Source organism: Euleptes europaea, chromosome 19 (genome assembly GCF_029931775.1).
Source record: "Euleptes europaea isolate rEulEur1 chromosome 19, rEulEur1.hap1, whole genome shotgun sequence".
Taxonomy (NCBI): domain Eukaryota; kingdom Metazoa; phylum Chordata; class Lepidosauria; order Squamata; family Sphaerodactylidae; genus Euleptes; species Euleptes europaea.
Genome location: NC_079330.1, coordinates 38,791,392 through 38,863,480, shown reverse-complemented (window position 1 = coordinate 38,863,480; position 72,089 = coordinate 38,791,392).

Below are 72,089 nucleotides of genomic sequence, written 5' to 3'. Positions count from 1 at the left end.
TGGATAAAGCAGTAAATAAGTTATAAATTTGGGTAGACTAAACAATTGACTTTTAGATGGACGTGACAAATACCAATTAGACTCTGTGACATTTGAGGGAAAGGGAGCACTAAAACCCTCCCCTCCCTTGATCACAATACCTTTCCGGGTTAGGAAGATCAGCCTGCCACGCACTCAAAATTGAAATGCCCGTTGACTCTGCAGAAGGGAAGTAGAGAACTACGCATGACCAGAAACTCCCCCGGTGCATCCAATAAAAGGCTTATATTAAAACTACGATAAAGGGGAAGACGGAAGGTCTGTAGCTGCATCATATCTGGCTGACTTCCTGTTTACAGTCATTGTGCTTGATAAAAGTTATTAGTCTACCCATACCCTGGAGAAAATGGAAAAAATCCAAGATCTGTTTGCCCAGCAGTATGAGGCCTCTGCCAGATGGTATGAACAAATGTTAAAAAAACAGGAGCAGCTGGCAAAGCAGATAGAATGGATGGCTGTTACAATGAATGTTGATTTCCAGTCACCTACCCAAAAAATAAGTGAGGAAGACCTTAACGGTTCTATAGAATTGCCACTTGATGACAAGAAAGAAGAAATACAGAGGAAACACTCAGATGAAATGGGAAATTTCAATAAGCAAAGTGTGATAATCCTGCTACCAACAATGGATTTGACAGTAAAGGATTTGGATTTGTGTCTCTATAACCTGCCTGAGGAAATATTTAATATATGCTTGGAGTACCTAATGAGCAAGACAATTGGAACTGACAAGACTCTTTTATTTGAATGTGGGATGGAACAGACTACAACCTGGATTTACTATGAAGACCATCAATATGCAGAAGAGACTTCAATAATGACCTCCAAGGATGATTCTCGATGCCTATTGCTATTGGAGGCAAGAAGGAAATGCTGGAAATTCCGAGAGAAGAGACTAATATAAAAGACATGGTGACATGATTAAAGGGAATGAGTTAAAGGGACTGGTTTAAATGGAAAAAGAATCATAATTGATATTGATTTATTAGAATATTAATGCTTAAAATAAAGAATGGGCGAATCTTGTTAATCTATAATTTTTGGGGGGTAATGAGGCATGGAGAACTTATTGTGAAAATTACTTTCTGATGGATCAACTTAAAGAATAAATTTTGATTTAATCCCTGTGAGGGTCTCTGTTTATATGTCTCTGCTTCCCATCACCTGCTATCAGTGAACTCGTAAAAGCAGTTCACACCTTCTGGTCTCAGGCGCCAGGCCTGATTGCCCCAAGTATCTTCCCCCCCGCTGTTCTTCCTGTCAGTACTCCCTCAGGCCGATGCGGCCTTGGAAGTGTGATAGCTTCACCAGACTTCCTGGGACTCGTCTGATGTTTTGTATTATGCCAAGCTTGTAACTTCCCATAACAATAAGTGTGAACCCCAGTGCCCCAGTGCCCTGGAGTCAATATATTCTGTAAACCCTATTAGCCCCTCACTTGCAACTTGCTACCTGTGCCTGTCTCATCTCCTGATGTCTTCAATAAATCCTTTGTTTCTTTATCAACGTCTGAACATTTGATTTGGAGAAGTTAACTCAGAGAGAGGGGATCTCTCACATTAAGTTGCAAGTCATTGCCTCTCGAACTGCTGCTGTACCTTTTGGGACAGAATGTCAGGCGACGAGGAAAACACCCCTACTACCCCTGACGCACCGGACGGACCGGTGGTACCGGAGAAACCGGACCCCAAGGAGGAGGGTGCCAAGCCAAAGAAGCCTAGGGATCCCATCCCCGACCAAGGCCGGGACGGGCGGCCCCGAGGACTTTTTAACAATTGGCTGGACTCCCCCAAGGGTTGGTCTCTCTCCCGAACCGCGGCGAAGGATCGCCGTTTGGCCTTCCCCAGCACGGGACTTGAAGGGGACCCGGCGCGCAAGGAGGTCCTGATGGAAGAGGAACGCAGGCAGTGGCTGGAGGATCGCCAAGCCATGCAGGAGCAGATGGAGTCCATGCGACTTGTGATGGGTGAGATGGCAGCGGCCCTGGACGCGCTGAAAGTGCAACCGCCGGCCGGCAACCCCCCGGACGGAACACCGGCAGCCCCTCCCGCGCCTCCTAGCCTCCCATCCCGTCGGGACCTGAAAGTCACGTATGACGGTTCAGGGGACCAGTTGACCTTCTTCATGGTCCAAGTGGACATTTTTATGCGAGAACAAGGACGAACCTTCACCTCCGAGGAGTCCCGGGTGCAGTACGTGGCGTCCTTACTGCAAGGGGAGGTGGCCGCCTGGATGGTGTTGCAGTATGAACTCCGCTCACCGGTACTGCGAACCCTGGACGAGTTTATGGTGGCACTCCGAAACCGCTTTGAGGACCCGACTCTGGGTGAGCGGGCTAAAGCCTCCCTGATGCAACTGCGCCAAGGGACCAAGTCGGTGGCGCAGTATGCAAGTGAGTTCCAGTCACTGGCCAGCCGAATCCTGGACTGGAGTGAGGCCACTTTGGTACAGTGTTTCAGGGAGGGCCTCAACCCGGACCTCCAACATTGGGCTTTTATGCAAGGGAACCCCCCGGATGTGGAAGGTTGGGTTCGCCATGCTGCCGACATCGAGAATCGCAGACAACTCCTGACCCTGTCCAAACAACGCGTTGGCCGAGACCCGAGACCCCGGAGTGACCGGGGCCGAGACTTCCGACCGGGAGGGAGCGGGGGTCCCTCGGCCGCTGAACGCCGCAAGCGTTTTGAGACCGGTGTCTGCCTGACCTGCGGGGGAAAGGGTCACTTTGCGTCGCAATGCCCCTCTCGTTCCGGTCGTCCCAACCTCCCTCGCCAAGCCCCGACCGAACAGCAGAAGGCGACCGCGGAGGACCAGCCCCGTCGCAGGAGCGGACCATCGGGCCGGCGTTCCGGCGCACCCTCCGCTCTCCAGGCGCGCCCCCAGGATGTGATCTCCACCTCTACAGGCCCAACGGGGTCCCGGATTACAAGTACTACTTTTGATTCGGACGGATCCCCGAACGCCACCACTCCGTCCCCCTCTTCCAGCGAGGAGGAAGAGTGGGAACAGCCGGCAAAAAACGCCGTCGGTCTGCTGTAGAGGGGGCTCCGCAGCAGACCGCCCCTGTCGTTGTGCAAGGAGCTCCACCGATGGTAAGCGCTCAAGAGGACAATGTGTATGTGCGTGTTCACCTATCCCTACCCAAAGGGGGCCCCAGTTTAGAATTCCCCGCCTTGGTTGACTCGGGGTGTGCCCGCACCATGATTAGTGAGGAAGCCGCCAAGAAACTGGGAGTCCGGCGCAAGCGGCTTCCGGGACCCCTCCGCTTTTCCCAGATGGACGGGAGCGATTTTAAACGGGGCCCAGTGACCCACCAAACTGCAGCTGTGATTATGTCGGTGGGAGAACATTGGGAACGCTTGTATTTTACCATCGCCCCTATTGTAACCCCAGTGGTGCTAGGGATGAACTGGCTACGGGGACACAACCCCTCCATCGACTGGGTCAAACGGGTGCTCTCGTTTCCCGAAAGCCCCTGTGGGTTGCATGACAAGGAACGGGTACTCAGGGCTCCGGCCGCCGCATTGGTAGGGTCCCCCACCCCAACCTCCGTTCCTCATCAACTGCCCACTGAATACTCGCAGTTTGCGGATGTCTTTGATGTTAGAGAGTGTGACGAACTACCTCCCCACAGAGAGACGGACTGTGCCATCGAAATTGTGGGGGAAGGCAAACTGTCTAAAGGGAAGGTCTATCCCATGAGCCCTAGTGAGAAGGCGGTGTTACGGGACTATCTGGATGCCAACTTGGCGAGGGGTTTCATACGCCCTTCCAAAGCTCCTTATTCGGCCCCAGCCTTCTTTGTGAAGAAAAAGACGGGAGATCTAAGACTGTGCATTGACTTTCGTAGGCTAAACGCGGTCACCCAGTCTAACGCTTACCCTCTTCCTCTTATTCCCGACCTTCTAGCACAATTGAAGGAGGGCCGAATCTTCACCAAACTGGACTTGGTGGAAGCATACCACCGCATTCGCATTAAAGAAGGAGACGAACCCAAAACGGCCTTTTCCAGCTGTTTTGGAATGTTTGAATACCTAGTCATGCCGTTCGGACTTTCGGGGGCTCCCAGTGTGTTTATGCAATTGATTAATGAAGTTTTACATGATTTGCTGTTTCGGGGGGTGGTGGTATTTCTCGATGACATACTTATTTACTCTGAAACCATGGAAGAACATGTGCGCCTAGTGCGAGAGGTGCTCCTGCGGCTGCGGGAGCACAAACTGTATGCTAAGGTATCCAAATGTGAGTTCCACCAACCTTCCATTACATTTCTAGGGTACGTGATTTCCCACCAAGGGTTAGAAATGGACCCCGCAAAGGTCCAGGCGGTGCGAGATTGGGAACCCCCCACTACCCGCCGCCAGCTTCAGCAGTTTTTGGGATTTGCTAACTTTTACCGAAACTTCATTCCCAATTTTGCCCAAGTTGCGCTTCCCCTCACTGCCCTGTTGCGTACCAAGGACAAGGGGGCTAGCGCCGCGCTTCCCTCAGCCCGTTTGCAATGGTCCCCCCAGTGCCAGCAGGCTTTTGAACGTTTAAAGCTACTTTTTTCATCCGAACCCGTTTTGGCTCACCCGGATTGCACCAAGCCTTTTGTGGTGCAGGTGGATGCCTCGGATGTGGCCATGGGCGGGGCCCTATTGCAGAGGGATGAAGGGGGGCGGTTGAAGCCATGCGCCTACTTCTCCAAAAAGTTTTCCCAGTCCGAAATCAACTGGGCTATTTGGGAGAAGGAGGCGGCGGCGGTCAAACATGCCCTCACCATATGGAGACACTTCTTAGAAGGTGCCGAACTGCCGTTTGAAGTGTGTACCGATCACAAGAATCTCGAGGCTCTCAAGGGAGCTAGAAAGCTCAACGCCAAACAAATTCGGTGGGCCCAATTTTTCGCCAAATTCCGGTTCACTCTCAAACATGTCCCGGGCAAGGAAAATACTCTAGCCGACGCTTTGTCACGACTCCCCCAGTATCGCAACGATTTCGATCGCCCTGTCGACTCCCTGTTCACTCCTGAGCAGCGTGGGGAGGTCCCCAGCCTAGCCGTCACCACCCGGTCCCAAGCCCATCGACCAGAAACCCCCCCTATGCTCAAAGGTGTCCCGGAAGCCTTCCAACAGCGGCTCCGGGACGCTTCCTTACAGGAGGAGGAGCACCATCTCCTCCCTACTGGCTTGGAACGGACCAACACTTGGTGGATGCAAGGGGGAAAACTGTATGTCCCATCCTCCCTTCGCAGAGAGGTACTGGGACTTGTACATGGTGCCAGATTGGCAGGTCATTTTGGTTTCATAAAAACACTTCACCTGGTACGGAGGCAATTCTGGTGGCCTGGTATGAGAGCCGATGTGGAACTGTATGTGCGCAGCTGCCCCACCTGCGCCACAGCTAAGAAACGGATGGGAAAACCCCCTGGGCTTCTCAAACCGCTGGAGAACCCCTCCCGCCCCTGGGAAGTCATAGCCATGGATTTTATCACCGACCTACCTCCTAGTCGGGGAAAAACGGTTCTCTGGGTTATCACGGACCTTTTTTCCAAACAGGTCCATTTTGTTCCATGTGCAGGTCTTCCTTCAGCCCAGGGTTTGGCTAAACTGTTTGTTACACATGTCCTCAGGCTACATTCGGTCCCGAGGAAGGTCCTCTCCGACCGGGGGGTCCAGTTTGTTGCCAAATTCTGGCGAGCCTTCCTAAAGCTCATGGGGGTGGAAGAACAGGGTTTGTCTTCCGCCTATCACCCCCAGACGGATGGTCAAACGGAACGAGTAAACGCGGTGGTAGAATGTTATTTGCGTTGCTATGTAAATTTCCACCAGGATGACTGGGTCGACCTGTTGCCATTCGCCGAATATGCATACAACAATGCGCCTCATTCCTCTACCGGCTTTAGTCCCTTCCAAGTAATATACGGGACGGAATTCGGTCCTTTCGGTTCCGCCCCCGTCACGCCGGAGCTCCAAACCACCCCTGATCTTCAGGAGTGGGTTCAGGCAGTTAAATCTACCTGGCCATGGCTGCTCAAAAATCTTGAGAAGGCAAAAAGCAAGTACAAGGAACAGGCAGACAAACACCGGTCTCCGGGATGGGAGCTAAAGGTGGGGGAGCAAGTTTATCTGTCCACAAAAAACCTCCGGTCTCTTCGTCCCTGCAAAAAACTGAGCGACCATTATGTGGGACCTTTCCCCATTACCAGAGTAATCAATGAGGTCACTGTGGAATTGAAACTCCCAAAGACCCTCAAAGGAGTCCATCCCGTATTTCATATTAGTCTCCTCAAACCTTATGTGGCAGCTCCCCAGTTCCACCCCCCTCCCGACCGTGAGATTCCTACTGTGGTAGGAGGGGATACCCATCTGGAAATATCCAAGGTCTTAGATTCCAAATGGAAGAAGGGGAAACTGTTTTACTTTGTTCGTTGGAAAAACCTTGGGTCCGCTCACGACGAGTGGGTGGCCGCACCCCACATGGCGGCCCCTCGCTTGGTCCGAGAATTCCACCTCGCTTATCCCGATAAGCCTCGCCCTCTCGAGGACCCCGGAGGGGGGCCTTAAGGGGGGCAGAATGTGAGGGTCTCTGTTTATATGTCTCTGCTTCCCATCACCTGCTATCAGTGAACTCGTAAAAGCAGTTCACACCTTCTGGTCTCAGGCGCCAGGCCTGATTGCCCCAAGTATCTTCCCCCCCGCTGTTCTTCCTGTCAGTACTCCCTCAGGCCGATGCGGCCTTGGAAGTGTGATAGCTTCACCAGACTTCCTGGGACTCGTCTGATGTTTTGTATTATGCCAAGCTTGTAACTTCCCATAACAATAAGTGTGAACCCCAGTGCCCCAGTGCCCTGGAGTCAATATATTATGTAAACCCGATTAGCCCCTCACTTGCAACTTGCTACCTGTGCCTGTCTCATCTCCTGATGTCTTCAATAAATCCTTTGTTTCTTTATCAACGTCTGAACATTTGATTTGGAGAAGTTAACTCAGAGAGAGGGGATCTCTCACATTCCCATGTATGTATTTTGTATAATCGTTAACTAGGATACCATAAGATTTGTATTAGATAAAACAGGAAAAGGATAAATTTCTTATATAGATGGGGATTACTTACAATTTATTTTCAGACGGAAGAAAGTGAAGGGGGAGTCATTTTTATTTGGCATTCTATTAGACTTTACATTTACTATTTTTTTAATACTCAGTAGTGATGTATGTATGAGGTATTAAATGAGAAAATAATAATAAATTTTTTTAAAAAAAAGCCTCCTCCCTATTGCCAGGACAACCCTGCTTCCATCAGCAGGTGAAGACTTTTGATTTTTTTAACTGAGTGTTCCCTTAACCAACTCCTCTTCCTGCCTGTGTTTTAATTACTGGGTCTGTGTTTTTATATTTGCCTTTTACTCTTGGTTTTATTATTGTTTTATAATGTTCTTCTTTTAATTGTTAGCTGTCTTGGTGGACCTGATTGGGCAGAAAAGTGGACTATAAAGCCTATAAAGCAAACAAATATTTGGCAAGCTTGAAAAAAAGAGAACAAACCTTGGGCTTGTTCGGAGGTTCTAGCAGGGAAGTGCAGCTATCGTGCACTCTTGACCAAAGAACAGTACACTCCTTCCATCTGGGATGGTCGTCCTCTTCCACTGCATACACAGCATTGAGAGGGACACAAGGGAAGCGGTGAGGGCGGGGACACCCACCTCACCAGCCAGATCAGCCGAATCAACCCCCATCCAAAGTCACAAAGGGGTTTAAAGATAAGCACCAATACTGAGGAGTGTGCCTCGATTTCTCTATTGATCCAATTTTTATTCAGTTTTTGCAAGAGACCTCTTTCCAAGTTGTCCATGTTCTTGTGTGGTCTTTGATTCATGTTGGTCTAGAAACTGAGGGCAAGTAGCTGAGGAAAAACACGAGGAAACTCAAGCCTACTAAAACAGAGGTGATGCTGGCTGGAAAGGCTGAGATTCTGGAAGGAGTTAACGTTGCCCGCAGATGGTGTGGCTTTCCTCATTTTACATCTGAGGTATATATGCAAAACTAATCAATTATGAGATTGTTTTATAATTCAGGAGGGCAATCTATTCCATTCACTCTGGAAGTCTATAAGGCAAAAATTAGATCTTTTCTGCTTTACGGAACCTGGATTTGGTTCCCTATACTTTCCTCTAAAATTGTAACTTTGCAATCAAAAAATTTATGTGCCATCTTTCAAGTGCCTAATTTTATCTCAAACTCTAACTTATATTTAAAGGCTGGCCTTGGCTCCATCTTCCTGTTAGCATGGAAAGCTGTGGTGAAATTCAGATTTTTTTCCTATTAGATCAGGATTTTCTTCCTGATCTTTTAAAATGGACTGAGCTTGACCCTTTTGTATCTTCTTGGACAAAGGCAATAGATGAAAGACTTTCAAGCTTACAGATTCCCTAACCAAGTTTTCCCTCAGACCTCCCTTTAGTAATGAATAAGATAGTCACAGATTTAGAACGAAGGGATCATCTTGAATTATGTCAAAAGGAAATGTGCACCTTTCTTCTGGTGACTGAGCAATCCATCTTTTCTAGTGTTCCCAGATTATTTTGAATTCTTAACTATTCCAACTTGTGTTCTTGGCCAGGCATAATGCCTTACCCCTCAATGAATTATCTGGCAGATTCTTAAATACCCCAATTGAACAGAGAGCCTGCCCATTTGGAAAGGCAAAGACATTTACCCATTTTTTATTCAGTTGTGATTTATATTCTTCTATAAGATCTTTTATTATTCCATTGATTTCACAATTTCCTATATCTTCTCATGGCTGCCACTTAATCTATCTGGTATCTGGTAAAGATAAGGCTGTTACTCTATCCATAGTTGATTATTTAATGGCCGCTTTGAAGAAATGTCAAAAGTTACAATCAAGTTGTGTCTAAATGTTCATTTGCATACAGGCACTCTTTTTGCACTGGAACAAAACTCATCATCAAATACAAGATTAGAGCAAGGTTCAGCAACCTTTCATAATTACAGAGCCAAACTACATCCAAACTGAGAGCAAGAGATGAACAAAAAGACAAAGCAAGAAAGCCTATTTGTATGACTGAAAATATACGTAACTGATAATAGACATGTGGATTCATGATTTCTGCAGCCTGCAGCTGGTTGTTGCAGTCCTGTTTATCAGGATGTGGAATGTACGAACTCACAAGAAGTTACAAATATACTTGGCAGCACCCTATACAACAGTTTTCATGCAGTGGCACAAATTTGCACATGGTTTTCACTTCAAATGACTGGCAACTGCTCCCCTCTATCATTTCCCTTCGGTGAAGCCTTTTAGTCCCATACAGATCTTATCCTATTCTTCACATCCAGGTTATGCTAGCATCCCATCTTCCCCTCCAATAGGGCTGTCAATTCGGTTCGGTCCGAACTGAAAATCAACCGAATTTCCCCTGATTCGGTGCTTTTCTGTTCGGACGGACGGAGCCGAACTCAAAACTGGCAGGCAACCGGGGGGCCCGAATTCAGCGAGTTCGGGAGTTCGCGAAATAAATTCGGCAAATTCGGGGCCATCAGTAAGCAGCATAACCGTCAGTAAGCAGCATTCTACTCCCCCGGCCAATCGGTGGGCAAGCTGGGTCTTCTTCTGGCCAATCAGTCAGGATTAAGTACTGGAGGAATCAGCTGATGTGCGGCCCGGCCAGGGAGAGAGAGAGAGAGAGAGCGAAATCCTCGTGTGTGTGTGTGGGGTGCTTGTGCACATTCGCTCCTTTCTGTGGCTGCAGGGGGCGCATTTTTTGGGGTGCACACACAAAACTTTCACTGGAACTTCAGATGAAGCTTCTTAAGGTACCCCCCAAGTTTTGTAAACATTGGGTCAGGGGGTCTCGAGATATGGGCTCTCCCCCTTTTCCCTCCCCCCCTTTTCCATTTATGTGGCTGCAGGGGGCGCTTTTTTGGGGATATAGCCCCCAAACTTTTAGCATAGCTTCAGTGAATTATTCTTAAGATACTACCCAAGTTTTGTAAAGATGGGTTCAGTGGGGGCAAAAATATCGCCTCCCCCCTTTTCTCTTTCCATGGCTGCAGGGGGTGCATTTTTGGGGGTGCAGACACAAAACTTTCACTGGAACTTTAGATTAAGCTTCTTAAGGAACCCCCCAAGTTTTGTGAACATTGGGTCAGGGGGTCCCGAGATATGGGCTTTCCCCTTTCCCCTTTTCCCTTTTGGGATGAATGGATCAGCGAGCCGATCCTGTGTGCATCTTCTCCAGAGCAAAATGTTCCGTGCCTAATTGGAATCATCTTGGATTACTTTACAAGTCCTCTTCAGTCCCTCTTGATGGAACAGAAGACAGCCACAGTAAGACCCCTTTGGGGGCTTTAATCTATAACCTTTCTCCTGTGTATGTGTGTGTGTGTGTGTGTGGGGAAAAGCAGAGTCTGTGTGTGTGTGGGGAGGGAGCAGTTTCTGTGGGTGGGGGGGAAGCCAAAGGGGGCTGTCGTCGGTTCTGCCTGGGGTGTGTGTTCCTCGCCTTCCTGGGAGTCCCGGAAAGACAGGCGAGGGGTCTTTAAACCCCTCTGCTTTGCCTGTCCAGGCAGAGCAGAGGAGCTTGCCAACCCCCCGCTCGCCTTCCTGGGAGTCCCGGGAAGACAGGCGAGGGATCTGCAGTGGATCGCCTGCCCTTCCCCCCCTCCAATCCCCCCTCCAATCTCCCGAGCGATCCTGCCGCCTGCGGGGGCCACAGAAGCCACGGCCCTCTGTTTGCAAGATCTGAGCAGGGCTGTCAAAGATGGGACATTTTGGAGGACTTTCATTCATGGAAGGTTTTGCATCAGAGTTGCCACTCTTTAGATGCACTTTTCCCCCCATCCATATTCTCCAAACTCAACAATAAGCCGCCGTGCAGAGTTTTGAGAATTCAGATGGGGAAAATGTGCATCTAGAGAGTGACAACTCCAATGCAAACCTTTCCATGAATAAATGGCCATAGGGTCGCCATGAGTCAACTTGACGGCACTTAACACACACATGCAAACAATGAGCAGGCGAGTGCGGTGGGGTGGGAATTTCTCCTTTTGCATCAGGACAGTGAATAGTCATTTTAAAGGTGTTTGGTTTGTTGCTCTGTGTGTGCGGGCTGTGATTTCTGGCCTGTGCTACTGTTCCCAAGTTTGGCTTTCTAATTCCTGCTGTGGCCTGGAGTTGGCATAGGCTTTTACTGACTGAGTCTCTGTTAAGCTTGGCCTGGTTTGGGGCTCTTTATGTTAAATTTGATGTTTGGGTTGTTGCTCTGTGTGTACGCTGTGATTTCTGGTTGGGGGGGATTACCTGTTCTGGTTGGGGTGGGCTTGCCTTTGTGGGAGTGTTATTCCTGCTGTTTTTTGTGGTTGCCAACTTTGGCTGGAGTTAAGTGGGTCAGTGTGAGTCTCTGCCCGTGGGGGGGGGGGATCCAGTGTACTTTGGTTGAAGTTAGCTTGGGTTCCTAGAGTGTTGCGCCGCCTCACCTGTGTGATTCCTGCTTGCAGGGGAGATCCATCTGCTTCAAGGTAGCTGCCTTGTTTGTGAATTGTGATGTTGGTGGTTAACTTTGCTTAAGGGTGCACTAGTTATTAGGTAGGGTAGCACCCAGGCTTGGGTGAGGGAGGTAAACCTCTTGGTCATTTAAGCAGGGGAGGTTTTGCCTTGGATTTGCCACTCTCCAGATGCACATTTTCCCAGCCAGATTCTCCAAACTCTGCATGGGGGCTTATTGTTGAGTTTTGAGAATTTGGCTGGGGGGAATGTGCATCTAGAGAGTGGCAAATCCAAGGCAAAACCTCTCTGACCCTGGAGATTATAGATATGCATCATGACTAGTATTCACTTTGACTAGTAGCCATGGATAGCCCTAAGCCCTAAGCCAAAAGTTTTGCATTGGTTTTTATGGAGAAGGGGGCAAGCCCCCTTCCAGCCCCCCCAACCCAATCCTCACCAAACACAGGGGTTCTTGCAAGGAGTGTCCCACCAAGCTAACCTAAAAGTTTGGGACCCCCACCTCAAAAAATGCCCCCCCCGAGCCGTGGGAAAAACCTCCCTATGCCTGCCTATGCTGGGAGATTTCTCATTAACCTACTTCCCATGAGGGGTTAACACTTTGGGCGTCTGTGGTTAACCGCAGAGGAAACAAGCCCCCCCCCCAGAGCCGCGGAAAGGCGCGATTGTGTTTTTAATAGCTTTATTCGGCCGAATTTTTTCCCGAACTTTGAATTCCCGCCGAATTGAACGGATCCGAAGTGGGGGAGTTCGGACTTCGGCACGTACTGAACCCACAAGGGCCAAATTCGGCCGAATCCGAACTGTACCGAATTTTTTTTTTTTGACAGCCCTACCCTCCAATACACCCTAACTTAAAAGTTTTCCTTTTTTTTTTTTTTTTAATGAGCCATATTTGGTTCTGTGGAGGGAATGTGTCAGAAATCAAAAAGAAAAAAAGATGCAAGGTGACTGATGACAGCTTTATTGTTGTGTACAGCCCCTACGCTTCATCACGCAGTTCAGAATTCTTTTGGCTGAACCTTTCCACTGTGGCTCAGTAAAACAGCATCTGCTTGGGATGCAGGATGTTCCCGGTTCAATCCCCGGCATCTCTAGTTGAAAAGGACAGGCAGGAGGCGATGTGAATAGACCTCTGCCTGAGACCCTGGAGAGCTGCTGCCAGTCTGAGTCCGCAACACTGACTTACATGAACCACTGGTCTGATTCTGTATAAGGCAGCTTTATGTTTCTATGTGTTTATCTGGCATCTATGAAAGCAATGTGAATATTTTGACTTCTGGTTTGGGTGGACTTAGCAGAACCATACATATCAGCCCAAAGTGAAATCTGGCATCAAACCAACACTTTTCTGTTGCTGGCCTCATAAATCCATGGCCATGGGGTAGGGGCTCAGCTGAGCTTTCAATACCGGATTGCCGGCTATATGTGGTAGGCCATTAATTTGATTCCCTTCCAGGCTGACCCGTTGCCATTCCCTTCTCATTTAAAACTGCATTGCTGAAATAATACTTGTTGTTCTGCACGGATAAAAGCTCAGATGTTTTGACAGCCTTCTCAGTATTTTGTACATTGACCTACTTGTGTGAATCTGGCAGCTACAGAGCATTTCAAATCAGGTCAAATGATTTATTAAGAAAGAAATCCCAAAAAGGCATTCCGTTCTGAAATGTAGGATGTTTCTACACTAAGCCCTGCTTCAGCTGGATCAAATTTAAATCAATAGGAACAGATGATCTGTATTAATAGTTCTCAGCATGGCTAGAGAAAAGATAATGCTGTTCTTTGGCAGGCTTGGATTCTTTGCCTCCTCTTTGATTACATGCCGTGTCTGGTGGGAGAAGGGAATGGCAGGAGAGTGTATTTCCAGCACCATCGCTACAGCCATGCGAAATTCACGGGAGCAAAAGACATGAACACAATCCACGTAACCAGTCCATTCACAAGCCCTGTTCTCAAGGAATGGTGAATGCACGCACAATCGGTGTACACTTGATTTTTCTTTATAATTCTCATTTTATGTTCAATGCATGTACAACTGAACGTGGGATGTTAACCTGACATTTACCCAGGTGCTGGTCCCCAGTTTCATTTGTGAAGTGCAAACAGATGTCCAAATGCACCTGCATGAGGCACTAGCTTCTCTGGGAACATGAGAACAGAGCTAATATCTTGTATTAGGAGCAACTAAAATGACAAAAAAACACTGTGCAAACTTTCCAAAATAATTTTTGAAAAGGGTATGGGGAAGTAGACATCTCAGGGCCCAGGCCTCAAGACCTGCTCAAGTGAGCATTCTGTGCTCAGTGCACAGCAGGCTTGGCCATCAGAAAGGGTGCTGGTGGTATGGTACATCCCGGCTGGCTGGCAGCCAGAAGTAGCAGATGGGTTCTCCCCACAGAAAAAAACAAAGGCCAGCCGTATGCCCTGTCTCTCTCTAATACCAGGAGAGATTCACAAAAGGCTGAAAGCAAATAATTCAGTGTTTGTTTTACATCACTCAGAAGTGGCTTTCTGCAGGTCTGATCTATCTATTACATGCTTATGCCTTTGGACAGTTTCTGTGGTTTTCCTCTCCTCATTTTATCTCCAAAACAACCTTGTGAGGTAGGTTAGGGGAGAGAGAGTGGATTCATCCTAGGTCAACCAGTGAGCTCCATGGCTGAACAAAGATTTGGTAGGGGGAAAGTTGTAAATAGCCATATTGACCCCACAACATCCAGAACATCCATGTAATATCTTTTATTGGGGGCAACCAAAAAGACACCAAAGATAAGCTTTTGAGCTCCTCAGAACTCCTCATCTGTAATATCTAGCCTGATGAAAGTTCTGGTGAGCTAGAAAGCTTGCATGTTCAATATCATTTTGGTTGGCTTCAATGACAGGTATTATATGGGTTGTTTTTGGTTTGGTTTTGCAAGGACCTGATGGCCAGTCTCCCATATATTAGCTGGACTCTCTCATTTCCTGAATCCATCCAAGGATTATTTCACCAGCAAGCAATTTTCCAAGTTTGTTTCTACACACAGATTGAATGCAACATGACAACTGCCAACAAATGTGCTGAGACACAAATACTGGCAGGATGCTTTTTGCAGGAAGATACTCCCTGGTGTGGATCCTGGGAATATAAAGAACACATTGCATCCCTGGTTGCACATTGCAGGATTTGAAAAGGAGGAGGAATGAAAAAGGCTTGGGCTCGCCCAAATTCTCCAGGGTCCCCAAAGATACATCTGTCAATGTTTAACGTAAGGGGATCAGGCAGGAATTTTAAAAGGGGCGATACAGGACTGCGCAATGGTTTGTGATCATAATTCATGTATGTAACGCATATCACTGCAGCACACTGATGTTTGTGCTAGGGCTGTGCATTCAGTAAAACCCGAACTGGATAAAAGCCGAATAAATGCCAATACGGCTTTTCCAGGTTCGGTTTTTACCAGAGAGGAAAAAAAGGCAGGAAAAAGCCAAGCCGAATTTGGGCAATTCTCTGATAATGTCAGGCCTAGCCTGGGCAGTATACAGAGAATGCCAGGCATGATCTAACAGAGGATGTTGTGCTATCTCCAGGCGCTGGCCAAGGTTGGCTCTACTGCCAACTATTTGTTTTGTCTCAATACTCTGTGGGAATCTTACCTCAATGGGAGGGGGGTTGCCATGGCGTCCTGAATAGTTCTATGCTCTCTGATATAGGTCCTGCATCATGCTTTTAGTTTCCATTAGTGCCATCTTGATTCTTAGCTGCTGTTAACCTGTAGATCTTCAAATAAATCAACTCTCTTTTGGACTACTCGTCTGTGGATATTTGTTTATGGGATTATCACGGGACAAGTGCTCACATTATGGCACTAATCCTCCTTACCTCTTTAACTGATTTTTAATCCCTGGCTAGAGCCCTGGAGGGATCGCCGGGATCTCAGGTTGGAGCAGAGGACGTGCTCCCTGAGTGAATTGTTCCTGGCTGGAACCCTGGAGGGTTCGCCTGGATCTCGGGTTTGAGCATAGGACATGCTCCCCGAGTTGACTGCCTCTGGCTGGAGCCCTGGAGGGTTCGCCTGGACGCTCGTTTTCTTCGTTGGGAACACCGGACGAGTTCCCCGATGACCCTGACCTGTTGCAGGATGTTTTGGAAGAGACGCTGCGGATGGACGTGGAGGCCACCCGCCTAATCGGACTTGTGGGTGATCACCTGGCTGCAACGGCCCCCTGGCAGACTCCAGACACTGATTATTGTGCCCAAGACAACCTCCGGTAACTGGACGTTCTGCTGGAAGAGGTCCGGCTGGCGCAAGAGGACTTGGAGGCACTGACTCGTTTGTTGGCGGGACTTATGCTCCACGAGACGCAGCAGGTGTCAGCGGTCCCGATCCAGGGACCTGACGAGTATTTGCCCATGGCAGGAGCTCTGGGGGGAGAGGTCCGCAAACCATTTAGAATCCCGCCTTGTGTCAACGGGAGGCACGGAACGTGGCAGCCCGGATGGTCATGGTTCTTCTGGACTTGCCACCGGCTACAACGACAGCGGTCGACATCAAGAAACTGCTGACCCCTGAGTTCGGCTTGGCCTCGGCGGATCTGGCTCCCCGGGTCCAACCGCTCTTGGGCCAACCTAAAGAAATTGAACTGCTCTTGCAGCAAGAGGCCTTACCGATCATGACGGCGGCTGCCGCCGTCCAACTAGAAAAGAATCGGGCTCTTGCCGACCAGAAGCAAGCGGAGGAGCAACTGTTGGCCGATGCGGCTGCTGCTCGGGCGCGGGCAATGGCATAAGCTGATGTGCGACCGAAGGTGGTCGGGGGACTGGGACAGTCTTTCCCCTCGTTTTCCCCGGATGGTGGCCTGCCTCGAGATGTGGCACGCAGACGATGACTCGCTTCCGCTTCCGACGTGCTGGAGTACTCGGATGACGAGGACTTATATACAGGGGAGGAATGGAATACCCATTTCCGAGTTAGCCAACCCCGACGTACTGGAGGATCTGAGGAGGAGATCCATGTCCTACGGTTTCAAAACCGGGACTTAACGGATCGTATGGCTCATATGCAGGACCTATATCAGAGAGCATAGAACTATTCAGGACTCCATGGCAACCCTCCTCCCACTGTTGTAAGACCACGTCCACATATACAGTCTCTCCTGCTCCCCGCCCGGAGGGGACGCCTCGCAGAAGAGGAGGCACTCGAGGAGAAGCTCCGAGATGGATTGCAGTGCCGCACCAGGACGGAAAGCATCCCCAGCCCTCCACGTCGAGTAGCCGACACACGAGCCTTCGCCAGCGGACCCGTCGGGGTCCCGGATTACAATTGCCCCAATAGGGGATGGTTCCGCCTTGTTGGATGAGGACTGCCACTGGGATGCAGCCTTAAACCTAGAGTCTCACCTGGATCTGTCAAAAAATGGACTGGGTCTACGGTGAGTGGAGCGGCCCCGCAGACCCCTGCAGATGTTTCTGCCAAACCCAAAGCTCCTGTAATGGTGATTGAAGTGGGAGAGACTGTATATGTGGACGTGGTCTTACAACATTATAGAAAGGGACCCCAGTTACAAGTTAAAGCCCTCATAGACTCGGGATGTGCCCGCTCTTTGATCAATGAAGCCACTTCCAAGGCACTCAAGGTAAAATCAGTACCTTTACCGACCCCTGTTCAATTCGCCCAGATGGATGGCAGTGACTTTAAAGGTGGGCCCATTGACCGTGGTACCTAACCAGCCGGCTCCCTCGCAAGCCCCCTTTGCGCCGTCTGTACCTGGTGCCCCGCAGCAACCAATTCCCCCCCCTCAATCGCCACCAGCTCCTGGTCCACCCTCTTCTGCGGGAGGAGGGGGAGTGACCCTCTCCAACTCCTTCCTGGACTCCCTTCGTGCTCAGTGCTTAGCCGAACGCACTGCCCAGACCCTACCCCAAGGTTTACTTGAGCAAGGTGGCTGTTGGTACAAAGACTCGAAATTATACGTGCCTAAGATACTTCAAAGAGAAGTCCTGCAATTGGCCCATGGAGTTAAAACTGCGGGGCACTTTGGTTCCTGAAAACCCTTCACTTGTTGTGCAGACAGTTTTGGTGGGGGGGAATGCCTTCTGATGTGGACTCCTTCATTCGCAGCTGCCCTATTTGTGCCACGGTCAAACGGTCTCAAGGCAAGCCCCCGGGACTGCTGCAACCACTGGAAATTCCCAGCAAGCCCTGGGAGGTGATTGCCATGGATTTCATGACGGATCTCCCACTTAGTGGGGACAAAACTGTACTGTGGGTTATTACTGACTTATTTTCCAAACAGGTACATTTGGTTCCCTGTGCGGGTATTCCCTCCGCCCCCAAGTTGGCCCGCCTCTTTGTGTCACATGTTTTCCGTCTACATTCCTTCCCGCGCAAGATAATCTGCGACCGCGGAAGTAGTTTCGTGGCTAAATTTTGGAAAGCTTTTCTCAAGTTGGTGGGGGTGGAGCAAGGTCTATCTAGTGCTTATCATCCCCAGACGGATGGGCAAACTGAACGTGTCAATGCTGTACTGGAATGTTATTTACGTTGTTATGTCAATTACCACCAGGATGATTGGGTGGAACTGTTACCTTTTGCAGAATATGCTTACAATAATGCTGTACATCAATCTACAGGATTCAGCCCTTTCTATGCTGTGTATGGTCAGGACTTCGGTCCTATTGCCCCTGTAGAGGTAACCGAGGGGGAGGGGGATTCTGATGTGGCCTCTTGGGCACATGCTCTCCGCACCACATGGCCCTGGCTGGTGGGCAACCTAGACAAAGCCAAGCGCAAGTATAAGGCACAAGCAGATAAGCATCGCTCTCCCAGCAAAGACTTTCAAGTTGGTGAATTGGTGTATCTTTCCACCAAAAACCTGCGATCCACTCCCCTTGCCACAAACTCAGTGCCAAGTACATAGGGCCATATCCCATAGCCCAGATCATTAACCCTGTCACTGTGGAACTGACTCTCCCTAAAACCTTGAGACGTATCCACCCAGTCTTCCATGTCAGCCTCCTTAAGCCTCATGTCGCCTCCTCGGAATGGCACCCGGAACCACCTCCCGAGCAACCCGTGATGGTGGGAGGGGAGGAACATTTTGAAGTGTCAAAGATCCTGGATTCACGTATACGGCATGGATCCCTGCAATACCTAATTCGCTGGAAGCACTTCCCCCCTGCCTATGATGAGTGGGTGCATGCACAGGATGTCTCCGCCCCACACTTAGTGAACGCCTTTCACACCGCCTACCCGGACAAGCCGTCCCCCTTGCAAGATGGGAGGGGGCCTTAAGGGGGGCAGAATGTCAGGCCTGTGTCTCAATTGGTTCAAAGAGAGTTTAATACGGTCCAAGACCAGGATAAAAACATATCAGATATACAAACATAACATAACACATATAAAAGTGCATCAAGTGTGAGCCCCTATAACATCTTACAATCTCTCACTCATAAAAGCCGTTAAGCGCTTAATTAAAAATATTGGTTTTGTTTTCCCACAGATCAGACTCAAGGACTGTTATGCATACCTAAACCTTTCTGAAGTTGTGGGAACCACAGCGCTGTTTGTGTTTTGTAATCTCTTGCTTTTTTCTATACTTTTATATTACCAAGTGCAAGCCAGCAAGCTCCATTGCTGTCACCTTTTCTTTATGCTCTGTTAACCTATTTGACCAGTAAAAACCAGCTTCTTTGGACCTGACTGTCTCTGATGTGGTCTTTGGTTCAGATTGGGCCAAGGGCTTACATTTGGGTAGTCACAGACCTGTTCTCAAAACAGGTGCATCTTGTGCCTTGCGCAGGTATCTGTCAGGCTGTTATCTCGGTTCAGATGTTTCCTTTCGTTTCTCTGCTGAACCGTCCAGACTTCAAGGACGGCTTCACATACCAAAGCCTGGGAACGCCACTCCTGGGAAATAATGCTCTGTTTATGCTTTGTAATCTCCCGCCGTTTCTCTGCCTTATATTTCCAACTAACGGGCAAGACAACTCATAGCTGTCATCTTATCCTCAATGCACTGTATTGCCTATTTGACCTGTAAAGCCATCTGCTTGGAATCTGATTGTCTCTGTGGTGATTTCTGGTTCGATGGGTCAAGAGCTTACATTATGACAGCTATCACTACTCTTCTTCATCGATTCTCTAGTCAGGCTGGAGCCCCGGAGGGTTCGCCTGCCACTCGGATGGGAGCTAGGAGGGCGCTCTCCGAGTGAACCGTGACTACTGCTTCTTGGAACCCTGGAGTCCTCATCTGAGGATCCTACCCTTCTACAGGACATAGTAGCTGAACTCTTTAGGACTAATTCAGAGGTTTGCCGCTTGAGTGGACTGGTCCAGACACAGTGGCAATCTCTGGTGAGGGTTCTCTGGATGTTAACGTCGGAGGATACTAATGCTCGTTTAGACCTCCAGGATTTTGATCAGTTGCTGGATGATGCCCGGCTGGCAACTGAGGACTTACAAATACTAACCGATTTATTGGATAAGCTTATTGCCCATGAGACTCTCTCATCCACGGCTCTAACGCGTCCTGTCGCCTTGGGGAAAGGTACCATGGCGGGAGCCGCACCGGCAGGTTTTTCTTTGGTACCCGATGCAGCTAGCTGTCAAGCTGAAGCCAAGAGGGTCGCTATCCAGACGGCCCTCCTCTTTGCGGATTGTACAAAGGATACCACGATAGCCACCTTGGCTCAACGTTTGGCCTCGACGTTTGGGGGCCGATGCACCCGTGATTGCGGTCCGAGTGCAACCATTGCTAGGTGGGGAACCCGACCCCCTACTCACACTCCTGGAAACGGAACTTTTACCACACATTACCGCAGCTGCAGCTCTGAGACTTGAAAGCGCAAAAGTTCTCGCGGATAAGGAAGCTGCTGAAGCGGCTAAGGCGGAAGCCGAGGCTCAAGCCGCAAGGGATAAAGAACTGCAGTTGGCTGCGGATCTATGCTCTCTGATATAGGTCCTGCACCATGATTTAGTTTCCATTAGTGTCATCTTGATTCTTAGCTACTGTTAACCTGTAGATCTTCAAATAAATCAACTCTCTTTTGGACTACTCGTCTGTGGATGTTTGTTTATGGGATTATCACGGGACAAGTGCTCACAGATAAGCCGAAAAAATTAACACATTCATCTCAGCTATTTTTTGCTGTTCCTCATAACTGCTTTAATTCACTGTTTGCAAGAGGTTAAGTTTGGTTGCTACTGAAGTGTTGCCTTGCCTTCCCTGTTGGCTTTCTGCCCTGTGTGGGGGGGAACCAGTTCACCTGCCTCCTGGTGGTGATTTGCTGGTGTGAATATCAGTCTACTGAATTTGGGGGCTTCTCCTGTAGTTGGCTGGCTCCAAGCAAGGGAGACTGAATTAAGATCACAAACTCACAACTGGTTTGATTTACTGTTTACTTTGCAAGTGGTTAACTTTGGTTCCTATTGAAGTGTTGCCTTGCCTTCCCTGTTGGGTTTCTGCCTGTATGTGTGTGTGGGGGGAGGGTAGCCAGTTCACTGTTCCATGTGGTTTGTCATGCTGCTAGGTTGTTGTGCTTCTAGGTAGCTAGGTTATGATGATAGGTTGTCTGGTGGTTGTGTAGGGCTTGCATTAGTTGTTGGGAAGAAGAAAATGGGCTGGGAAAATTTAATACAAAGGGTTTTTTGTGAAGCTCCTGGAGGGGCATTTTTGCGGGTAGAGGTCCCAAATTTTCAGGGTCGCTTGAAGGGACTCTCCTTGCAAGAACCCCCAGGTTTTGTAAAGATTGTGTGAGGGGTTCCGATTTTGTGGGGTCTGGAAGGGATCGCCTCCTTCCTCCATAGAAAACCAATGCAAAGTGTTTGCATTGCTTTTCAATAGAGGAAGGGGGCGACCTCTTCCAGACCCCACAACTTTGGAATCCCTCACCCAATCTTTACCAAACCTGGGGGTTCCTGCAAGGAGAGTCCCTTCAAGCAACCCTGAAAATTTGGAACCTCTACCTGCAAAAATGCCCCCAAGCTGCAAAAAGCTGAGAAAATGCCCCATAGGGTTTAAATAGCCGGATTTTTTGGGAAACCCAAAAATAAAGCTGAATTTCTATATTTACTGGTATAGAAAATTCGGCTTTTTGGGTCCCCCCCCCCAAAAAAAAAAAGTTCAATAAACCCAAACTCAAATTTTACCAATTTTTTTTTTTTTGCTCAGCCCTAGCTTGTAGCAGGCACATGAGTTGTTTCTTAGCATCACCTTTTCTGACATTTAGAATTCTACACAGGGTGGGAGAAAGTCCTCAGAACAGGACATTTGACAGCATGTACACAGAAGATGCATTTTTGAACTATACAAATATTCCTTTGGACCTGCACATTTTGCATTTGGAAGCACATGGTGGGGGAAGCACTGAAATAGGGATGCTCATATGTACCAATGGCACTCTTACAGTGCAATCCTGGGCAGATCTACAGCCTTCTAAGTCCATCAGAATTGATGTCATCATGTTAGGAGATGCTCCATCATGTTAGGAGATGCTCCAGCACACAACTCCACATTTAAACTATAGAGTTTGGGTTGAGTGCTAGAGCATTTGCCCCTGCACAATGACAACTGGTGCAATCTGAAAGTGCCATCATTATGTTGCTGATGAAATCACAACATTGCCCGCAATGCTCCCACTGGTTGCCAGCCTCAGGTTTGGTAAGAGTTTGTTCATCTGACTACTATCCAGGGTCCATTCCTAGAATGGGTCCTAAGCAGGAGGATCTCAGAACCACTTAAAGTGAAGACTGTGGGGCTCAGGATGTCCCTAATGCTGGCAGAGGACCCTGACCCTTAGCCTGTAGATCCAGAGGCCTTAGCAGAGAAACCCAACAGGAGACACCATCAATATTCTGGCTCCAGGGCTGGCTGCTCCTCAACCTTGTTCAGCCAGCCCTCAAAAAAGCAACTGCTTCCCCACAATCTCCTCCAACCTGACACGATAGTCGCTGATAGCAGGCCCATGAGTAGTTGCCAGTTCAGGATTGGGAAATACCTGGAAATTTTAAGGGTGGAGTCTGAGGAGGGCGGAGTTTGGAGAGGGGAGTGACTTCATGCCATAGAGTCCAATTGCCAAAGTGTCCATTTTCTCCAGGGAAAATGATTTCTATTGCCTGGGGATCAGTTGTAATAGCAGGATATCTCCAGCCACCACCTTGTCAGGTCCATGCTACCTACTGGAATACAGGCTCAAGACACATGCAGGCCAGGGGCTGGCTTCCATTCAAGGCCAGAGCCGGGCTGCTTCTCAAGGCCTGATTCTCATGCTGTCAGATAGGGTTTCTGACAGCATGGGCCAAACAAGATGGTTCCTCTGTAAACAATATGGATCCTTCCGTGCACTCCCCCCTCCCCTCCAGTTTTGCACACAAGCCACAAGCTCCGGTCAGAGATCTACAATTGTATGGAGACCCGCCCGTGTAAATCTTTCATCTGATACCGGGCCTCGCTCACAATGCCAGAAACTCCACCAGCCCCTTCTCTGATTGCCCTTAAGTATCCAGTACTTGGTTTGCTGTTCGACGCATAAAATAGGAACATGGAATGTGAGAAGCATGAATCAGGGTAAGCTTGAAATTGTTAAACAAGAAATGGAACGTATGGACATTTCAGTCCTGGGAATAAGTGAATTAAAGTGGACTGGATTAGGGCATTTTCAATCAGAAAATTACAAAGTGTTTTATTCAGGGAATGACAAAAAGAGAAGAAACGGAGTTGCTTTAATAGTGAGGCAAGATGTAGCAAAGGCAGTCAGGAGCTATAATGCAAAGTCTGACCGAATAATATCAATCAGACTTCAGGGAAAGCCTATCAACATAAGCATCCTTCAAGTTTATGCCCCAACTACAGATGCTGATGAGGAAGAAATTGAAAGTTTTTATGCCAGTGTTCAGGAAGAAATTGATCACACACCTAAACAAGAAATGCTGATAATCATAGGTGATTGGAACGCAAAAGTAGGAAACAAAGCAGAATCAAATGTTGTTGGCAGATTTGGGCTAGGAGCACGGAATGAAGCAGGAGAACGCCTCGTAGAATTCTGTGAAGACAACTATCTGTTCATTGCAAACACATGTTTCAGGCAACCAAATAGACGATTGTATACATGGACATCACCAGACGGCCAGTACAGAAATCAAATAGATTATATAATTGGAAGCGGAAGATGGAGAAGCTCTATTCTCTCGGCCAAAACAAGACCAGGGGCCGACTGCGGTACAGATCATGATAAAGCTTAAGAAAAACACCAAAACATTCATAGCACCAAAATACAATCTAAGCAATATTCCGGAAGAGTTTAAAGACCATGTAAGGAACAGATTTGCATTACTAAGTTCAAGTGAATGTAAACCTGAAGAACTATGGGTGGAAACTAGAGATATTATCAAGGAAGAATGTGCAAAGACTATTCCTGTAGCCAAAAGAAAAGAAGAACCTCGATGGATGTCTGAGGAAACTCTTAAAATTGCCAGAGATAGATGAGAAGCAAAAGTAGAAGGTGACAGAAATAGAATCAAAAGTCTAAGTGCAACGTTCCAGCGACTAGCACGTAGAGACAAAGAGACCTATTATAATAACCAGTGTAAAGAAATAGAAGAGAACAACAAAAAAAGGAAGAACAAGAGATCTATTCCACAAGATCCAAGAAATCAAAGGGAAATTTAAAGCACGGTTAGGCATGCTGAAAGATCAGCATGGAAATACATTAACTGGACAAAATAAAGAAAAGGTGGGAACAATACACTGAAGAACTATACAGAAGAGGTGAAAGGATAAAAGATTCTTTCCAAGAAGAATCTTTTGAAGAAAAACCTACAGTTTTAGAAAGTGAAGTGAAAGCTACATTGAGAGCAATCGGGAGAAACAAATCACCAGAAGCAGATGGGATATCAATAGAGCTATTCCAAGCCACAGAAACGGAGTCCATCAAAATCTTGACAAGAATATGCCAACAGATATGGAAAACAAAACAATGGCCCACAGACTGGAAACAATCCATTTACATTCCAATTCCCAAGAAAGGAGACATCAAAGATTGCAACAACTATCGGACCATTGCATTAATTTCTCATGCAAGTAAAGTGATGCTCAAAATCTTACAGCAAAGGCTGTTACCATATATGGAACGAGAAATGCCTGATGTTCAAGCTGGTTTCAGAAAAGGAAGAGGCACTAGAGATCATATTGCAAATATACGCTGGTTACTGGAGCGTACGAGAGAATTTCAGAAGAAAATCAGCTTGTGTTTCATAGATTACAGCAAAGCTTTTGACTGTGTGGATCATGAAAAGCTATGGCTGGTTTTAAAGGAAATGGGTGTGCCACTACATCTGATCGTTTTGATGCGCAACCTGTACTCTGGACAAGAGGCCTCAGTTAGAACAGAATATGGAGAAACGGAATGGTTTCCAATTGGCAAAGGTGTCAGACAAGGATGTATTTTATCTCCCTATCTCTTCAATCTATATGCAGAACATATAATTAGGAAAGCTGGATTAGATTTAGATGAAGGTGGAGTGAAAATTGGAGGGAGGAACATTAATAATTTGAAATATGCTGATGACACTACATTATTGGCAGAAAATAGTGAAGATTTGAAACAACTATTGCTGAAAGTTAAAAGAGAAAGTGCCAAAGCAGGACTACAGCTGAACATCAAGAAAACAAAAGTAATGACTACAGGAGAATTACACAATTTTAAGGTTGACAATGAGGAAATTGAAATTGTTCAAGACTTTCTATTCCTTGGCTCCACCATTAACCAAAAGGGAGACTGCAGCCAAGAAATTAGAAGGAGATTGAGACTGGGAAGGACAGCCATGAAGGAGCTAGAAAAGATTTTGAAGTGTAAGGATGTGACTCTGGTCACCAAGACTAGTTTAATTCATGCCATCATATTCCCTATTACTATGTATGGGTGTGAAAGCTGGACAGTGAAGAAAGCTGATAGGAAGAAAATAGATTCCTTTGAAATGTGGTGTTGGAGGAGAGTGTTATGGATTCCGTGGACTGCCAAAAAAACAAATCAGTGGGTTATAGATCAAATCAAGCCTGAACTGACCCTAGAAGCTAAAATGACTAAACTGAGGCTGTCGTATTTTGGTCACGTCATGAGACGGCAAGAGTCACTGGAAAAGACCGTCATGATAGGAAAAGTTGAGGGCAGCAGGAAAAGAGGAAGACCCAACAAGAGATGGATTGACTCAATAAAGGAAGCCACAGCCTTCAATTTGCAAGATCTGAGCAAGGCTGTCAAAGATAGGACATTTTGGAGGACTTTCATTCATAGGGTCGCCATGAGTCGGAAGCGACTTGACGGCACTTAACACACACACACTTGGTTTGCTGAAGTCGTTACCGGGAGAAAGAAATCTCATTGTTTCCTTTGTATTGCTGTAACTCAATCTCATCCATTGTATCCATTCTATAAATATACCAATGTCCCAATGCTCTGTATTCTAACCTTCTCCGTCTTGCTGAAACTACTACCTCATGAATAAACTTTCTGAATCACTGCTCCATCTGGATTTGAGTTCTATTGCCTGAGACGCCATAAGTTTGCTGAAACCTGACACATGCTCATAAATCCTGTGTACAGTTTCGGTTCCTCTGATTATCTCAGACTTTTGATGTTATGGCTTCTCTCCCTGGGAATCGCTATCTCTCTTTCTTTTTAATAATAATTTTTATTTTCTCAATTTGACACGTTAACATATAAAACAATTTCCAATGCTAATAATACTAAAAAAAGCACTTAACATTTCTAAATTAACCATAAATTGACTTCCCCCTCTCCCTCTTCCATCCAAAAATAAATTGTATAAACTTTTGCTAACAGGGCTAATCCCTTTACTATTTTAATTGACATACTCTTATCCTATGTAACATCTTTAAATCAATGCTTAACCTAAATTTAATAAAAGGTGTAAGTAAGGGATTTCAAAAACCATTCTCAAAAAGGTCCTATTGATAACAATTAAAGTATTCAAGCTAAGAACAAATAGGAACCAATAAAAAGTATTTATATATTGTCAAGAAAAAACTAAAGAAAGTATTAACTTCCCCTACACCTCCCTCCTTATCAAAAAATTAATTGCTTTGTAAAAATTAGGGAATCTCTATCTCGAAGTAACTTCACTGTTATGCTTTCCCTGCCTAGAATGCTTTTAACCTGTACCTCACATACCGAAAGTCATTAGCAGCCTCACCTGCATGTGAGGCAGTCAGCTTCTTCTAATCTGTCTTTTTGCTCCTAATAAAGTAGCATTGCTTAGGATCACCTGCCTGGGTGTGGGCTTTTGGGATGCTAGGGACAGATACCCAAGTCTGACATTAGAGAACCTGTACACAGGATTTATGAGCATGAGAATCAGGCCTTGAGAAGCAGCCCGGCTCTGGCCTTGAACGGAAGCCAGTCCCTGGCCTGTATGTGTCTATTCCAGTAGGTAGCACGGACCTGACACACCAGGAGGTTGGAAACCCTACCCATGAGAAAATGGACCTGTGTAGGTAGAAATGCCAGTAGGTCAGGAGAAAAATTGTTCTATCTCTGTAATAGAAGTTTAATGTGGGGAAATGGGCAACTGAAGCTCTCCATGGTGTGGAGATAAACAACATCACTTGGCTAAAGGGTAGGGTTGCCAACTTCCAGGTGGCACCTGCAGATCTCCCACTATTAAAGCTGATCTCCAGGTGATCAGGATCAGTTCCTGTGAGCTCCAAGCCTGGGAGCGCAGCTGCCCTCCAAAGTTGTTATGACTGCTTGCTCTCCGTTAGTGTGATAAATGTAATCTGTCATGGGAACCAGGCTTGGCTTGGTATCCAACTGTGCCTTTGGTTTTCTGTATATGTTCCATCCTGCTCATTCCCCCCCCATTAGAGTCCTCGTACCTTTCCCTGTAAGTTCCTGCTACTTACTTTATGCTTCCCAAATAAACCAGCTTCTTAGAATACCCTGTCTGGACGTTTGGTGATTGGGATTCAACAGGTGAACTCATTAATTAAAATGCTGGCACGCACAGAGTCAGCTAAGGCTTTAACAGTTATTTGGGGGGGCCCTTGTGATGCTGCAAAATGACGTCCAGATACATCATGTCCTCCACATCTCTTACCATTAATGGAGGTTTTGTTTGTATGGGCACAAGGGTCTGCGGTGGTCATTCAGTTGACTGGTTGCCCGTTGGGACCAGGTTCAGGGCTGAGACCTCTTGGGTTTCCTCTTTGTCCGAGGAATCCTTGTCTGGGACGGCAGCATTTATAATCTGAGACCCGGAGGGGTCAAATGATGAGATGGCGAGATCCATGGTAGGAGACGTCGCAGGAACCTTGCGTCCGCCGACGGTTTTCTGACGGTTGCTTCCTCCCTTGCGTTCCGGACTCTCCTGGTGGGGACTCGAGCTTGGCCATTCAGATCACACTGGGCAGTCCGCGGCGAAATGGCCCACAACTCCACAGATGAGGCAGGCGTCGCTCTGGATCCGTTGGACTCGCTCAGTCATGGGAGCCATCCTCCGCGGCAGCTGTGTGGGCAACTTTGAGGTTGCCCTCTCCTGCCACGGTTCCACTCCCTTAGCTCTCTGTCTGGACAGGGAGAGATTTTGCCCCTGGCATTCCACTTCTTCTGCAAGCAGAATCCAGTCTTCAAGTGTAGGTGGATCCCTCTGCATATAAGCCCAGTACAGCACTTCAGGATGCAATCCTTCTCGGAAGTACTGTACCCGGGAGGCTTCGCTCCAGTCCGTAATTCCACTAGAGAGCTGTTGGAACTCGCTGGCATACTCTCTGACAGACTAAGTGACTTGGCGCAGTTGAAGAATGGCAGCTTTAGCTTTTTCACTTCGGAAAGGGTCTTCAAAGCATCTTTGTAGTGTCCACATAAAGTTGTTTAGGGTCTGAACGGATCGGGTCCAAAGATCAAACTGTTGGATCATCCACTCCTCCGCCGCGCCTTCCAAGAGGGACGAGACAAACCTAACCCAACTGTCTTCCATGGGGAAGGTATGTCCTTGTTCCCTCATAAAGCTATCTACTTGATGCAAAAAGCAGGGAAGAGTTTCATCAGACCCATCATAAGTCATTGGCAGGGCAAACGGTGGAGGCAAGGGCTGTGGCCACAGTTGCATGTATGCTCCTGGTAGGGCTGTTGAAAAAAAATTCGGGAAGGTTCGGCTTCGGCAAAATTCGCCCCTTTTAAATTTGGGCCATGCCAAAGTCCAAACTCCCCCGCTTCGGATCCCCAAAATTCGGGTGAGAATTCAGGGGGAAATTCGGCCCCCCGCGGGCCTTCATGGGGCTTCCATGCGCTGCATGTGCAGACAGCGCAGAGGGGCTTGACAACCAACCGCCCGCCTTCCCGCAGATCTGTCCCCCCCTGCGCGCCTTCAGCGAAGCCCCCTGAAGGCGAGAGGGGGGGTGGAAGAGATTTGTGCCTCCTGGCTAGGAGGCACAAATCTATTTAAAGGGCCCCCTGCGCGCCTTCATGGAAACCCTGTGAAGGCACGAGGGGAACCCCGAATCTGCTGAATTTATTCACCGAACCCCCGAAGTTGGCGAATTCGGCTCCCCGTTTCCCGCCTTTTTTGAGTTTGGTTCATCCCAAACCGAAAAACAGCCAAATCGGGGGAAATTCAGCTGTTTTTCGGTTCAGGACAAACCGAATTGACAGCCCTAGCTCCAGGTAGTCCTGGCACTGCAGGCATCGGCCCCACACCTCTGGGTGGCAGAGCGGGTCACCCCGCTCTGGGTTGCGCCCCCCTTGGTTGCCGTGGCGACAAAGCTCCAGGTGGCGGCACCTCTGGTTGTCCTGGCACCCCAGGTAATCCCAGCACCGGCTGGGGTGTTCCAGGTAGTCCTGATGCTCCCATCCAGAGCCCCTCTGGCTGGGGTAATCCTGGCTGTGGAGCTGGGGGGAGCAGAGCAGAGGTCCACTGTGACCCATCTGACGATGGTTGGAGCAGCACTCCTGGCTGACCTGGTTGTCCAGGCAGCAGCGGAGATGCACCCGCTGCATCTCATCTAAGACTTGCCACATTAAATCCATTTGATTCTGCATCCGAGCCATGTGCTCCTGCAATGCCTGGTTTTGAGTCTGTAGACGTTGGACTTCGTTTGTGGCCTCCCTGCTCGAAAGGTCAAAAAATGAGGGTAATGTCCAGTCCCCCTCATCCGTGTCAGGCATTGCCGGACCCTTGGGCTGCGCTCCGGATGCCTGCGTGGCCACCAGAGCCTTCAGCTTGGCGGCCCGGGCATCGACCACGTCAGCAAACGATCAATCCGTCTCTTGGCGAAAATGGGGTTGAGTAGGACCTGCCATCTCCACTCGTTCCCCCATGAGGATTAAGGGTATGGGATCGGGGCCCTCCAGGAGAGATTCATTACCCCTGGCTGCATTCTCACTCACGCGGCGGTACCGATCCAATAGTCTGTCTCTACTGACCCTCAATCTCTCTACGCTGCACTGCCGGCAGGACTCCTTCCACTGCAGAGTTCGGGAACTCCTGTCTAGGCTTCTGTGTCACCTTGGATCCACCTCCACAACCGTGGCCTCTGGACCCGTCATCTCTCCCTCTTTCCGACCGCGGGTCAGTTTTCGTAGCCAAATTTTGGAGGGCGTTCCTCAAATTAGTCGGGGTGGAACAAGGGTTGTCAAGTTGTCCCCAAACGGATGGACAAACGGAAAGAGTTAATGCTGTGTTGGAATGTTATCTCCGTTGTTATGTGAATTATCATCAAGGTGATTGGGCTGATCTACTGCCTTTTGCTGGGTACGCATATAATGATTCTGTTCATCAATCCACTGGTTTCCGCCCCTTCCACATTGTGTACGGCAAAGAATTTGGACCTGTTGGTCAAGTGGATGTTTTGGGGGAGGAGGGGGGTGCGTAGATATCAGACTGGATTCAAACCATACAAGCTACATGGCCTTGGTTAACCAAGAATTTGAAGCGGGCCAAAAGACAATATAAAGCCCAAGCTGATAAGCATCGGGCTCCCGGCTGGACCTTCAGGGTGGGGGATCTGGTATATCTCTCCACAAATAATCTGCAGTCACTCTGACCCTCTAGAAATCTGAGTGAGAATTACATTGGGCCCTTTCCTATTTCTCGAATCATTAACGAGGTAACGGTGGAGTTGCAACTCCCTAAAACGTTAAAGAGAATCCATCCGGTGTTTCATGTCAGTTTACTGAAGCAATACGTGCCAGCGCCTCAGGGGCATCCAGAAGATCCCCCAGAGGTTCCCGAAATGGGGGGGGGAGGAACACTGCAAGGTTTCCAAGATCCTTGATTCCCGTATCCATGGGGGGGGGGGCTGGAGTACCTAGTCCGTTGGAAACATTTCAGCCCAGCCCATGACGAATGGGTTAAACATCGTCATGTTTCTGCCCCTCGCCTACTATGTCAGTTCCATGTCTCGTATCCGGACAAACGCGCCCCATTGAGCAAGGAGGGGAGGGGGCCTTAGGGGGGGCAGAATGTGAGCTTCAAGCCTGGGAGCACAGCTGCCCTCCAAGGTTGTTATGACTGCTTGCTCTCCATTAGTGTGATAACTGTAATCTATCATGGGAACCAGGCTTGGCTTGGTATCCAACTGTGCCTTTGGTTTTCTGAATATGTTCCATCCTGCTCGTTTCCCCCCCTCGCACCTTTCCCTGTAAGTTCTTGCTACTTACCTTATGCTTCCCAAATAAACCAGCTTCTTAGAATACCCTGTCTGGACGTTTGGTGATTGGGATTCAACAGGTGAACTCAGACCTTACAGTTCCCCTGGAGAAAATGGCTGCTTTGGTGAGTGGAGTTTATGGCATTATTCTCTGCAGAAGTCCCTCCCTCCCCAAACTCTACCTTCCACAGGCTCCACCACCAAAATCTCCAGGTATTTCCCAACCTGGAGCTGGCAGGCCAGTTAAAGGGACAGGGCATTTTTCTTCAGGCCACTTGGGAACCCTAGGAGAAATTCTCTGTAATCTCCTGCCACCAAGCTAGATTGCTGCTCCTTCATATATAGTTCCTCATAGACCAGTGGTTTGACATTCAGGATGAGGCTGAGGAAACCATACCTGGAATAGGATGGGATTACTTCCTTCTAAGATTATTTAAGCCCCAGTCCTAGCCAGGTGCCTTACTGGTTCAGCTATTTCATGATGACCAGCTTTTCGTTAATTGATATTCACCCATCTTCTTAACTGGCATACCTAACATGGCCTGCTTCTGGAATATTAGGGGTTTTTTTTCGGGGGGAGACAGGATCAAGAGCTTACTCAAGAGCTGAGCAGAAATGCAATGGGATTGTGAAAAGCTCCTTGTTTTCAGAATGGTAGCAGGATTAATTTCCAACACACCACCTGCCAGTTGCAAAACTGGGCAGCCTCATTAACTGGGATCCTTCTCATAGCTTACTAACAGTGTTAAGTGTGGCCATAATGCCCTCATAACCAGAATTAAGGGGGGGACCCACAGACACACTTTTTGTAAAGCCAGAACAATTAAATCGTTAGGCAGAAAACTACTGATTACAGTATATTCTTCCCACTGGGAATCGTCTAATAGCTTTAACTATGAATTTATCTGCCAGATATGCATGCATCATTTGAAGAACTAGGGAAGGAGGCCTGCAAATTATCTGCAAAGTGCAGAACTGTTCAGATCACCAGAATATCTTAGAGACTTACATTGAATGAAATGCATGCAGTATACCATAGGCATGTTTTGAATGGTTGGTTGCCATATTGCCAGTTGGCTAGGTTTTATTCAGAATCTAGACATGCTGACCAGTACCCATTTGGCCCATTAGCTGACCCAGATCCTTAGCTTTATATGCATTCTAGATCCAGAGATGAAAGGCAGAGTATACAGAGAGGTGTCTCCCTCAGCTGTGCCGTGGAAACAGGTTGTCACAGTCTCTGACATAATTATGGTATTCTGTGAACATGTGCAGAATTAATTCCATATAGAGCTTAAACACATCATGCAAACTGAGCCACATACTGCAGAGGTTTGTGTAATGTATAATGAAAGCCTGTGTAATGCTGACAGGCTGACAGAATTCTCTCAAGGTCAGCTCTATCAAGAGCTAACTAATTATGTCACTCTGGTCTTGTCCTTGAAGGGGAAGAGCAGAGCACCTTTTCTTATCTATCAATAAGATGTAACTAAAATCACCTTTCTGGCTCAGCTGCCAGATGTCAGAATCTCAAAAGCAGAACACTTTTGCCCTTCTCAAGGTCTCAAGATAGCTTAATGTGCTAAGAGTGCATTAATAGCTTAAACTGGGCTTTTTATAATTTAAAGGCATTAAAGGTTCCTGCAGTCCTATCAAGTAATATGCTTTCTTGGCTTCTGTAATCTGCTCAAGGCTGTGTGTTACTAACAGATGGTCACAAAGTGACAATGTAAACAATAATTGTGTTTTGTGAGTTATATAGTTAAACATTGTGCTACAGATTTCTAAGTAGTCTCATTTAATGAGTATTGTCCTAACGAAGAGGATGGTATAAAAATTATGTATATAATGTGATCATGAAACTCAGAAATGAGTGTTTATACTTTAAGCAAAATAGACTGAAAGGAAAGGAAGCCCATATATGGTCGTGGAGAGCTGAGCAGCTGTAACTAAAACATTATTGCACTGCTCATCATATCTGATAGAGGGAATAAAAGGTATCCCTCTTGATGGATAAGAAAGTGGGGATAAAAGATTTCTCTTCACTCTTAATGAGTCTAGAAACATACATGAATGGTATGTATGGTTTAAATACTTTACTCTAGACTTTGTGAATTAGATACTTTGAACTGAATCAGAATAATTTGACTGCTATATTTTAGAAGTTGGATTTTGAAACTGAATAGTATGTAAGACTTGCTTGCTTTTACTGCATACATTGTAAATACATACATTGTATTTTTATAAGAATTTTTATAGAAGTGTTAAAGACTTGATAATCTGCATTTACACATATTTTACTAGAAGTATATCAATAAAAAGACTTGCTTTTTAAAAGTAAGTAAAGTTTTTGAGTCCTGCTTACTCGATGACTGGCTGAATAAGATACCTTCACTTCTCAGTAAGTGAAACATTCTAAGAGCCTGTCATCTGAACAGCACAACCCGCTTCAGTGTCTGTTCTTGCTTCTTTCTCATCAGTGAGAAAAGAGGCACAGCTGCGATGGGCAGGAAGCCCTTGCTGCCTTGGCCCCTTTGTTCTAGTCAAGGCAGGACCAGCTGCAGCTGTTGTTAGCTTTAACTGTGTTTTCTGCTTAAAAGCTCAAACAGGCAATCTTAAGGAAATATATGTCTTCTTGTAAATTTCCAAATTGTTCCAAAAAATATTGTCGACGGCTTTCACGGTCAGAGTCCATTGGTTCTTGTAGGTTATCCGGGCTGTGTAACCGTGGTCTAAGACCGGATAATCTACAAGAACCAAGGTTCCAAAAAAACTCAACTAAAATATAACAACAAATCTCCCTCTTTCAAAATGTATAAAAGAGCACTGCTTATCAATCCTGTCTCCACTATCATCTGTAAAGTAGGGAGAAGCAAAAAACCAAAGTGCAATTTATATCTTCAAAAAAGAGAAACACTTTTTGGTGGTAATTAATCCAAGACTTCTAGGGGAAATATATTTTTGAAGAACCTGTTCCCTTTATTAATAATTCCCATATTGTATCTCTAATATTTGTCTTTGAAAGCTGTGGAAATTGCAGACAATTTCATTTTTTTAAAAATGACTGGTTTATTATTATTATTATTAGTAGTAAGTACTTAGTAGTACTAGTAGTAGTAAGTAGTAAGTAGTAGTAGTAGTAGTAGTAGTAGTATTTGACACCACCTGATTTAAAGCTTTTACAGGGGGTCATGATAAACCTTGAAGTCCAGGCAAATCTTTCTACACAGCATAGCACTTGCAGTCTTAAAGAGTGTTATTCCTGTTTTTCCTGTTACTTGATGATTTTCCTTATATGCTTTGAACATCAGAACCTAGGAAGAGCCCTGCTGGATCAGACCAGTGAGGGTCCATCTAGTCCAGCATCTTGCCTCACACAGTGACCAACCAATTGCCCCAGAGGCCCAATAAACAGGGCATAGAGGCAAAAATCTCATTTTGCTGTTGCCTCTTAGCACTGGCCTTCAAAGGTATTGCCTATGGCTATGGAGGTTCCCTTGAGTTACCATGGCTAGTAGCCACTGGTAGACTTCTTCTCCATGAGTCTGTCTAATCCTCTTCTAAAGCCATCTGTGCTTATGGATGTACATTTAATTATTGTTCAGTAAAGGAATGCTTTCTTTTGTCTGTCCTGAATCTATTGCCATTCAATTTTATTGTGTGCCCCAAAATCTAGTAATATGGGAAGGGGGGGAATGGTTTCTCTATCCATTTCTCCATGTCACACATAATTTTATAAACCTCTATCAGCCTTCCGCCCCCCACCTCGGTCATCATTTTTTTATTTGAACGTGATCTATGATTCCTCAGCAAATACTGAACTCAAAAAGTTTCTGCTTAAAAGGAAATCCAATATCCCAATGTAGTTTGCATCGCTGCCTTGGGAGTGGGGGATACCCAATATGTTTTGAACAAGGGAACGTAATGATCACCCACAAAACAAAAGCAGACCACAAACTGTGAAGCCTACCGTATCAAGCTTCGTTTCCTTTCTGTTTGATAAGGTTTGCATTAAATTACTTATTTAACAGAGAGTCCAGAACATCACAGAGTGACATTTCAAACTTCTTCCTTGATCATTTAACATCATTTTCTCATGGCTGCCTTTTTATCATTATGCTGTGGGCAGAATTTTATTTATAATATTTATGCAAATGATGTTTGTATACTCATATTTGAAAGAGTGTGTGGATCAGATTTTCCAACCAATTTATCTAAATTCAAGCTTTAAACTCCCCCTTTATCACTGTCAGCGGCACTCGCCTTCCCAATTTGTCATTGTGGGCACTTCCCATTAAAAGCTCACTTCTTCTCTTTGGCCAGACAAGGACAAGCGGGAATTTCAGCAGAAGGATTCAGCAATATTGTTGTGAACTGAAATAGCCTTCAACTGAAGCGACCTGCTGTGAAACTAGGTGGGGAGGGGAAATTGCTGTATCTTAGAATTATAATTGTATGGGGTTATGATGTTATGAATACAGCACAAGCGATCTGAGATGCTTCAGAAACAGGAACAATTGATTTACAAAAACTGCCTGGAAGATACTGGGCAAAACAGGTAAGACTGAAGAACAAAAATATATATGTAGCTTTGTCTGTGGCCAAACTCACTCCTGAAATCTTGAAATGACAACAGCAACAGTTACTGTGCGAACTTCAGTGTATATTTGCCAAGTAACAAAGCTATAAAACTACTGCAAAACTGCTGCAAATTGGCTTGAAGTCCGTATCAGAGGCATAAAGCATTTTTCCTTAAATTAAATTCCTGGGAAATGCTCTAGCAGACAACAGGCATTACAGCGTTTGGATTCTGGGAAGTGTCCCGTGTCTATCCTTTTTCTTTTTTGTTCTATAGTTCATTGATCTTGTTTGCCTCCTCTGGGAGACAAAATAACTGGAAAGGAGGATGTGGTCAACTCTTCTCCCAGGAGAGAAGCACAAGCTTCGTGACGAGACTCCTGGGATCCCAGGCGCCTTCTCAAAAAACTTCCTGGATTCTCCTGTCCTGCCCTGGCTGGTGCCTCCTGAGTCTCCTTTCACAATCTATTAATCTTTTCCCAATCATCCCTTGTTTAATCCTCATCAATTTAACAATCACTAGACTACAGCTCTGTCTGAAGCTGGTCTTTACTTCTGCTTCTTAACAAACGGCGTATCTTTCTCATGCATGCACGCATACAGGCACACAGTGTATTTCCACTTTTAAAAAGTATGGAATGTTTATAGCTTTCTAAATTATATAACTATAGTAAATTATATAACTATACTAAAGTATATAAATATACTTCCTCAACAGTATAATATCCATTCTTGTCTGCTCCACCTAGATGTGGAGTTCCAGGACTCTGGACAGGGTGTTCTTCCTGGTTCCAGGGGATTCTGTTAACAAACATTGTTGGGACTGAGCTTGAGAACTTCTGCATTTACCCACCAGCAGATCAGCCTTCCCAAGTATGGTCCCTCCCATGGGGGTCACAAAGCTTACTGGGTCGGTCATTCTGCTCCCAGCTTTCCAAATGTAGGTAGAGCAATAGGTGAATCAGGTGGACAATTAAGCCTGGTGGATATGTCTTAACTATGCTGCATCGTTTTCATTTCTCTTGTAATTTTCACAGACAAAAACAAGAAAAAAATAAATACATGAGTGGACTGTACCACACCCAGCTGTGGCTCCAGTTAAGGACCAGGCAGGAGGTGATGGGAAAGACCTCTTCCTGAGACCCTGGAGAGCCCCTGCTGGTCTGAGTAGACAACAGGAGTGTGCATTTAGCTAAAGCCAAACCAAAAACCCAAAAAGTACCTTTTTGGTATTTTTCCTGGGAGGGGGGGTTACTGGAAAAAACAGCAGCACTTAAAGGGAGCTGAAAAGTAGGTCCCGATTTTGGGGGGGCATTATTCTGGGCCACTTTGGCCCCACTGCCATTTCTCCCTCTCCCTCCATCCCCCTCACGTACCTGCTGGGTGAGTCCCTCGTCACCACCGCCTCCAAAGTCAATATGGACAGCAGAGGTGGTGGCGAACTGGACGCTGGGCCACATAATGGGCTCCAGAGGCGGCAGGTGGAGCAGAACTGAATGCTGTGCTTGGCTGAGCCCGGTGTTCAGCTTTGCGCTGTGTATTTTTCAGGTTTGGGCTTAATAAATTATCCCCTAAAAGCTGATATAAGGATTCAGCTTTTTTTGAATTTTTCAAAGAATTCCGTTTATTAAATCCAAACCCGAAAAATACTGGGCGGGGTGGGGGTGGGGATGGTGCACAGACCTAGTAGACAATACTGGCCTTGATGGATCAGTGGTCTGTTTCAGTATAAGAGCAGCTTCATGTGACTGAATGTTCTTCCATACAGAAAGTGGCAGTGTTTAGGAGAAGAAAATGACATGAACACAGGGGTGCTCTTGAATTTCTCACCCTTGCTTTTTTGACCATCAAATCCCCATTTTGTTTTCACTTTCCCTTTATTAAAATTCAACATAGTATTCTTTATTTTCATACTATGTTCTTTTTCCTTGTGCCAAATTCTTCCCACAAAAGGTCTGCATTTTTCAACATGAAAAGCAGAAGTACCCCCAGCTTTGCACAGAGCGTGGCATCCTCCACAGCTGCGGTTGCCCAAGAGCTGAGCTGCAGCCCTCCTGTCTACTGCCTGAAGGGCCTGCTTTGCAGCTACAAAGTAGATGGAGGGGTGAAGATTCATTCCCTTTCTGTCTTGTGGCTGCTTTTGCATCTGCGCAGAAGGTGGAATCCATTCTCCCCTAAAGGTTATGAATGGTCAGATGAAGTCATTAAATGATGCAGCAAGGGGAGGGGGAGGGGGGCAATGAAACACCCATCCAACTGTGTGAAAGCACACATGTACAGAATGATCTTGATAATACAGATTTAATCCTTAAACAGTAAAACTGGTTTGCTCAGTCTTGATTGAAAAAGTTGGTGGCCAAGCAGCATACATCAATGACAAGTCGGGGGGGGGGGAGGGCTAGGACTCCCATCAGGCTGTGCATGTGTGAAATATTTCCAATTGCCCTGTACTGAACAGTTTGTATATGCAGAAAGTAACTCACCAAACAGGCTCCAGCTACTCACAAGTAGCTGAACTGCTCAACAAAAAATTGGCTCCCTAATCCTGACCTATGAGCAGACTTTCAGCCAAAGAGGGGGCTGTTTGAGCATACCTAGTAAAAACTGAAGAATGTAAACTGATAGCAAAATATAAATGAATATAAGACTAAACAAAATAAGGGATATTCACTGATTCCTGCCTGAAAAGAGACAGGTGGCAGCTTACCCCTACACCCTTTTCCTGACCTGCATGCACACTATTGGTTTTCCAACCAGGAAAATTTCCTGGATGAAAAGAAGGCAGTTTCTTCCAATGATAGTGTTAATAAGCCATTATGAGATTTTGCTGACTTTCTATTAAAAGCCCACAGCATTAGTCACTGCTCCTCTGTAAAGAAGACCCCAAAGGAGAGATGCAACCCATCAGTTTTAACGCCATTAAAGAAAATGGCCTATCTGATACCTTTTAATGTGATTAACTGTTATGGAGTCGTGGGAGGAGGGCTTTCTTAAAAGCAGCCGTTAAAGAGATTAGAGTGCCGTTTAGACCACGTTAAATAAGTGAGTGTATAAGGTCTATCGTGCGGGTCAGACAAAATGTCAGTCAGAAAAATTACATAATTGTTCCTGTCAAGAAACTTCACGTTTGTGTCTAGAATCAGAAGGTTGCAGCCAGGGAGCGGAAGGTATGGGGTTGTTGCTGAAATAAAATGTTCAATAAAATTTCGATTCAAATTTATTGTCAAAAATTATAGTTTTCATTCTACTACTTAAAAATTATAGTTTTCATTCTACTACTTAAATATCTTTCTATCTTATATATTTTTGTCCCCCCCTCCTCCAAGCAGTTTAGACCAGTACGCATGATTCTCCTTTCCTCATTTTATCCTCATAACAACCCTGTAAGGGAACTTAGGATCGGAAACAGTGACTGACTCAAATAGTGAGCTTGGCGAATGAATGGGAGTTTGAATCTGGGTCACCTCAATCCCATTGTGTGACCCCTCTCTGGCTTTCAGAGTTTCCCATTAGGGATGTAACTGGATTGTGTGTGTGTGTGTTAAGTGACGTCAAGTAGCTTCCGACTCATGGCGACCCTATGAATGAAAGTCCTCCAAAATGTCCTGTCTTTGACAGCCTTGCTCAGATCTTGCAAACTGAAGGCTGGGCTTCCTTTAGGTAATCATTATTATTTTTAATTCATTACTGGATTAGGTAATCATTATTATTTTTATTAGTAACATCTGATCAAATTGATAAAAATTAGCTAAAAATAAGAAGTTTTGTTGAAAAACCCCTGCACCTTCTTCAAGAGGTATTCCTTTTTATTTATGTTTACGTACATTATTTATTTATAGTCCACCTTTCTCACAGGGACTCAAGGCAGATTACACAGAGTGAGTCAGTACAATCAACAAAATGGGACATTCAAGGCATTAGGATTTTAGAAGTCTGGAACCACCAGAAAGAACTGAAGAATAGCATAAGTATTCACATGACACATTAAGTGATACTTACAATATGCTATACAAAGGAGTATAGACCACAAGTCCCAATCATTTATCAAAGTAAGTTTGTGAACCATTTTGTACCTTTGCAGCCTTTTTACCTGTGCAGGGAAGCCTATTTGAATAGTTCAGTTTTGCATAGTTTGCAGGGAGCCTTCCTGACCTCCTGAGGCAGGCCATTCCACAAGGCGGGGGCCACAACAAAGAAGGCATGTGTACAGGCAATTGTCGGTTTCGCCCATTCGCAGGTTGGTACCTACAAAAGCTCCCGCTGCATGAGCAGAGTTCTCGTGGCAGAGCAGAGGGAGAGAGGCAGTGCTGTAAATAAGAGGAGCCAAGACCATGAAGGGCTTTGTATCTGATAGCCAATACCTTAAACTGAGCTCAGTAACAAATGGGCAACCAATGGAGCATCTGCAGAATGAAAGTAATGTGCATGCTCTGTCTAGCTCCCGTAAATAGCCAAGACATGACATTCTGAACCAGTTGAAGTTTCTGAGTAGATTTTGAGGGTAGACCAATGTATAGTGCATTACAGTAGTCTAATCTCGATGTTACTGTGGTGTTGATCCAGGTGGCCAAGACAGGTGAATCAAGGTAGGAGGCCCATCTTACGGGATAGGCTGAATTGGAAGAATGACTTTATTTGCAGCTGCATTGACTTGCTTCTCCAATAATAAAGCCGGATCCAGTATGACCCCAGGGCTTTTAAATGAGTCAGTGAGGGTCAATTGAACTCCACCAAAAGTGGGGAGACCAGTGTCCTTCAAGGCCTCCGCCATCCCAGCCAGCAGTACCTCTGCCTTTTCAGGGTTAAGTTTCAATTGGTAATTCTCACACATGAGGAAAAGCAGGGGCCTTAACCTGTTTGAACCTGCAGGCACCTTTGGAATGCTGACACAGTGTGCCAGCCACACCTGGCCCTGCCTGTTGGAATATGTAAGGCTGTCATATTAGCTGTGACAGGCAGACTTAGATGGCAGGGATCTAACTGTCAACCATAGGCTGATGCAATGGCCTGGAAAGCCCCTAGGAGGCCTGATTATACTGGCCAGATCCAGTTGAGGACAGAGGCTGAGGTGTGGTGTTGCACCTGGAAAGTGACTAAGCATGTACTGCTAATTGATGGCATTGTATATAAGTGTAAGTGGTATATAAGTGGTGGCATTGTATATAAATGTAAGACTCTGTGAGTCTGTGTCAGGAGTTAAGGTGGAGAGAGTGTGTATATAGCACTGTAAATAAACAACTGCATTTCTATAAGCTCTAGTGGTTCTCGTGGTCATTCCTGGACATTGGCACAATCCGCCAGCTCTCATGTCAGGGCTATGGGCCCAGTCTGCTATGCCTCATGGGACTAGTGGGAGTAGCACAGCAGCATCCAGGATTCCAGAAGCCATAGCAGCTAAGGAAGCAGTAGGAGGTTGAGTGGAGTTATGGCTCAATCTCAGTTACCCGTGGAAAAGCTGACCTCAGACAACTATGCTACATGGTTGGTGAGATTGGAACATTATCTCAAGTGGGAGGCTCAGTGGGCAGCTGTAGAGCATGTGCCTGTAACTGTGGTGGAGCAGGAACGGGACAGTAAGGCTCTAGCTAATATAATTCTGTCAGTAGACGATAGCCAGTTAGTCTATGTGGCAGGAAAGTTAGTCTATGTGGTCAAATGCTTGCGAAGCGTGGGAAGCTCTGAAGACCATACATCTTCGGACTTCAGCCGGGACTATCCTCTCATTAACGAGGAGGCTGTACAGAAGCCATAAATCACTCTACACGCCTGCAGCCGAGCACCTCAGGAATCTAGCGGAGATAGAGCTGAGGGGGAAGAATTACTCTCCAGAGGACAGAATGCATATCATGTTGGGGTCATTGGATGACAGCTACCATGTGTTAATAACATCCCTGGAGTGTATGGACGCGGCACAGTTAACGTCTGAATATGTGTCGGGACGGATCCTTGAAGACGAAGCAAGACGGTGGGAGAGCCAGGACCAGATGGCCGCAGCCCAGGCAAGACCGCATCAGGTGTTAAGAGCAGCTCATCAATCGTCGCGGCAGACAGCAGCCCCACAGTTGGGAGTACACCCCAGAGAGGGACCACCCAGACAGCCAAAGCCGATGACATCAGCCGAGCTGAGAAGCCATACCGGAGGGACGGCGTTCTACTCTGCGCAGACAAAGCAAGCACATGGAGCTGAGCGGAGGGGTGGAATCTTCAAGGAGGAACCGGAGGAACATGTGCTCTTTGTGAAAAAATGCTTCAGCTTTGGATCAATGAAGCATTTCAAGAGAGATTGCCCTAATGAACTGGCAAGGAGGCGTCTGAGAAAACAGCCTGGAAATTCCTCGCATACCTCAGTTGTGCTGGCAGAGGCTGGAGAAGCGGACAGTCTGTGGCTCATAGACAGTGGAGCCAGCAAGGTTTTTGTAAACCATGTTTCAATGTTAAAATCTAAAACGTGTTCAGCCAAGACCCATGTAAGTTTGGTGGGCAGGAAACGTTTGGAGGTGGAATGTGAGGGGGAGGTGTTTTTCCCAGCTTTAAAACACACATTCAGAGGGGTTTTATGTGTCCCAGGGCTACAGAATAATTTATTGAGCGTGTCATCTCTTGCTCAGGATGGTTTTACTGTGGTGTTTCAGGATAAAACATGCCTGATAAAGAAGCAAGAGGCTGTCCTGTTGAAAGGGCACATTAAACAGGATGTGTATGTGGTGCACAGTAGCCCAGAAGAGTCATTTAATGCGGTGGAAGCATTAAATCCTAAGCCACATGACGGCTGTGTGCATCTCCTCCACAGAAGGCTTGGTCATGCCGCATTCTCTACTCTAAAGAAAACCCTAGAGGCTTTAGGGGGTGACCTTAAGCTAAACAAATGCAATTCCTTCTTGGACTGCACGGTTTGCAAATCAGTGAAAAGTAGGAGGGGTCCGGTGGCAAAAGCCAGCAGCAGGGTTAGTAACCAACCCCTAGAGATCATTCACATGGATCTGAGTGGCCCCTATCCTGACAGTGTCTCCAAAAACAAATATGTTTTATGTATTGTGGACAACAGGACGCGTTTTGGCTGGATTTATCTCTTGAAGCAAAAGAGTGAAGCTTGTCAAACAATCAAATATTGGCTAACCAGAGCTGAAAGGCAGTTAAACCTTGAAGTAAAAAAGATACAGTGTGATAGGGGTGGAGAATTCTTATCACATTCCCTGACTCAGTGGTTTGAAAGTAAGGGGATAGAGCAGAGACTGGCTAACCCCGGGGTCCCACAGGAAAATGGAGTCGCAGAGCAAAGGAATCAATATTTGCAAACAATGATGCAAGCTCTGCTGGAAGACTCACAGCTCAAACCTAGATTTTGAGGTGAGGCTATAAAGGTATCAAATTATTTAATCAACAGGTTGTGGACATCAAGCATCAATGACATTCCCTATAAGGTGTTATATGGGAAGAATCTCTCTTTGAAACATCTGAGAGTGTTTGGGACAAAGGCATGGGTAAATGTTCCTTTGCATCAAAGGAGAAAGGGAGGTAAAAAGTCCAAGCCATTACTTTTCCTCGGTTATCAGAATGCAGCCAAATCTTACAGGTTTGCAGATACCCAGAATAAGATTACCTTCAGCAGGTCTGCTACATTTGGTGAATCTTTTAACTGGCCAAGGCTGCATGGGGAGGAAAAGGAGCCGGAGATAGTGCAGTTGCCTTTAAGCGAGCAGGCAGAAACCCAAGAGATAAACATTTCCCCACAGAGAACTCCCAGCAGGGAAGCTGCGAGCTCTGAGGATTCAGAAGGAGGGGAGGCGGGGGAAATGGTGGTCAGACGCTTGGACAGAGTTACAAAAGGAAAAGCTTCTATAAGGTTTGGGTACTGTGACTGTGTGAATTATGTGTCAGTGCATGAACCGGCTAATTATCAAGAAATGCTTTCTCTGGGAGAGAAGGAGAGAAATTTATGACTTGAGGCAATGGATTTTGAAATGCAAGCTCTGAAGGAGCATAAGGTGTTCACTCCCACATCACTGCCAAGTGGGCAACCGGTAATAGGCTGCAGGTGGATTTTCAAGGTAAAGAGGCTTGCAAATGGTGCTGTGCAGAGAAAAGCCAGGCTGGTTTGCAAGGGATATAGCCAAAGAAAATACCTGAGCTATGACGAAGTCTTTAGCCCCACGATTCGAGCTGAATCAGTACGGTCTGTTCTAGCAGTGGCAGGGTTAAAGACGTTAGAGGTATGGCACTATGATATCAAAACTGCATACCTCAATGCTCCCCTGAAAGAAACACTTTTCATGGAGCAAATTCCCGGGTTTAAACTGACAAAGGGAGCCCAGGTGTTACGCCTTAACAAAGCTCTTTATGGTCTCCATCAGACAGCAAGGGAATGGTACAATTGCTTTGACAAAGCCATTAAGCAATTGGGATTTAAACAAAGTATGGCTGACTCCTGTCTGTATTCAAGAAGCACGGGGCAAGGCGTGTCTTACTTGATTGTGTTTGTAGATGATATTTGTATGGTGACTAGTACAACACAAGAACAGATACAGTTTCAGAAGGAGTTGAGTACCAAGTTCAAACTGAAATGTTTGGGACTCGTTCAAAGTTATTTGGGGGTACAAGTGACTAGAGACAAGGAAGGGTTTTATTCCTTATCTCAACCAAGCAAAATACAGCAATTGCTGGAAAGGTTTAATTTGGCAAATGCAAATGCTGTGGAATACCCAATGGTCACAGGGTATGGGAAAGATGAGACAGAAGGGCAAGAAGAGTGTGACAGAGAACTGTATCAATCTCTAGTCGGTAGCCTTATCTATCTAGCTTGCTGGACAAGACCTGATATCTATCAAACTGTACACTGTCTCACTAAGCAAAATATGTCTCCAAAGCAAAGAGACTGGAAGGCTGCTAAGCGGGTTGTTAGGTACTTGAAGGGCACCGTGGATAAGCAGTTGCACTTAAGAGCAGAGGAGGGAAGCTTGACAGCGTATGCGGATGCTTCCTGGGCAGACGAGAAAGATTCAAGGTCTACCAGTGGGTATATTTTGTATCTAGGTAAAGCACCAATTCATTGGAAGTCCGAAAAACAATCATTCGTGGCTACTAGCTCATGTGAAGAGGAGTATAGCGCCATTAGCGAGTGTGTGGGACAAGTAGAATGGTTTGTAATATTGTCGAAGGCTTTCACGGTCAGAGTTCATTGGTTCTTGTAGGTTATCCGGGCTGTGTAACCGTGGTCTTGGAATTTTCTTTCCTGACGTTTCGCCAGCAACTGTGGCAGGCATCTTCAGAGTAGTAACACTGAAGGACAGTGTCTCTCAGTGTCAAGGGTGTAGAAAGAGTAATATATAGTCAGAAAGGGGTTGGGTTTGAGCTGAGTATTGTCCTGCAAAAGTATTGTCCTGTAAGTATCAAGATAATGTGCTAATGAGGGTATGGTATGTTAATATGGAACCATTGTATCCTGAAGTGATCTGTTAATGTGTGTAATCCAAAACTAATCTGTATGGCTATTGTTGAATGTTGTCTTTGTCTGAAACACCTCCAGACAAAGACAACATTCAACAATAGCCATACAGATTAGTTTTGGATTACACACATTAACAGATCACTTCAGGATACAATGGTTCCATATTAACATACCATACCCTCATTAGCACATTATCTTGATACTTACAGGACAATACTTTTGCAGGACAATACTCAGCTCAAACCCAACCCCTTTCTGACTATATATTACTCTTTCTACACCCTTGACACTGAGAGACACTGTCCTTCAGTGTTACTACTCTGAAGATGCCTGCCACAGTTGCTGGCGAAACGTCAGGAAAGAAAATTCCAAGACCACGGTTACACAGCCCGGATAACCTACAAGAACCAAAGAATGGTTTGTGTTCTTGTTAAAAGAATTGGGTGTACAGTGAATGTGTTTTCTGACAATGAAGTAGCAAAAACTCTTGCCAACGAGCAATCTTTTAGAGGCAAGAGCAAACATGTTAAAATAAGGTACCAAAATGTGTCAGCTGCAGTAACAAATGGTCAGATAACTGTAATAAAGTGTGCAGGTGAAACTAATATAGCAGATCTGTTTACCAAGGTGGTGGATCATAACAGATTCTTGCAACTATCCAAACTAATATGACATACTTGAGAAGGAGTGTTGGAATATGCAAGGCTGTCATATTAGCTGTGACAGGCAGACTTAGATGGCAGGGATCTGTCAACCATAGGCTGATGCAATGGCCTGGAAAGCCCCTAGGAGGCCTGATTATACTGGCCAGATCCAGTTGAGGCCAGGCCACAGGCTGAGGTGTGGTGTTGCACCTGGAAAGTGACTAAGCATGTACTGCTAATTGATGCCTGGTGGTGGCATTATGTATATAAGTGTAAGACTCTGTGAGTCTGTGTCGGGAGTTAAAGTGGAGTGAGTGTTTATAGCACTGTAAATAAACAACTGCATTTCTATAAGCTCTAGTGGTTCTGGTGGTCATTCCTGGACGTTGGCACAATCCGCCAGCTCTCGCGTCACTGCCCACTTTCCAAAAAACACGTGGGCACCAGGAAAGGTGTCAGCAGACACCATGGTGCCAGTGGGCACCCCATTGGTGACTCTGGTTATAAGGGCTCAGCTAGACTATATGTGTGACATGAGTCAGGCAGGGGGGTCCCCCCACCCAGCCTCTGTCGCACATAACATCTGGAACTGACATTTCTGAGTGCAGTGGGAACCAAGTCAGCTCTCAAGTGAAAGGTGGGGAGAGGAGCAGGTTCCGCCTTCTGTCTTGCACTGTTTTCTTGAGCCAGATCATCCGGGGGAGGGGGAGGCTGCTTGCCCTGTTGTGGGGGGCCATATTCTGGGGTCAGTATGTGTATTTTTCTTCAGAATTATGCCAAATGCATGCAGGCTTAATCAATTAATTAACCCCGCCCTCCTCAGGCTTCACCCAAAAAAACTCCTGCCAGTGGTGAAGAGGGTCAATTCAGTGGTGAATACTAGGCAATGCCCCCCTCTCACAAGCACATGTAAATTTTCATTAAATGCATTGCATGAAAAGCCTGACATTTGTAAGGGTTTGTATTCTTTTCTTCTCTTTCTCTCTCTGGGAATTTTTGCCTTGGCATTGATAAATTGAGCTAGGCAGCTCTTCTGACTAAGATGGATGGGAGGCTTAAATGATATCAACTGAACCGAGTAACTGATTTGTGTATTCCTCCATTCAGGATTAAACTAATAAGATGTGCATTTATGGATCTATCACTGAGGCATATAACCACTGGCAAAAAAGGGAGTGGGTAGGCTTTGCTGGTCAGGAATCCAGGTATTTTGTTTTGACCTGTTAAGGATTTGTGTTTATGAAGCAGAGAAGTATGTAAATATTTGTTTGCCATGGAGAGATTATTGGCTTTTCTGAAATAGAAGGCCCCTAAACCAACTTCAAGACCCATTTTATCTCAGGACAAGCCCCCCCCCCCCATGAGCACACCGAAGATCGGTTTGCAATTTGAAATAAGGTGTGTTTTGAGATTTGCACCTCCTCCGTTAGTGTTCTTTGAACAAGGCAGTTGGTCAAGTACCTGTGCTTGGCGCACACTCACAATCACTCACCTTATTTAGATTATGCAAACTCCAGCATATCACAAAAAAATCATGCATAATTTACAACCAGCTACATCTCAGCTGCACTCTCAGTAGCATCCAGCAGACCAAGATATGCTGAGGCTGAACTTCAGAACACATTATACCCTAATGTCAGAACACATTATACCCTAAACACTTACAGTGCAATTTAGATCAATTTTAAGTATTTACAAAACCAAAACCAAATGTTTTTGAGCATTTGGTTGGAAGAGAGGGCACAGAACACCTGGAGAGAATCTCTTCAAGTTCAGGCATGTGTAATAAAAATTGCATTACAATTTGGGAGAATTTCAGGCATTCAGCCCCAAATCAGCCTCTTTTGAGTGTTTGAGGGTTCTGCTCTCCATATTCAATGCAACTGTGATTTGAACAGAGGAGTGTTTGGCCGTTACGGTTAGCAAGTAATACTTTCTGAGTGGGTGGATTTTAAAAACCACAAGCAAATTATACAAGGAGCTCAATCCAATAAATATTTCCATTGGTTGGATGGGTAACATATTTCTGTATGCAACTCTCCTCCTAGAAGGTGTTATGCACAGATCAAAGATCACGCATGACAAGGGCAGCTAGCAGCAAAGTGGTTTATTCAGAATACATATCTGCAGAGATGGAGAGAGGGCACCTCTGAATGCAGCTCTCTGAAGGGTCTGTGCACAGACAGTTCAATTTAAGGCTCCCAACGCAGTTGCCCTATCTTCTCCTCTGGCCAATGACAGGCCGCGCGGAAGAGTTACAATCTACCTATCCCGACGCAAACATAGCATTTAGAACCTTATATGGCACATGTATGGCACATGTACCCCCTCCCCTCTTTGCAATACCCCCCCCCAGGTATAAGAGCAAGCAACTCTATTTTTAATTTAAACATATACAGACAATAAGCATCTGGTTAATATTTGAGACTTTCCTACTTGCAACATTTTAACATTTGTTTATCATTTGCGGTTAAGCGACATCCTGCTAACTCTTAGCGACGCTTAGCAACCAGCCTTTGTGGCAAGCCAGGAGCTTCCTGTTTTTTTTAACTGTCAGGTTCTTACCTGGCTGTCACAGATCTAGCTGCATGGCGACTGTGGTTCAACAGTTTGCACCTGTGTTCTTGCGGGTTAAGCTACATCCTATAGAGCTGTTCTCTGTACTTTCCAGCTCAGAGAAAAGCTTGTTACAGAAGAGACAGAAGAGTTTTAAGATTATTATTGTCCACTCCTATATATGATATGATTCTGGTCAAAGCTCTGCCAAGCTACCCTTTATTACTGCACGCTGTACTCTTTTATGTAAACTTAAAATAAGTTTATCTCTATCAATCCTCCCTTTCTTTCTTTATACTCTTTTGAGATTACAATTTTAAAGACTTGTAACCTGGATGGTTACGATGTCACACTCGGGCAATTCTTCTCTTAAAATGGCAACTACTTTACTACTGTTGATTGAGATTATTATCATTTGATGGAGAGGAACATCAGGGGAGCCTGTGACTGCCCTAACCCTAACAGCATTAGTAGAACCATCTTGATTGGGGTTAGAGAGCATGTGACCTGATAGAAGATCAGGTTTATAACTTACTTTTTCCACACCCTCTCTTGGCCTTTCCAATAATTTCTCCTTACATAGGCAATATATTACAATAAACCCTAAAATTATTATAAGTGGGGTTATCATAATTTCCCACATGATTACAGCTTCCTTTTCTTCTTCTCTCCTATGGGCCGAGAATGTTGCCACTGAAATGAATACTTTTCTTGAGAACAACAACACATCAATCCCCAATTTTTTTGCCAGGGGACTCCGTCCATAGGTTCAGCAGCTCTATAGATTATGTTGTCTCCTCCCCATCCCACAGGTAACCATAATTGTTGGGTTTTATAACTATAATACCATACCTTTAACCCAAAAGCCCCATATGGTATATATATATTGATCCCCTGTGATAATTGTTGTACTTCTAACTCTTTTAATTTACAGGGGCAGGGTAAACTTTCTGTTCTAGTTTTACATTCATTCAAATGTGGGTTGATTAATTTGTCTAATTCCTGTTGACATGCATATCCCTGAAAGTCTTCTTTTATGCTCATTTATGTATATTTTTATTCCCACCACCTTTTTTTTTTACTACTTATAGACCTTTTTTATGTTACTGACATTTATGAATCAGGCATTGGAGTCGGTCGAACTATTGTCATGGAAATCAGCGTTCTTACATCTCTTGCACCATTATGTGTGAAGTGCCACCCGACCTCTCCTCCCCTTTCCCCTTTAACTCTGGTCAATAAGGGAACTGGAGGGGATTTTTAAATTGCAAAGCAAAAGTGTGATACTGATTTGTCCCAGTTCGGATTGTTGTCCTGAATGTAATTTTACAGCTGCAAAGCAAACATTAGATTAGTTATCAGCGCTGAGTAAGTTTTAATGGGTGGTCAGGGTTTCCTTCAGCTCTCCAGGGTCTTTCGTCAGATTCTGGTGGAGCTGGGAATGCCTTGACTCTGGTGTGGTCAGTCCAGCCTCCTTCTGCAGTGCGGACAGCAGTTTCCGTGGTTAGCAGGACCTGGAACGGCCCATCCCAACTGGGTTGGAGGGGTTCGACTTTCCACTTTTTCAACAGGACCCAGTCGCCGGGTTGAATAGAGTGTACAGCCACTTTAAGGGATGGGGTCTGGTAAACCAGACCCTGTTTCCTGCAGGCAGAGAGGATAGAGAACAGCGACAGCACATACTTTTTTTTAAAGACATCTTTTAACTCATGCATGCCCTCTTGCGGCTTTTCAAGGGCAATGTCCCAAATACAATAACCCATACCAATAGTCCATACCCTTGACCCCACATGTTTAGACAGGAGGGCACTCACCAATGCTTGTTTTCCAATGCCCTCCCTCATGCAAAAGCTCAAAGACTTTTTTAATTATTTCCTTAGGGAGCCAGCTCCTTTTATCAGGTAAAATGAGCTGTTTCTTTTGCTCTGTTGCTCCCTGCTGTGAAGCCTTTTTTAGCTCCTTTTGTGAATACCTACAAGGGGGATCTGGATGGGCTGCCAAGGGAATTAAAGTGGCAGTGGTGACTTTAGTTTTAAGTGAGCCGAGGGCCTGTTTTTCTAGTTTTGACAGACAAGATGTAAATGCAGCTTCTTTAAGAAGCCCACTACCAGAGCATATTTCAGGGATTTTTTTACACAAGGAGGAAGCACTGAATATACTTTGCAATCAGTTTTAGGACTAAGGTCTCACACAGAACTGTCTGACATACACATGCATACATAAACATGCATCACAGCCAACAATGGCTAACACATAGAATTACTCCAATTGGAATACATATAATTGGAACACATGGATGGAGATCCATGGAGCTTCAAGCTTCCAAACTAAACCATACCCGGCACTCTTCAAGATTGGCACTGCCAGAAAGATTATGAAATAGAGTTTATTCTTTACACATAATGTTAAGCTTTACACATAGGTTTAAATACTGGTTAATTAAAAAGGTAAAGGTAAAGGTCCCCTGTGCAAGCACCGGGTCATTCCTGACCCATGGGGAGACGTCACATCCCGACGTTTTCTAGGCAGACTTTGTTTGCGGGGTGGTTTGCCAGTGCCTTCCCCAGTCATCTTCCCTTTACCCCCAGCAAGCTGGGTACTCATTTGACCGACCTCGGAAGGATGGAAGGCTGAGTCGACCTTGAGCCGGCTACCTGAAACCGACTTCCGTCGGGATCGAACTCAGGTCGTGAGCAGAGCTTTTGACTGCAGTACTGCAGCTTAACACTCTGCGCCATGGGGCTCCTGGTTAATTACAATATACTGGTTAATTACAGTATAGCAAAACCATTAAGGTGGCTTTTAGCTATACAGCAATGCTTACAATAAAGCATACTTAAACATGGCTTTCACATAGCCTTTTAAATTTGAACATGGACTTCAGACCCATAAACTTCAAACATATAGAGACTAGGGCTGTCAAAAAAAAAATTCGGTACAGTTCGGATTCGGCCGAATTTGGCCCTTATGGGTTCGGTACGTGCCGAAGTCCGAACTCCCCCACTTCGGATCCGTTCAATTCAGCGGGAATTCAAAGTTCGAAAAAAAAATTCGGCCGAATAAAGCCATTAAAAACACAACCGCGCCTTTCCACGGCTCTGGGGGCGGCATTTTTGGGCTTAGAGGTCCCAAACTTTCAGCAGAGCTTCAAAGGACGTATATTGAAAGACTCCCCGAGTTTTGTAAAGATTGGGTCAGGGGGGGCTGAGATATGGGCCCTGAAAGGGGTCTCCCCCACCCTTAATGTGTATCTCTCAGCAGAGCTTGCCGCCCACGCACAAAGCTCCCAGCCCCGACAAACAGTTGATGAGAGCAAGGGCGGGGCAGGTGCTAAGAACTTTGCAAAGCAACACAACTGAAAAGCAACACCTTTGCAAACATGCAAAGGGCGGGGCAGGTGTGAAGAATTTTGCAAAACAATACAACTGCAAAGCAACACAAGCACGCAATGCAACACCTTTGCAACAGTGCAAAGCAACACCTGACACCTGGGAGTTTGCAAACCATGGAAAGGGACAGAGGCAGCTAGCTATGCATAATGAGCAGGAGGGGGTGGAATTTCTCCTTTTGCATTGGACTTGGGACCAGGCAGATGCATTCTTTAAGTCACCATTTGAAAACCAGTTTTGAGCAAGCATCAAAATAACCTAACTGATCTTATGAATGAGGAAAAACCTGAAGAATAAAAATGAAGCCCCCTCTCAAACCAGGGAGAGAGAGACTGGAGGGGGAACACACACCCCAGGCAGAACCGGCAAAAGCCCCCTTTGGCTCCCCCCCCACCCACAGAAACTGCTCCCTCCCCACACACACACACAGACTCTGCTTCCCCCCCACACACACACAGAAAAGAAAAATTATAGATTAAAGCCCCCAAAGGAGTCTTACTGTGGCTGTCTTCTGTTCCAGCAGGAGGGGCTGGGAGGCTGGGTAATCCAATATGATTCCATTTGTATCCAATATAAGATCCATATGTATGCATCTCTCGAGGGTGATCCATTCATCCCAATAGGGAAAAGGGGAAAGCCCATATCTCGGGGGGCCCTGACCCAATGTTTACAAAACTTGGGTGGTCTCTTAAAAAGCCTTGACTGAAGCTCCGCTGAAAGTCTGGGGTCGGCACACCCAAAAATGCGCCCCCTGCAGCCACGGAAAGAGAAAAGGGGGGAGCCGATATTTCAGCCCCCACTGAACCCATCTTTACAAAACTTGGGTGGTCTCTTAAGAGGGATTCTCTGAAGCTATGATAAAAGTTTGGGGGCTGAACCCCCAAAAAAGCACCCCCTGCAGCCACGAAAATGGAAAAGGGGGGAGAGGAAAAAGGGGGGAGCCCATATCTCGGAACCCCCTGACCCAATGTTTACAAAACTTGGGTGGTCTCTTAAGAAAACCTGTCTGAATATCCCCTGAAAGTTTGGGGTCTGTAGCCCAAATGCGCCCCCTGCAGCCACGGAAAGGAGCGAATGTGCACAAGCACCCCCTCACACACACATGAGGATTTCCCTCTCTCTCTCTCTTTCCCCGGCCGGCCGCACATCAGCTGATTCCTCCAGTACTCAATCCTGACTGATTGGCCAGAAGAAGACCCAGCTTGGCCACCGATTGGCCGGGGGAGGAGAATGCTGCTTACTGAAGGTTATGCTGCTTACTGACAGCCCCGAATTGGCCGAATTTATTCGCGAACTCCCGAACTCGCTGAATTCGGGGCCCCCGGTTTCCCGCCAGTTTTGAGTTCAGTTCCTCCCGAACTAAAAACCACCGAATCAAGGGAAATTCGGCTGATTTTCAGTTCGGGCCGAACCGAATTGACAGCCCTAATAGAGACTTTATGGTCTCATGCCTTCAGCTACAAACAAACTGCTGGAAGAGCTATAGTATTGGCTCTAACATGAAACCATGGGACCAAGGAGATCTCTCCCACCTTTACAACTATTAAAGGCATTAAAATAACAGAATAATACTTAGAGAATACCTGAAGGAAATTTAACTATTTTAGAATTCTTACAAAAACTCTGCAATGACATGAATAGGTCAATGCACTAACCATTATTTTACAAGATTTCTGTAAACTGTACTATTTCCTAAATTAAATATATACTTGGACAACTTTCATATAGAGTCATAGAGATTGTTGATATTGCTAATATTGCTTGCATACATAAGATAACATTTTGTTCCTGTTGAACTAACTAATATAGTTTTTATTTTTGTAACCATTTTTATGCATTTGCATACATATCCTGAGGAAGGGAAGTCCACCCTCCCCTACCCCTTGTTCCACTACCTCCTCACCCTCTGTGAGGTGTCCATGCCTGTTGGGGGCCATTCTCCCCCCCATGGTGGTGCTGATCCCGATCCGCCCCTACTTTTTTCCTTGTCCTAACCCTCTATTTATTCCTCTGCCCCTAGGCGCTTCCCTGCCCCTAGTTTTCCAATCCTGTTTATTTACTTTCTTTACTATTTGCACCATTAAGTTTACCTTCTTCTTTTTCTTTTTTTCTTCCCTTTTTACCATCACCTTCTGAGCTTCTGTTACCAACTTAGAAATGTTTTTATCTTCCCAATTTTCTATTTTCTGATTTGGCCATAAATTGGGTTTATGGCAGCCTCAGGGTCCAGACCAGTATACCTACACATATTAGTTTTAAGGCGATCGAGAAACCCAGAAGGGGATTCATCCTTCTTCTGGGGATTGTCGAAAGCCCTGGTGACATTGGTGATTTTGGGGACTGATTTGACAAAGTCTTTAAACAAATGGGCTCGGTAGTCATTGAGATGTTTCTGGCCCTCAGTGGTTTGGATGTCCCAGGTGGCTGGCATCTGAGAGGGGATTTTTACCTTAGAATCAGGGACAGTGCGGGCATTGCCATCCTCCTTCCAGGCTTTTCGCTCTTGTAAGATGGCATTATTGACATTTTTATTGTTAGTGAGCTGCCGGTAGTGTAATATATTATATATATATATCACACACACCATACACTACCTACATATATACTATACATTACACATATATTATACATTACATACCACACATTATATATATCATATATACATATAAACCTGGGGCCCCAGGAACCCATCAAGGTTCTGGACCCCTTTTTCAGGTTCATTCTGTAGTTTGGGGAGTTGGGCTTTTAGTCCCCCCTGACGTTTGGGGAACCTCCACATAGCTAATAGTTCCTTGCCCCTGTGGGACCTGCCCAAAGGGGAGTTAAGACTTTAGGTCCTTCTTTAAGATTTTCAATCACCTTTTTCAGCACTTTAATTTGTCCTTTGAGTTTCTGGCCCGCAGAGGGGGTCCCTATGGTCTCCCAATTGGTATCCCTTTTCTGTAAATCTTTTAATTTTTGTTGGAGGAATCGGTAGGTTCTTTCACTGTGAACTCCTTTACCTCCCTCGGCTCCTTGATTTTGTCTCTTACCCACCCTGTCTCCATCCTGCCTCCCCCCTGGAGTTGGGGTCGGTGGTGGTGAGATTGCCACAGTCCCACCCTGATCCACAGGTTTATTCTGCGGCTGTTAGGGTGGTGGCAGATGATCCAAAGGATCCCACTTAGGGGGAGTCGAAGGTTTGGGAGTCTTTAAGGCCATGTAGGGGACCCCCTTTGGGCCCCTGGCCTCTCCTAAAGTTTTTTCCAAAACCCAATATATTCACGTTAGGATATAGGGAACCTCATCCGGTCCCTGGGGTGTACCTTCAAGAAGACATCGATAAACCTCCATACAAAGATTATGTTTCAAACTTCCGAACCATGGCCAAGGGCCATGTGGAAGGTTGAAAGTAACCCAAATACTAGTACAAAACCTTACCATGGCATTTTTATCCAGAGAGTCAGTCCCAGGTGTAGTACTCCATTCCTTGTACAACTAGCCTAAGGGTCTGTTCTTCGGGATCTCTATCTGAGTTTTCCCTTTTACAGTTACTCACCAATGAGTCCAGAAGTCCTGATCCTGCCGCCGAGGATGAAGCCAATTGCTGCTGCTGATTTAATAGGGTTCTTGGATCCCTGGTCACGAAGACGGACAACAGGAACAGGACCGATTGAAATTCAACTGGGGCGTGCCTCCCCGATCTCTGAGCCATGTTCTTTGACTAGGGTTCCAACAGAGGTCAAAGCCCCTGGTCCCAAAAGGGACAATATCCCACTTCTGACACCAAGTTGTTATGCACAGATCAAAGATCACGCATGACAAGGGCAGCTAGCAGCAAAGTGGTTTATTCAGAATACATATCTGCAGAGACGGAGAGAGGGCACCTCTGAATGCAGCTCTCTGAAGGGTCTGTGCAGAGACAGCTCAATTTAAGGCTCCCGACACAATTGCCCTATCTTCTCCTCTGGCCAATGACAGGCCGCGTGGAAAAGTTACAATCTACCTATCCCGACGCAAACATAGCATTTAGAACCTTATATGGCACATGTATGGCACATGTATCCCCTCCCCTTTTTGCAATACACCCCCCCCCAGGTATAAGAGCAAGCAACTCTATTTTTAATTTAAACATACACAGACAATAAGCATCTGGTTAATATTTGGGACTTTCCTACTTGCAACATTTTAACATTTGTTTAACATTTGCGGTTAAGCGACATCCTGCTAACTCTTAGCGATGCTTAGCAACCAGCCTTTGTGGCGAGCCAGGAGCTTCCTGGTTTTTTTAACTGTTTTAATTGGGGGGGGGGGGTTGCGCCAGGTAGAGTTTTCGGCACTGCGGCTGGGTTGCCTCCTAAGCCTGGCGCAGGCATTCCTCTCAGGAATGCGCTGTTTGTCTCTATTCCCTCTCCCAGTCTGCAAAGCAGAGGCGCTGCTGTCTCCGGAGGGGGGAGGGCTGGGCCCCTGCCTCCACCCCCCCTCCTGTCTGTGCAGCACAGCAGGTACAAAGGAAGCCTAAAATCTGGATTATAACATAGCTGGTGTAAACATAAGGCTACACAGAACCCTGAGGATTCTGGTAGCCTCTCACCATAAGCAGAAAAGCTCAGGGGAATAAAGGCGAGGGGAAAAAAAAAACTTTTAGCCTTGAGGGTGAGATATATCTCCCCAATTTTTATTTTACTTTTTTATTTTTCAATTTATATCCCACTCTAGCTCCTTGGCCACAGCCAGGCTCAGGGCAGCTCACAACATGGAGACCCAAAGTGGGTTACATCATTTTACAACAACCCTGTGAGGTAGGCTAGGCTGAGAGTGTGTGGTTGGCCCAGTGTCACCAACAACCTTCCAAGGCAGAGTGGGGATTTCAACCTGAGTGTCCCAGACCCTTGTCCAACACTCCAACCACCATACAAAGCCAGCTGTGGAGTTACTTAAACAAGCTCTTGGACAGCACAGCCCACCCCCGGGCTCCATTGCATTGGACTTACATGTCAATACACCTCAAAATGGAATGTTCTGAATGGTTTTTATTTAGTTCGGTTAGATCTCTGTTTTTTTCCAGGACATGAGACAATACTGACCTTGACAGAGCAAGGGTCTATCAAGAGTCTCAAGAATCAAAATGAGGCCTCTTCATGTTTAGAAACATGTCTTCCCTGATGGAAAATATTTGAAATATGTGATTGAGGTGTGGGTTTCATTTGCTTTAGTGTACAGCAGAAATGAAAAAGTAATTGAGTTTTAAATAACTAGCAACGCCTCCTTTAAAAGCGTCCGTTTGGGGACCTTCTGTTGACCTTGGAATCCGACCCTTCCTTGCTGCCCCAAAGTTATGATGTTTGAGTCATATGATTTTATCTTGCTGGGGTGAAAATGCCTGTGATTAGGACTCACTTGATATGCAAAACTTATCCTCTGTCTTTATGCTTTTTGGTTTTCATTAAGACAGCTTCTAAAGGATCAGATATGCAAGAGAAAATTAAAGGCCTAGAGAGGATACAAAGGGAGGAGTTCCAGGCCAGGCTGATATGCAGAGTGAAAGCACCGGGATGCTAAAGGTTGCTTCCCTGCTCCCTGTTTTGAGATTTGATGAGGCCTGTTCAAATGGGGACTGAAAAAGAAAAGGCTTTCAGATAAACAGAAGAGGCAGACACCTTGGCCTGTTCTAAGCTCTGAAAGTAAATCAAGGTGGCGTTATTACAAAGAACAAACACTTCAAAGTGTGTGATTTAAATACCGATGACAAACGAAACCATTTAAAATCATTCTTCAAGAGATCAGTAGCCAGTGAGGAAACAAGAGGGCATCTAAATGCTGCTCCTGCTGTGAACAGCCCAACTGGATCAGACCTTTTGTTAGCACTGTTTTTATGTGATCCAAACATTTACAGCAGCCAAAGCAAGAAGTGTGAAAAGTATGAGATTTTTTTTATACAAAGCCATCAGTGGTGTGAAGTCTCTTTTATATTCTCCGAGTCATTTCAGTAGCTGATATAACAGCTGTCTAAGGTAATCTTGTAGAAAATGAGCTGTTCTTGCGATGAGTGCCACAAATCCAAAGAATGAGAAGCAATAACAGTGGAACTTGCTCAATATCCTCAGGATTGTGTTCTCATGGTAGTGAAGGCAGAGCTACACTTTGCCCCACTGAACACACAAAGCTGCCTTTAGATGGAACCAGACTCCTGGTCCATCAAGGTCAGGACTGTCTACTCTGACTGGCGGCAGTCTCAGGAAGAGAGAGATCTTTGAAATGTGCTATGTGGTCCTTCTAACTGGAAATTGAAATTGGGACCTTCTGTATGCAAAGATATCTGCACCCCTGAGCCTCAGCCCTTCCCCACGGCATTTGTCACAATTTGCCACTCCCACTATTCCACAGTTGCCCTTCAGAGCTTGCAAGAAAGGGTTCCACAATGAAAGTATTTAAATTTTTGAAAGGAAGAGTTTGAGTCCCAATATGGAAGAGAATGGATAGCCTGACTTTCTATTCTAGCCTTTGCTCATTTGTGTCCAGATCATAGACACTTTGCTGTGATTATTATCTGATCCAGATTATCATAGAATCAAATCATAGAGTTGGAAGGGATTACCATGGTTATCTAGTCCAACCCCCTGCACAATGCAGGAAATTCATAACTACCTCCCCCCCCACACACCCAGTGACCCCTACTCCATGTCCAGAAGATGCCCTCCCTCTCATGATCTGCCTAAGTTCATAGAATCAGCATTGCTGACAGATGGCCATCTAGTCTCTGCTTAAAAACCTCCAGGGAAGGAGAACTTACTACCTCCCGAGGAAGCCTGTTCCACTGAGGAACCACTCTGTTAGAAATTTCTTCCTAATGTTTATATGGAAACTCTTTTGATTTAATTTCAACCCGTTGGTTCTGGTCTGACCTTCTGGGGCAGCAGAAAAAAACTCGGCACCCTCCTCTATATGACAGCCCTTCAAGTACTTGAAGATGGTTATCATATCCCCTCTCAGTCTTCTCCTCTTCACGCTAAACATACCCAACTCCTTCAACCTTTCCTCACAGGACTTGGTCTCATTCACTCAACACACCCAAGAGGGGGAAAAGTCATCTTAAAATTAATTTCCTTAATTGTCTTGATCCTGTTGGGGTGAGAGGTGGAAGCTACATGGCTTGTCTCTCTGATATCCTACCCTTCCCTAGTTTCCCTCCCCAAGACGAGCATGTTCACATTCATTTGTAAAGATGGGGCTGACACATGTACATTTCCCACTCAAATCAATGTGTGTGTATGGGGTGTGTGCTTTTGCCGCCTATCCCGCTCAGAGTTTTGAAGGCTCCAGGCTGAGGTGGGATGAATAATGGCTGCATCGGGACAAATGAGGCATGACCTGGAGACAGAGCCAGATTGCCCAAATGCTGGCAAACCCAACTGGGCAGCTGCTCACAGAACTAAGTGGAGAGTCACTTTAGGAAGTTTCACAGATCAGGATGTAATCAATAAACCCAAGTTTAGCCCATGCATCATGTCTGGTGTTCTCATTTGGGAGTTTGGGGACTATACACTTAGAAGTGGAAGTGTGATCCAGTCAGGACTCATCATTTATTAAATGCTAAATGTGACACAGAAAGTCTCTTAGCAACAGCTACTCAATCAGTTGCTATGTTGAATGAATCATAGGATCATGGAGCTGGAAGGGGCCACACAGGCCATCTAGTCCCACCCCCTACTCAATGCAGGATCAGCCTAGAGCATCCCTGACAAGTGTTAGTCCAGCCTCTGCTTAAAGACTGCCAGAGAGGGGGAGCGCGCCACCTCCCTAGGTAGCTGATCTCACTGTCAAACAACTCTTACTGTAAATTTTATACACACACACACACACACACACACACACACATATATATATATATACACACACACACACAGACATATATATATATTCAAGGGAGGGTTCCCCACTCAAGCCAACAAAGCGCTGTTTGGGGTGGAACTACAAGGCAGCCAGCATCATGCAGAGAAAGCCTTATTTATTCCTTGCTACACACAGCATCAGAGGGCACCAGGGGCAACAAGATACCATCACCCAACCCTGCTACAAGCCCTGCAGGAGGCCTCAGCCCACAGTCTGAGCCTCATGGCCATAAGATTTTGTCAGTCAGGCACCTTTTCTTTTTCACATTCTGCTTGAAAGAGTTGCTGTAATGCGTGCAGTATGAAAAGCAGCATATAGCGACTTAACCCCATCATATGAATTCAGTTTCCTTAGCAACCAGAGTACAATTCAGCCAGGGCCTGCAAAGATGTCAGATTTCTGTCCATCATTAACAAGGAGGGAAGACATAGGAGGAAATTCATCTACATAGATTGGATAGAAAGCATTGTTAGAATTGAGTCAAAAGTTCACAGATGGACCCTTCTATCTGAAAATAGAAACTTGTGGCAGAGGAATATTTCATGGAAGCTCCCCTTCCCTGTTCAGTCCATTTTGCAGCTATTTGTATGTATATATTTTATTTATTAAAATATCTCTTAACCACCTTTTGGTATATACATGGAGTTTAGGCAGTAACCAGAGTGATAGGTGAAGACTCACTAAAGCAGGTGAAAAGGGGAAAGTGGAGATCACCCCAGCCTGCGTCCACCAGCTGCTCGCTTCTCCACCTCTTCACTACACCGATGGGAGCTGAGAATAGGGATGCCAGCATGGCTCTTCACTCCATTGGTAGCAAAAATGGGGGGGGGGGGAGGACATGTGGCATTGTGATGTCACTTCTGGTTGTACCTAAAAATGCTGCCCTGTTGCTCTAGGAATTCCCCAATGATATTTACCATAAAGATTTGGGGAATTCCTAGAGCACTGAGACATCACTTCCAGGTATAACAAGAAGGGATGTTGCAACATCATCCCCCTCCCCATTTTTACTCCCTCTGGAGTGAAGAATAGTGGTAGGGGCCAGGATCTGGAGGCTGCTATGGCAGACAATCTGGCAAGCTTAGTGGAGAGGCAAGCAGGGGTGGGAATGAAGATGGGGACGTTGTGGTAGGTGGGCAAGCAAGTAGGTGGGAGGAAGCTAAGCCAGCGGTGGGGGGGGAGAGAAGCAGGGCCAACAACAGGAATCAGATTTCCCTTCCCCTGTGAGTCCTGGCCATTCCCTATTATGAAGCAATTTTCACATGCACCTCTTGTGCATATTTACTTCACCTAGGCAGAAACAACATAAGGCACAGGTACAGGATGGGAGATAGTTGGCTTGACAACAGTACATGTGAAAGAGATCTGGGAGTCTTAGTGGACCACAAACTGAACATGAGTCAACAGTGTGATATGGCAGCTAAGAAGGCCAATGCAATTCTGGGCTGCATCAATAGGAGTATTGTGTCTAGATCAAGGGAAGTAATACTACCATTTTTGGGCTCCACAATTTAAGAAAGATGTTGACAAGTTGGAGCGTGTCCAGAGGAGGGTGACCAGAATGGTCAAAGTTCTTGAATCTATGCCCTATGAGGAGAGACTTAGGGAGCTGGGTTTGGTTTGTTTGGAGAAGAGATGGGTGAGGGGAGACATGATAGCCATGTTTAAATATTTGAAAGGATGTAATGTTGATGAGGGAACTAGCTTGTTCTCTGTTGCTCCAGAGACTAGGACACAGAGTAATGGATTTAAACTGATAGAAAAGCGATTCCACCTAAACATTAGGAAGAACTTTCTGACGGTGAGGGCTGTTCAACGGTGGAATGTGCTGCTTCGGAGGGTGGTGGAGGTTTTTAAGCAGAGGCTAGATGGCCATCTGTCGGGAGTGCTTTGATTGTGGGATCCTGTATGGCGGGGGGAGGGTAGGGGTCACTGGGGATGTGGGGGGAGGTAGTTGTTAATTTCCTGCATTGGGCAGGGGGTTGGACTAGATCAGTGATGGCGAACCTTTTAGTGACTGAGTGCCCAAACTGCAACCCAAAACCCACTTATTTATCGCAAAGTGCCAACAGCTGGGCGGCGGGCAGTCCAGGGAAGGGGGGGCTTTGAAGATGGGTGGCCTCCGTGGGGGTGGAGGGAGCCCCCATTGGGAAGCTTCCCCTATCACGGGAAACCAATGGGTAGACTTGGCCTCCATGGGTCTCAGTCAGGAGGCCAGGTCTACTGTCATGCAAACCAATGGGTAGACCTGGCCTCCGGATGGAGATGGGTTCCCCCCCACACACACACAGAGGCCAGGTCTACCCATTGGTTTGCATGGCAGTAGACCTGGCCTCCTGACTGAGACCCCCCCCCCCCAAGGAGACCAGGTCTACTTCTATGCACATAGAAACCAATGAGTAGACCTGGCCTGCATGGGGGGGGGAAGAAAGCGACAGCCTGACTGTGCCCGGGAGAGGGGGGGCAGCTGTCAGGCTTGTATCTCGGTTTTATGTTTACTTTCGTTTCTCTGCTGAACTGCCCAGACTCAAGGACGGCTACACATACCAAAGCCCGTTTGAAGTCCTGGGAACTGAACTCCTGGGAACTATTGCTCTGTTTATGTTCTGTAATCTCCTGCCTTTTCTCTACTTTATATTGCCAAATAACAGACAGCTAGCTCATAGCTGTCACCTTTCCTTCCATGTTCTGTATTACCTAAATGACCAGTAAAGCCATCTTCTTTGGATCTGACCGTCTCTGTTGTGGTTTCTGGTTCGATGGGCCAAGAGCTGACATTGTGACAGGTATCTCATCGCTCAATTCATCAGTCAGGCTGGAGCCCTGGAGGGTTCGCCTGCCACTTGGATGGGAGCTACGAGGGCGCTCTCCGAGTGAACTGTGACTGAAACCCCGGGTGGTTCGCCTAGGGAATACTGCTTCCCGGGTGGCGGGTTCCTGCCGGAGCCCTGGAAGTCCAGTCGTGGACCCTGCCCTTGGAATTCTCGTCGGAGGATCCCGACCTCCTACGGGACATCGTAGTTGAACTACTTAGGACTAATTCTGAAGTTAGTCGCTTAAACGGACTGGTCCAAACCCAGTGGCGATCTCTAGTGAGAATTCTCTGGATGTCAACATCTGAGGATGCTAATGCCTGTTTAGACCTCCAGGACTTCGATCGGTTGCTGGATGATGCCCGATTGGCAACTGAGGACCTACAAATACTGACTGGTTTGTTGGATAAACTTATTGCCCGTGAGACTCTCTCATCCCAACCCACGGCTCTGCGGCGTCCCGTCACCTCGGGGACAGGAGCCATGGCGGGAGCTGCACCAGCGAGTTTTTCCTTGGTGCCAAATGCAGCTGACTGTCAAGCTGAAGCCAAGAGGATCGCTATCCAAACAGCGCTCCTCTTTACGGACTGTACAAAGGATACCACGGTAGCCACTTTGTCCCAACTTTTGGTCCCGACGTTGGGGACCGATGCACCTGCAATCGCGGTCCGTGTGCAACCGTTGTTAGGTGGGGAGCCCGACCCCCTCTTCGCTCTCCTAGAGAAGGAACTTCTACCGCACGTTACTGCGGCTACCGGTCAGAGGCTTGAGAACGCCCAAGCTCTCACGGACAGGAATGCAGCTGAAGCGGCTGAGGCGGAAGCCAAAGCTCAAGCCACAAGGGACAAAAAGCAGCAGTTGGCTGCAGATCGAGCGTGGACTGGCGGGCGCCCCAAAGATTCCGGGCGAAGCGGTCCTTCGTGGGGTCCGTCATTTTCCCCGGTATTTGCCCCGTCGCGCACTGCCCAACGCGCGTGCCACCTCGCAGAACAACGTCAAGACTCCGAGGAGTCTGAGGGAGAGGACTTGTATGGTGACAGCTCCCAATGGGCCACGGGTTTTCGAGCCAGCAAAGCTCACCGTACAGGTGGACCTGAGGAGGAAGTTCACCTGTTACGAGCCCAAAATCGAGAGTTATATGACCGTGTAGATCAACTCCAAGATCAAATGGAACGCTTGCTTCAGGAAAACAGGCAATTACAGCGGGCCCTGACAACTCCGGCACAGCCCGTTCAACATGGGGCCGCAGTACCGGTGCAGCAGAGAGTACCAGCTCAGCCACCCGCTAACGTGCCTATTCAACCCCTGGTCCCTGGAGCACCAGTTTTACCTGCCCCCGGGGCACCCGTGCAGCCGGGGCAACCCATGCTCGGTCCTTGGAAACAGCCTAAACTGAAAACGACCTACGATGGGTCGCTTGAGACTCTACCCTGCTTCTTGCATCAAGTGGACAGTTATATGCGGGAACAAGGACAGTTCTTCCCTACAGAAGACAGCCGGGTTCGCTTCGTGGCTTCCCTATTGATGGGTAAAGCAGCCGACTGGATGGTCCTCCAGTTTGACACTCGGTCCCGCTCTATCCGTTCCCTCAATAATTTCATGTCTGCCTTGGGGAGGAGATTTGAAGATCCCTTTGTGGGGGAACGAGCTAAAGCAGAACTTCTGCAACTCAGACAAGGCTCTACACCAGTCCGAGAATTTGCAGACGAGTTCCAGAGACTAGCGAGTAGAATTGTGGATTGGCCTGAAGCCACCCTAATTCATTATTTCAGGGAAGCCTTACACCCTGACATTCTAAACTGGTCGTATATGCGGGGCGATCCCGACACCCTCGAGAATTGGATTCTATTGGCCGAGGAGGTGGAAAGCCGCCGGCGCTTTATTTCACTAGTCCACCAAAGAAACAGGGAAAAAAGCGCCCAAAAACCCCAGTCCAAAGCACCGCTCCCCAGCCTGCGGAAACCCGCGCGCCCACCTCAGGATCGCGAAACAAGGTTTCAAAGAGGAGCTTGCCTCACTTGTGGTGAACTGGGCCACTTTGCGGCAGTTTGCCCCCAACGCCCAGAAATTTCTCGCCCCAGTATACCGTCTCGAGCTCGAGGAAGACCTCAACGCAGAGGCACCGCGGCCACCCGCAGCGCAGCGCCGGGAAGACCCACACCCTCTGCACTTCACGTTGAGCAATCAGCTAACCTGTCTACATCGACTGACCCCGCTGGGTCCCGGATTACAAATGCCCCATTGGGGGACAACTTTCCTTCTTCTGACGAAGATAACCTATGGAACCCTCCAGCTTTGAACCTGGAAACCCCCCTTGATTTGTCAAAAAACGGCTTCGGTCTGTGGTGAGTGGAGCGTCACCACAGACCCCTGCAGAATCTCCTGCTAAACCGAAAGCTCCCGTCAAGGTGAAGGAAGTGGAAACCATGGTTTATGTTGATGCGGTTTTACAACACTACAAAGGGGGCCCCCAACTACCTGTTAAGGCGCTCATTGACTCTGGTTGCGGTCGCACTTTAATTAGTGAGGCCACGTTTGCAGCCCTCAAAGTCAAGTCTGAGGCTTTACCAGCCCCCGTCCAATTTGCCCAAATGGATGGAAGCCATTTTAAGGGGGGGCCAGTAGATCATCGCACAAAAGGGGTGGCGATGGGTATTGGCTCTCACTGGGAACAAATAGACTTTACCATAGCCCCTATCCGATTTGAAGTGGTCTTAGGGATTAATTGGCTTAAAGGTCATAGTCCCTATATAGACTGGGAGACGGACACTATCTCCTTTGCCAATCCCAAATGTGAACAGCACCGACAGCATGTCGCGGTGATGCCTCCACCCGCTCCGGCGTTAACCTCTGATGTCCCATCGCCACCATCCCTGCCCGATGTATACCAAGACTTTGCAGATGTCTTTGACATTAAGGAATGCGATGCCTTACCCCCCCACCGTGCCACTGACTGTGCAATTGAGGTGGTAAAAGACTGCACACTGACTAAGAGCAAGATTTACCCTATGAGCGCTTCCGAGCGCGCTGTACTACGGGACTTTTTAGATAAAAATCTTGCTCGAGGGTTCATTCGACAATCAAACGCTCCCAACTCAGCCCCTGCATTCTTTGTCCAAAAAAAGGAGGGGGACCTGCGTTTATGCATTGAATTTCGAAAGCTTAACGCAGTTACCCAATCCAACGCCTACCGTATACCACTGATTTCGGATATTTTGGGACAATTGCAAGAAGGACGTGTGTTCTCCAAGTTGGACTTAGTGGAAGCTTACTATCGCGTCCGTATCCACGAGGGGGATGAACCCTCACTGCCTTCTCTAGCTGTTTTGGAATGTCTGAATTTCTTGTGATGCCCTTCGGGTTAAAAGGAGCCCCGGGGGTCTTCATGCAGCTCATCAACGAAATCCTCCATGATTTACTGTACCGCGGGGTGGTGGTTTATTTGGATGACATTCTTATTTATTCAAAAACCATGGAGGAGCATGTTGCTCTGGTCCGAGAAGTTCTGCAACGTCTACGCAGCCACCAGCTCTTTGCAAAATTGGCTAAATGCGAATTTCACCAAAACAAAATAACTTTCTTGGGATATATAATCTCCCACCATGGCCTCAGCATGGACCCAGCCAAAGTCCAATCCATCCTCGATTGGACTCCTCCCTCCACTCGCAAGCAGGTGCAACAATTTCTGGGTTTTGCTAATTTCTACCACGGATTTATCCCTAACTTCGCCCAAGTGGCGCTGCCCATCACCGACCTTCTAAAAACGAAGGGTAAAGGAAGTGCTGCTACTTACCCTCCGCCAAGATACTATGGACTGATCAATGCCAAGCCGCTTTTGTAGCCCTCAAAAGCCTTTTCACTTCAAGACCCGTGCTACGGCACCCAGACCCGAACCAAATGTTCATTGTACAAGTCGATGCCTCTGACGTGGCTATGGGAGGGGCCCTCCTCCAGAGAGGACCAGATGGTCTCCTTCACCCCTGTGCCTACTTCTCCAAGAAGTTTGCACACTCCCAATTGAACTGGCCCATTTGGGAGAAGGAGGCATCAGCTGTTCACCATGCGCTTACACTATGGAGGCAATTCCTGGAAGGATCTAAAATCCCCTTCGAAGTCTGGACCGATCACAAAAATCTAGCTGCCCTCACGGGGACCCATAAGTTGTCCGCGAAAACACAGCACTGGGCGGACTTCTTTGCTCAGTTTCATTTTGTCCTCAAACATGTGCCCGGAAAACAAAATGTGCTTGCTGATGCTCTCTCCAGGTTGCCTCAGTACCCGGTGAAACTTGATCGGCCAATAGACTCTTTATTTACGCCCGCGCAAACAGGAGCCCTACCCATGTTGGCTGTACAAACCCGATCCCAAATGCTACCCCAGCAGGGAAAGCATTCGATAACCAACGCGCCAGTTCAGCCGACCCAACCAGCCGCCATCCCGCCTGCACCCAGCACACCACCGCAAGTAAGCGCTCCCCCCCATCAACCCCCGTGTCTGCTCCTTCTACTACCGCGAAAAAGGGGGGGTTCCCGTCTCCGATTCCTTCTTAGACTCCCTTCGGGCGCAGTGCTTAGCGGAACGCACTGCTCAAACCCTGCCTCCAGGTGTAATCAAACAAGGGGGTTGTTGGTATAAAGACTCGAAATTATACGTGCCCAAAATGCTCCGGAAAGAAGTCTTGTGTTTGGCTCATGGGGTGAAGACCGCAGGACACTTTGGGTTCCTGAAAACCCTTCACCTATTGCGCAGAGTCAGGCTGTTATCTCGGTTTAGATGTTTCCTTTCGTTTCTTTGCTGAACCGTCCAGACTTCAAGGACGGCTTCACATACCAAAGCCTGGGAACGCCACTCCTGGGAAATAATGCTGTTTTTATGCTTTGTAATCTCCCGCCGTTTCTCTGCCTTATATTTCCAACTAACGGGCAAGACAACTCATAGCTGTCATCTTATCCTCAATGCACTGTATTGCCTATTTGACCTGTAAAGCCATCTGCTTGGAATCTGATTGTCTCTGTGGTGATTTCTGGTTCGATGGGTCAAGAGCTCACATTATGACAGATATCACTACTCTTCTTCATCGATTCTCTAGTCAGGCTGGAGCCCCGGAGGGTTCGCCTGCCACTCGGATGGGAGCTAGGAGGGCGCTCTCCGAGTGAACCGTGACTACTGCTTCTTGGAACCCTGGAGTCCTCATCTGAGGATCCTACCCTTCTACAGGACATAGTAGCTGAACTCTTTAGGACTAATTCAGAGGTTTGCCACTTGAGTGGACTGGTCCAGACACAGTGGCAATCTCTGGTGAGGGTTCTCTGGATGTTAACGTCGGAGGATACTAATGCTCGTTTAGACCTCCAGGATTTTGATCAGTTGCTGGATGATGCCCGGCTGGCAACTGAGGACTTACAAATACTAACCGATTTATTGGATAAGCTTATTGCCCGTGAGACTCTCTCATCCACGGCTCTAACGCGTCCTGTCGCCTTGGGGAAAGGTACCATGGCGGGAGCCACACCGGCAGGTTTTTCTTTGGTACCCGATGCAGCTAGCTGTCAAGCTGAAGCCAAGAGGGTCGCTATCCAGACGGCCCTCCTCTTTGCGGATTGTACAAAGGATACCACGATAGCCACCTTGGCTCAACGTTTGGCCTCGACGTTTGGGGGCCGATGCACCCGCGGTTGTGGTCCAAGTGCAACCATTGCTAGGTGGGGAACCCGACCCCCTACTCACACTCCTGGAAACGGAACTTTTACCGCACGTTACCGCAGCTGCAGCTCTGAGACTTGAAAGCGCAAAAGTTCTCGCGGATAAGGAAGCTGCTGAAGCGGCTAAGGCGGAAGCGGAGGCTCAAGCCGCCAGGGATAAAGAACTGCAGTTCGCTGCGGATCGGGCACAGACAGGCGGCCGCCCCAAAGACTCCGGGAGGAGCGGTCCTCCATTGGGTCTGTCTTTTCCCCTGGTATTTGCCCCGTCGCACACGACCCAATGCGCACGACGCCAAGACTCTGAGGAGTCTGAGGAAGAGGACTTATATGGGGACAGTTCTCAATGGGCCACGAGTTTTAGGACAAGCAAACCTCATCGTACAGGTGGCCCGGGTGACGACGTTCACCTGTTACGAGCTCAGAATCGAGAGCTATCTGGCCGTGTTGATCAACTCCAGGAGCTAATGGAACGTTTGCTTCAGGACAACAGGCAGTTACAGCAGGCCCTGACAACCCCGGCACAACCCGTTCCACAGGGAGCCGCAGTACCGGTTCAGGGAGTGCCAGCCCAGCCACCAATTAATGTGCCTGCGCAACCTCCGGCTACCGGAGGTCCCGTTATACCTGCACCCAGGGCACCCGTGCAACCGGGTCAACCTATGCCCGGTCCTTGGAAACAACTCAAGTTGAAAACTACTTACGATGGATCTCTCGAAACCCTGCCCTGTTTCTTGCATCAGGTGGACAGCTATATGCGATAACAAGGACAGTTCTTCCCTACAGAGGACAGCCGGGTTCGCTATGTGGCTTCCCTTTTGACAGGTAAAGCAGCCGACTGGATGGTCCTCCAGTTCGACACCCGATCCCGCTCTATCCGTTCCCTCAACAATTTCATGACTGCCTTACGGAGGAGGTTTGAGGACCCCTTTCTGGGGGAACGAGCCAAAGCGGAGCTTCTACAACTAAGACAGGGCTCTACTCCAGTTCGAGAGTTTGCCGATGAATTTCAAAGACTAGCAAGCAAAATTGTGGGCTGGCCCGAAGCCACCCTAATTCACCATTTCAGGGAAGCCTTGCACCCTGACATTCTGAACTGGTCGTATATGCGGGGTCATCCCGACACCCTCGAGGATTGGATCCTATTAGCCAAAGAGGTGGAAAGCCGCCCCAGCCCAAGGCACCGCCCCCCAATCCACGGAAACCCGCGCGTCCACCCCAGGACTGCGAAACCCGATTTCAAAGAGGTGCTTGCCTCACTTGTGGGGAACAGGGCCACTTTGCAGCAGTCTGCCCATACCGCCCTGAACCCTTTCGTCCCAGCATGACAGCCCAAGCTAGAGGACGACCTCAACGCAGAGGCACCGCGGCCACCCGCAGCGCAGCGCCGGGAAGACCCACACCCTCTGCACTTCATGTTGAGGATTCATCTATCCTTCCTACATCAAATGACCCCGCCGGGTCCCGGATTACAAATGCCCCATTGGGGGACAACCTTCCTTCTTCAGACGAAGAGAACCCATGGAATTCTCCAGCTTTAAACCTGGATTCCCCCCTTGATTTGTCAAAAAATGGCTCCGGTCTGTGGTGAGTGGAGCGTCTCCACAGACCTCTGCAGACTCTCCTGCTAAACCGAAAGCTCCCACTAAAGTAAAGGAAGTGGAAACCACCGTTTATGTGGACGCAGTTTTACAACACTATGAAGGTGGTCCCCAACTACCCGTTAAGGCACTCATTGACTCCGGTTGCGGTCGCACTCTCATCAATGAGGCCACATTTGCAGCACTCAAAGTCAAGTCCGAGGCTTTACCAGCCCCCGTCCAATTTGCCCAAATGGATGGAAGCCATTTCAAGGGGGGCCCAGTTGATCATCGCACTATAGGAGTGGCGATGGGAATTGGCTCCCACTGGGAGCAAATAGACTTTACCATAGCCCCTATCCGATTTGAAGTGGTCCTGGGAATTAACTGGATTAAAGGTCATAGTGCCAGTATAGACTGGGAGACGAACACGATCTCCTTTGCCAACCCCAAATGCGACCAGCACCAGCAGCAAGTTGCGGTGCTGTCTCCACCCGCTCCGGCATTAATCTCCGATGTCCCATCACCGCCGTCCCTACCTGATGTATACCAGGACTTTGCGGATGTCTTTAACATTAAAGAATGTGATGCCTTACCCCCCCACCGGGCCACCGACTGTGCAATTGAAGTGGTGAAAGACTGCACATTAACCAAGAGTAAGATCTACCCTATGAGCACTTCCGAGCGCACTGTACTACGGGACTTTCTAGACAAAAACCTTGCCAGAGGGTTTATTCGCCCGTCAAATGCTCCCAACTCAGCCCCCGCGTTTTTCGTCTGAAAAAAGGAGGGCGACCTACGTCTCTGAATTGACTTCTGAAAACTCAATGCAGTTACTCAAGCCAACACCTATCCTATTCCGCTCATTTCAGATATTTTGGGACAACTGCAAGAGGGACGTATTTTCTCCAAATTAGACCTAGTGGAAGCCTACTACCGTGTCCGTATCCGCGAGGGGGACGAACCCCTCACTGCCTTCTCTAGCTGTTTTGGAATGTTTGAATTCCTTGTGATGCCCTTCGGGTTAAAAGGTGCCCCGGGGGTCTTCATGCAACTCATCAACGAAATCCTCCATGATTTACTGTACCGCGGAGTGGTAGTTTATTTGGATGACATTCTTATTTATTCAAAAACCATGGACGAGCACGTCACTTTGGTCCGAGAAGTTCTGCACCGCCTGCGCAATCACCAACTCTTTGCAAAACTAGCTAAATGCGAATTTCACCAGAGCAAAATAACCTTCTTAGGATATATAATCTCCGACCATGGCCTTAGCATGGACCCGGCCAAGGTCCGTTCCGTCCTCGATTGGACTCCTCCCTCCAACCGCAAGCAAGTACAACAGTTTCTGGGCTTTGCTAATTTCTACCGCGGATTTATTCCTAACTTTGCCCAAATAGCGCTGCCCATCACCGACCTTCTGAAAACCAAGGGTAAAGGAAGCTCTGCTACATTACACTCCGCTAAGATACTGTGGACTGATCAATGCCAGACCGCCTTTGTAGCCCTCAAACGCCTCTTCACGTCGGAACCTGTGCTACGGCACCCAGACCCAAATCGAATGTTCATTGTGCAATTCGATGCCTCCGACGTAGCTATGGGAGGGGCCCTGCTCCAAAGAGGACCAGATGGTCTCCTTCACCCCTGCGCTTACTTTTCAAAGGAATTTGCGCACTCCCAATTGAACTGGCCCATTTCGGAGAAAGAAGCCTCAGCCGTTCACCATGCACTTACTCTATGGCGACAATTCCTGGAAGGGTCTAAGGTCCCCCTTCGAAGTTTGGACCGATCACAAGAATCTAGCCGCCCTCACAGGAACCCATAAGTTATCCGTGAAACAACAGCGTTGGGCGGAATTCTTTGCTCAATTTCGTTCTGTCCTGAAGCATGTCCCAGGAAAACAAAACGTTCTCGCAGATGCTCTCTCCCGGTTGCCTCAATATCCGACGAAACTCGATCGGCCAACAGACTCTTTATTTACGCCCGCGCAAAGAGAAGCCCTACCCGTACTGGCTGTACAAACTCGATCCCAGACGCTGCCCCAGTGGAAGCACGCAGTAGCCGGCGCGCAAGCTCCTCCAGCCCTACCGGCCGCCCAGCTGCCCCCACCACGGAAGCTCACGATGACCGGCGCACCAGCTCCTCCAACCCAATCGGCCGCCCAGCCGCCTGCAATCTGCACACCGCCGCACGTAAGCGCTTCCCCCTCGTCATCCCCCATAACTACTCCTACTGCCACCGTAAACAAGGGGGTGTGTGTAAGCTCTTGACCCAAAGAACCAGAAATCACCACAGAGACAATTAGATTCCAAGCAGATG